At 34.9% G+C, this 66,675-nt stretch overlaps 3 protein-coding genes across 3 annotated transcripts; 1 reads left to right on the forward strand and 2 right to left on the reverse strand.

Annotated features, from left to right (window-relative positions):
- Window positions 1-6,595: 6,595 nt before the first annotated feature.
- pygo (pygopus family PHD finger) lies at window positions 6,596-9,296 on the reverse strand. The gene has a single exon (XM_090406260.1). It carries the CDS (start codon window positions 8,899-8,901, stop codon window positions 8,299-8,301), a length of 603 nt encoding a protein of 200 aa, XP_090262386.1. The 5' UTR covers window positions 8,902-9,296; the 3' UTR covers window positions 6,596-8,298.
- Window positions 9,297-34,803: 25,507 nt separating this feature from the next.
- On the reverse strand, window positions 34,804-37,669 carry Zn72D (Zinc-finger protein 72D). The gene has a single exon (XM_090405998.1). It carries the CDS (start codon window positions 37,480-37,482, stop codon window positions 35,002-35,004), a length of 2,481 nt encoding a protein of 826 aa, XP_090262124.1. The 5' UTR covers window positions 37,483-37,669; the 3' UTR covers window positions 34,804-35,001.
- Window positions 37,670-51,653: 13,984 nt separating this feature from the next.
- LOC150097923 (uncharacterized) lies at window positions 51,654-59,268 on the forward strand. Its single transcript, XM_090406214.1, has 2 exons — window positions 51,654-53,232; window positions 58,501-59,268. Exons 1-2 carry the CDS (start codon window positions 51,793-51,795, stop codon window positions 59,044-59,046), a joined length of 1,986 nt encoding a protein of 661 aa, XP_090262340.1. The 5' UTR covers window positions 51,654-51,792; the 3' UTR covers window positions 59,047-59,268.
- Window positions 59,269-66,675: the final 7,407 nt, after the last annotated feature.

Genomic DNA, 66,675 nt, shown 5'->3' on the forward strand with positions numbered 1-66,675 from the left:
AAGACTCATGCAGTAGAGGTCGAATACACAAAATCACAATAATTATCACACTTTGCTTTGAACAAATTCAATATTTTGTATGGAGACTGATCTTGTAAAAGAATATGCATTTTGTTTTCATATTCTATTTGATTCATTATCACATTATTATTATACAAATATCTCCTTGGAGTCAGAAGAAGACTCATTGTGGGAGATCCATTTAGTCACACAATACCTATCATATCTCTCCTTAAATTCATTCACTGAAGAAGCACCCACTACCACCTCTGATAATCCATTCCACCCATTCACCACCCTCCAAGCAAAAAAAACCTAGTCCAAACACTCTTCTTGCTAACCTCTCTTATACATTTTCCACTGATGACTGTGTTCTCTCCCTTCTTGCCATGTACTGAAAAAAAATCTTCAGTGTCAATCCTATAAAATCCCTTTAATAACTTAAATGCCTCTATCATGTCTCCTCTTTTTCTCTATCAGCAATTTTTCAAGCCTACAGACCAATCTATTTTCATAAGAAGCATTCCACAGACCTGCCACAATCTTTGTCACTTCTGGATCCTCTCCAACTTCACCACAGAATCCCGGAGTCCAGGTCTGTGCACAGAAGTCCAGATGTGGCCTTATAAAAGCTTATAAGACCACATGTGATCTTCAGAACCACATAATTTGATGTGCTGGTTTGGTTACCTTCACAATATATCCTCTAAACTAGGGCGATTAAATTTCAAAAAAAAGAGGACATTTTGAATTTTTCAGCAATTAAAAAAAGGACACTTCTGGTACACTCTACATTAAAAATGGAATAACATAATTATAATTATACACAGGACTGAAGTGTGCATTATAATTATGGAGCATCATAATTATCATTATATAAAACATTATTACTAACAAAAGTGTTAGTTCTTTCAAGATGCACTCATAAATATCAATACACAAAATGTCAAAGTGTGTCTTGATCACAATTATTGCTTTCACAGTCTTGGTGTTGAAGTGGTTCTTTTCATTAGACCACAAAGAACTCGTGAGAGAAAAAAATTCTCTCTACAGCTTCACTTGTTCCTGGGATTGTGATAACAAACGCAACAACTTGCAGTATGTTTTTGTAATGGATTGTTTTTTCTTGGAGCACCTTAAACATATCACACCACTTTTTGTCCACTTCAGCATTTGTGTCCTTCCATTCTTCCATCTTGGAGTTCACAACATCATTTATATAGCTGACTTCATCAAATAATCCATCTTCATCAACAATAGTGAATACTTTGCTGTCAACATCACTGATTGCTTTTAGGCTGCTTGCAACTTAAGCCCAAGTTAGTGGAGTTTGCAACTTAATACAGTGAAATGCTTTCGATGGCAAGATGTGATAAGTCCATTTGCTTAAATATTCAAGGAAAGTATCATAAAATAAATTTGTAGTGTCTAAAAATTCTTTTTCATTATAGATGCCCTTCATCTTTGAACTTTGAAATAATTGATGACATTTTAAATGTTTGAAAGTTCTCATCTTTCCTATTTGTAATTTTCTGTCTGAGCAATTCCAATTCTTCAGTTGCTGAAATATTTTCCCTTTCTATTTGCATTATTGTTGCTGAGAATATTTTCAGCTGGCTTTGCATGAAATGGAGTCAAAGTATTGATTGTTGGTCACTGAAAAATGATTTCAACAATGTAGGACATTTATCTTGTGATAAAAAATAAGATCCGAGTCCATCATACATGTCAATATCCTATTCGCAGCTGGTAGTAATGATAACCATCTCGTTTGTACACTACCTAGAACATGCTTGTATTCAATTTCTGTAAATGCACAGAAATTCTTCAATTCCTCTACTCTCACAGTGTAAATGTGGAAATACTGAAATATTTTATTTACAATTGATTCAATATCAATAGGCAAAATATCAGCACTTGCCTGTACACCATTATGAACAACATGCGCAGCACAGCCAATTCATTTTTAAACCTTTGTTGAAAATACATTCTTGGAACCACATAAGCCTTTATATCTGTTGGAGAATACAAACCTGAGGATATGTGATAAAATTTTATGCCAGTTGGGATGTAATATATACTACCTACCAATAATTGTCTGGATACCACTGTTATTTGAAGTAAGTAATGGAACATTACAAGTTTGTTAATAACAAAAACCGATGTACAGATAGTAGGAAGGGGTATTTTATTGTAGCAGTTGAATACAAGTGATATGGCAACACGACATGAACTCTGATTTTGAGAGGCATCATTGTGGGCTGTCACATTGGTGCCATCGTCACTCAACTGGAGCATCCAAAATCAACAGTTGGTGATATGATCAACAAATGGAAACGTTCTGACATAACTAGTGCAGGAAAATACCCAGGGCTGTGGCTGAAAATGATTGACAGGAACAGGAGGGTTAAAACGGGTGACACAAAAACCTGCTACAATTGGCACATACCATCCATGATGAGTTCCAGAGCACCAGTAACACCATGGTGAGCACTAATACTGTACGAAAAGAACTTCATTTACTGGGTTTCCATGGAAGAGCAGCAGCACAAAATGGAACATCACAACAACAACAAACAAGGCAGCTCATCAGGCCTGGTGCAAAGAGCGTGTGAACTGGACAACTGACCAGTGGAAATGATAGTCTGGAGCAATGAATCAAGGTTTACCTGTTTCCAGTCTGATGCCAGGGTGTGGGTGTGGAGCCAGCCTGGTAAATGCTTGTTACCACAGCATGTTGTATCTGCAGTAAAGTTTGGTGGTGGTGGAGGAATAATGGTGTGGGGTGCATTCAGCTGGTTTGGAGTGGGACCACTGGTTGTTGTCCATGGTTTTCCATGAAGGCAGCTCAGTACTTTGATATTCTGGATAATCAGGTGGTGATTATCCAGAATATCAAAGTGCTGCCAGAGTAAAAACTCTGCAAATTCCATAAAAACTCCACAAGTACCGCCAGCACTTTGGAGTTTTTATGGAATGGATCTGTGTTACTATCAAGATGACAATTCCTCATGCCACAAAGCTGCAGCTGTTATGGAATGGTATGAAGAAATGGCTGTTAAATGACTGCCCTGAGCAGAGTCCTAACCTCAACCCCATTGAACACCTGTGGGATAAATTGGAGCAGTGACTGAGGTTTAAGCAGCACATCCTCGATCTGTCACTTACCTCTGTGCTGCTTTGATGGAGGAATGGAGACAAATTCCACCAGAGGTAAGCTGCACATTTGTGGAAAGCCTCCTTCAAAGGGTGCAGAAGGTGATCAAAACCAAAGATGGACATGCCCAATATCAGGGTTTGCCTGCTAAAGTGTCTGGACAATTATTGGTAGATAATGTAATTAAGCATCCCTCTCGCTCCACTGTTGTTGTGAGGTAAGTTAGCTACTCAAACGAGCTCAACAGAACTGAAGATAGGTACCACCAACTGTACCAAAAATGGTGTTACCCAAGATGAAAAAGACAATACAAAGTTAGAATGAGCAACAACAGTGATCAAACAAAAGGGAGTAGTAGCTATACTATTCAACACTAAACATGAAGATAAACTTAAATGGCAAGCAGTTTCAAGTGAAGATTGACTTCAAAATGGAAAACTAAGCATGAGACAGCTAGGATTCCACGGAAGGTTCTAGTAGAGGAAAAACTGGAATTTCTTAGAGTTGAAAGGATAATTAACAAAGAAAAAGAGATTGTTGGAAACCTGAACAGCAAAGAAACCACTCCCAGGAATATTGTGATGAAAGAGCAAAATCTAATAACAGTAAGTAGTTGCTAGATTTCTGTTCAGGGTATGGTCTATTCATTCCTAACACCATCTTTCAATATATTTTCATGGAAAGAACAATAAAGAAATAAGTTATGTTTCATCGACAGTCATATCTTCATAGTTCAGGATTCAGGATAGAGGAGCAGAGAATTTGGAACAGGAAGTAATCATTTAATTTTGAGCAAGATAAAAATGAGCAATATATTGAATCTACATATAAATATTACTAGAGAAACTGAAAGAGCTTGGAAACAACTACAACAAAATCTTGGAGATCCACTGGAAAAATCTGAAGAAAATAGCGACTGATTCAGCCAGGATATCATGTAGCAGACTTGTAGAAAGTTTTTCACTTGGTTATAAAGTAAATTATACTTGTCAAGAAACAAGAATGTCAAGATATTCTTGTTTGATTCATTATTCAAGTGTAAGCAACAAAGTTTGGAAGAAGTATCTCCACCACTACACTAAGGCTAATCACTTCACATCGATTGCCTATCATCCTATAATGCAAAGTACACTTCCTTTCAGACATGCATTATGGGAAAATGTTTACCCAGAGTTTGACCGTTCTTGAGGTCTCATCAGTGGACACAATACCACTCATTAAGTATCTTCATGAAATCATGAAGATACTTCAAACTTTGCCTGCTTACACCTGGATAAAGGATTAAACAAGAATATAAGTTCTTAGCAAGTATAATTTACTCTAACACCAAGTGAAAAATATGTTTTACAACTATCTCTGATCTCGAGTATTTAATAATAAGGTGATAGACTACTTGTGTATGGAATTCATTATTATTTTTTTTTTTTTTATTATTACGTGACACCTCCAGGGAGTCCAAAGACTCATCGAGGGAGGGCCCCTGCTCTACAGCTCTATCTTCACCAATCAATCCACGAATCAACAAACCACAACTACATCAACACCATCTATCACCCACCACCACGAATAGTATTTTCAGAGACAATCACAAACATCTATGTCCACGGCAGGATTCAAACCCGGAGCCTTTTGGTTGGAGAGCAGATACACTAGCCACTCAGCCAATGAGGCTCGCCTTTAGAACCTGTATGTGGGAAATATATGACTTGCATTAAATCAACCTCGGTATCTCTACTGGGCCTACTAGCTCCTACTGATGAGACCTCAAAGTTTCAAATTGATCTGAGTAGTGACCCTTCCATAATGAACAGCATTATGCAAGTCCAAAAAGATGGACTTGCATAATAGGATACTAAAGGCAATTGATATGCGTCAGAGTCTATATACAAGAAGCCTAATCATGAAAATACTTCCGTGCAAACTTTGTGCTTACACTTGGGTAAAGAACTAAACAAGACCATAATTTCTTGACAAATGTAATATATAATGTGGCTAAGTTGTCAACAAAAATAGAAAGATAAGCACTTCATGACACTCAAGAAGAAAGCTGTAAAATAGAAAAACTCATATCAAAAGTTCCTCACAAATAATTCAGCAATAAAAATGCAAGCAATCTAAGCTATGTATAAAAGCAGCTAAATAAAAGTCAGAAAACTTTGGGAAGAATATGAAAAATATCATGGAGGTGATAAAATGTTCTGGAGACTATTGAAAAAGCTTAAAAATTGAGAAATTATTATTGTAAAAAAGAATCAAAAGATAGCAAATGGTAACAAAAACTGATAAGAATATTCTTCATTCAAGAGATTGGCTTCTCCAGATCACTAGAGAAAAACTAAAACATATCCATTTGCAAGAATGAGAAATAAGACTAAATGTGAGCATTACAAAGAAATATACATACTGAACATTCAGATAAGATTTATGCAAGCATACTTAAGGCTAAGAAAACTTATGGAAGAGAAATCTGGGTTCAAGTCAAATAGCAGTTGTCAGGACCACACTTTTAAGCAAGGTCAAGAAATCACGTGAACATAACAAGGATGTGCATTTAAAAGTTTGCAGATCAGGAGAGGACATATATCAAAATGACGAGTGAAAAATTGTTAAAAACATCAGATTACATCTATATATAGTTTATAGGTAAGAATCTTTTAAAGTAAATTATGCACAATTAATTTTGTGAAAAAAAATTTTGAAAATGGATGTTACAAACAAACAAAACACAAATGAAAATGGCACTTCATGTTGGAGATCACAAAAAATTAAAAGTTTTTTTAAACATACAATTTTAATTTAGAAGTTAATAAAACAGTACTATGAAAAAAAACAGAATCAAAATATATTAGCAATAAGGTACAATCATCATTATTAATCCAACATACAAATGAAAAAAAAAAAATCAGACAAAGATTCTAAATAGCAATGTCCTGAAAAAATAATCTGAGTTTAACCCCTCCCCCCCATCTGACTGACATCCTTGAAAAATTAGTCTAAATGCATGTTATGTGGGTAGATAAGTGAACACAAATTGTTCACTTATCTGACAGAATCTTATAATCCTAACCTCTCTTTCTTGCTCCTAGCCATCTGTTTTCTTACCCATAATCTTATTTTTTAGTTCTATTCTGTTTGTTTTTCATTGTTGTTGTTTTAAATGAGCTAAAAAAAAAAAAAAGAGCTAAACTTTTTTTTTTTTTTTTTTTTGACTTTTCAAGGAAATATTACAATAAACTACAGAATTTATGTAAATCTTGTAGATTTTTCATGGATTAAATTAAATTATCTGCTTTACAGAAATGTCTGTTAACTGCAGATGTATATTCTAATCCATTAAATGGAAATGATATTGAAATACAACTATTAAATGCTCCATAGGTAAAAGAATAAAGAAGGAGACTGTGGAATGAATTACACAACATTCAGAATGCTCAAATATTAAAGTTTTTGAGATTGAGTTTGTTTATTGTGCTGCTCTTTCTTGTCCATGTTCTGTATCTGAAAATAATACATATTTTAGTTTATTATAATAAAACTTATCTTAACAGTGAAGATAACTTAACTGTAAAAACTTTGTAAAATAAATTACAAATCAGTATAAAAATAGACACTAATATATTGTAAACCATTTAGCACTTTACCAAACATCTGGTATAATATTTTTTTTCACAATATTCCAAATCAGTTGCCATCTGATTATAATTAGGAAACTTACAAAACAAAACAATGCAGATAACCTATTTATTTTTCTTATGACACTGTATATTAAGAAGTATATCAAATGGAGCAAAGATTGGCAGAAACATCAAAACCAGAAATAAAAAAGGAAGGAAGGAAAAACTCACTCATGTCCAAATGAATGCTTATTGCTTAAGGGTGGCAAAAATTCATACTTATACCAATGGGGGGGGGGGGGGGTAATGCATTAATGCAAATTAATCTGCCTTAAGGCTATAAATCTCCAAAAGATTTAGTAGTTAATAATGGAGCTGTATCAGCAATAATCACTGATAAAGCTGGATAGTTTGTCAACTGAAATTCAATTATTACAATTTTTTTTTTTTAGTATTAATTGTCTTCTTTCTTTATGAAGGAACCATAAATACATATATTTATTGTTCTTTCAAATATACTTTTAGGAATTTTTAAAAATTTTTTTTTCAAAAATACTATCATCAAACAGTTTGGAAACAACAATTAGTAAACATTTTATATACAGCATTTATCTCACAAATGCAAGTGCATGCAAATTACAATTCTTTTAACTCTGTGGAATTTACCCATATGCTATTCATAATTAACAATACAAAAATTTAAACCTGAATAAAATACTGTATAATACTATATAATATTAGTTGTATTATATAATATAATACACTGTATAATACTATATTAGATATATATATCTTATAAATATCAGATCTAATATTATTATGCACCTAATGCATATATAGCTGCACCTTAGCACAACTAGCAATCCAACATATGTCAAAAGAATATATCTCTGCTAAACATTTTTAAAAATGTAAACTATTTGAAATTATATCAACTAGTTTGCATCAGTTTATATTATAATAACATATACGTAAAAGTTCTTTTCTGTCCATGAACACGTTCGCGGACAGAAAAGAAATTAAATTAGATAGATTCAGCATAAATTGGTACATGCGATTTAAGCGTTAATCAAGTAATATGCAACTTCTTCGTATGTACTATAATGCCCAGAGTTACAATTTTTAACAGCATATAAACTACAGATATTAAGTTAACTAATAAAAATTTGATAGAAGCAATAGAGCAAATCTATTACGGTATAGTTTCCTATATTAAAAGAACTATAACTGTATTAGTTATATATTTTCCTATATTAAAAAAAAAAACTATTATAATTGTACTGATTACTGTGATGTAACTACCACACCACAATATAGCAATAGGAGGGGAGGGCCTTATACGGGTTCAGTTAAACTCTATGAACAGATTCTGTACCCTAGAAGGTCCAATGAATGTTTCCTGCGCGGGTGGAAATAATCGTATTTACCCTGCTGAGATTATGTAATTTGCACTTGTTTATCTTTCCATATACAAACCAACACACACGCACACATCCTCTCTTTTCACTAATACAATAAACTACAACATTAAGGTTTGAATTTCACAAGGGGAATGTTTTTTGAGGATAGGCACTTATCGCAAACCCATTCTGCGTATACTTCAGCTGTAAGTAAATGATATGCTGGCTCCGTAATGCCAGTGCAGACACGATGAAACCAAAAATTACAGCCACTCTCGCAAAGTATTGCTTGATCATTATCATGCACTTCTTTATGGCATATACCACACGGGTATATAGGTGGGGCATTGGGATTTTGCGGATTGAAGACCATTGGCTGGTCTGGAGGATATACTTTTCCTGACGACATGGGTACTGGTTTAGAATGCAAAGGAAGTCCAGAAACTGAGTTCATTGTAGGTACTGCTACATTTGGCACTGAAGGGGTATTGGATGGTGTTAAAGTATCATCAAACGGATTACTGGCAATGATTGTCTCTCCATAGCCTGTTAACGGTGGTGGGGGAACTAAATCGGGCAATGATGGACTTGCCTGAGTCGTACTATTGGTATTGGATGTTCTCCGTTTTTTAGCAGATGGACTTTCTGGTTGTTCTATCTTCATATCCCCACTTCCACCATCTGTGTCTCCTTCTTTGAACTTTTGATTAGGTCGTCTTTCTCTTGGCATTTAAAAAAAATGCACGCAGTTTTTAATATACTTGAAAAAACACTCAGTCCACACTTTAGAAATAATAGAACTACTAAATTAATAAGTTTTCATAATAAAAGCATAATTTGCTATTCTGGCAAACACAGAGGTTTAAAAGAAAACTTCATTACAGAAATCAAAATCATCTATCAGGACGAAATACGATACAAAGTGCTGACCGGCGGCATTTCAGCGTTCACTAAAATCTGAAATCGGTACCAACATTTTTATTTCTAATAAAATTTAGTTCTCACAAAACTTCTGCAAAAATTACATGCTGTACTTATCAGCATGTATGGTATAACAAAAATAACCATTACTTAATTGTTTCACACAGAAAATTATTTTATAAACATAATGGTACCGTCTACGAAATGTAAAACCTGAAATCACATGCTTCGGGTTTTACATACCGTATAAGTGCACAGAAAAGTACAGAAGCTGACTATGTTGACATGGTTCGTATTTAAAGCGATAGTTTATTACTAAAGTTGAGAATGATCATATATATAGGAATTCCTTTCCTCTTCTTTAAGGCTAAACAAAAGACATGAAAACTGGCAAAATTACACTTTGACTAGAAAAACAAAAGAAAAAAGTATGGATACAATAAATAAATAAATTATTAGGTCGTCTGAAGCTCGAAATTTGGAATGAATGATTGAGAAATATTAAGGGCGTTTTTGATATTTTAAAGAAAAATGGATTGTGAAATATTTATTTTGTTAACCTTTCCTGCTTTACTGATAGAAGTTACAGAAATTTTTCATTGGTATCCATTTAAACTTTTAATTTGAAATGCAGTGTATTTTTTAAAAAAATTCCTCTGGTAAAAATAATTCTGCTAAGTGTAACAAAAAAAAAAAGAAAGAAAAGAACTATGTACATTTTTTAAATATCTTATTAATAGCTTAAAGGCCAAATCTAGCAACCTGGCAAACACATCTCTCCATTTACTACTGGGCTTCTGACCCAGTGTCCAAACCTAACATTACCTTTGTGCACCCCAGTAGACGTCTATCCAGATGTACAAATAAATGAACAACAAACAGCGGATCAAATATCTTCTTCTTCTTAGGCAATTGTTTGCCAGTAACGTTTTCAAGGGTTTATAAAGTCTTCTGCCCATCTCCTCCTGGGTCTTCCTCTTGATCAGTGTCCCTTTAGTTTATATTTCCAGGCAATATTTGGTCATCTGTTCTCATTCATTCTATGTGGTTTTTCCAGTTCTTTCTATAGTTTGTGATGTCTTCTGTTATGTTAATTATGGATAATTGTTTTCTTATTTCTTCATTTCTTATCTTGTCTATTCTTTTATTGCCTGCGAGCGGTCTTAGGAACTTCATTTCTGCAGCTTCCACTTGTCTTTTATCTTGTTCTCCCCAAGTCCATGTTTCACTACCATATTTCAGAATTGGTTTGGCTATTATTTTATATAGTTTTATTTGGGTTGTTCTAAACATCTGTTTATTGAAGTGTCTGTTCAAAGTTCCAATGACTGCTAGGAATTTTTGCTTTTTATATGCAATGTCGATTTCTCCATTGGGGCTTATGTAATTTCCTAAATATTTAAATTTGTTCACTTGTTCTATTACTTTGTTGTGGATGAGATGACTAGCTTGCATCTTTTAATTTCTTTACCTTGAAATGCTATTGATTTCGTTTTTTTAGTGAGATTTTTATGTCATACTGTTCTATTGTCTTGTTCAATACGTGTAGATTTCTCTGTAATTGGTCTTCATTTTTACAAAAATAGCTTGATCGTCAGCATACAAAAGGCTGGGTAATTCTTTATTTCTTATTTTAATTCCTATGATTTTGTTTTTCTTCCTCTTTTGAAATTTTTTCCATATATATATATACTGAAGAGTATTGGTGATAATCCACTTCCTTGAATGAGACCTCTATTGGTTTTAATTTTTTCGATTTTCATTATTAATTTTAATATAGCTTTCTTCCATTATATTTGCTATTGCTTTTGTGATTTGAGGTGGAGCTTTCAATTCATATAGTATACTGATTATTTTTGTTGTTTATTTGATCGTATGCTTTCTCATAATCCAGGAAGGCCATATATGTTGGCAGATTATATTCTATTCTTTTTTCTATAATTTGTTCAGTGTAAATGTGGGATCTGTGTGCGGATCAAATATGATAGGCTTGATAAAGCAACACGCATAACATGAGGTTTTGGTTTAATTGGAATTACGATCGAAACAATTATGAAGCCAGTATATTTGTTAACTGTTCGAACGGTTTGTCTGTTTTACGAGAATCAAAAACCACGTTCTTTCAAGCAGGGGAAAAAAAAAAAATCTGCTACAGTTCCTTTATAACGACCTTATAAAAGTTCACATCAAAAGAACTCACAAAGATTCCGGAAGATCCAAATTCAAGTATTTCTGACCAAAAGCGCAAATGTCTCGAAGTCCCCGCGACTTACCTATGGAAGCACCGTATAACATGATGATACAACAACATAATCAAATATCTTGCCGGCTGTGAAACTGCTTTGTTTTTATGAGGGATCAAGACAAAGTAAAATAAGTTATTAGAGCACTCAATAGGAATTATGAATCGAACAATTTACAGATGTGAACTGTATACTCAAATATACAAATAGTACTGCAGAAATAAAGTAAAAGAACTGGAAAACAATAACTAAATCTCAGAGATGTAGTGACAAAATCTGAAAAAAAAAAAAAAAAAACAGTGATTCAATTAGAGAAGTCACTCGGTACAGGAAAAAGCTTGCATTGTCCTCTGTAACTTGTATGAAAGTAGCTGAACAAGTCTCATGAGAAGACTTCGTGAAAAATACCTAACAAAACAATATGAAGCCAGCAATATATTCCAGAGGCTTTTGGAAAGGCTTAGAAATGGAGATTATCACAAAAGGTAGCAGAAATGAAAATGAAGGTTTTTTACAACATAAAAACATAAAAATGAGAACGAATGCGGTCATCTGTACAGTTCAATACTGGGATGGGGGGGGGGGTAAACCAAATAAACCTGTTAAAAATATGGAAATGCAACTCCAGTAGATGATATTCGATCTGTTCAAATGTGTAAAGCCTGGTGTCAGAAGCTTGAATTCCAGGCCACTGGAGCAGAGTTCTTATAGAATGATTCGTTATCATCCAAAGCTGAACTCACTTCTACAGACTATTGGTAGGTTTAAGGATAACAAGGTGATAGGGTATGTAACTGTTGCCATCAGGTGTTTAGTGTGGTTGATTTTGTTATTGTGTAACGTTAAAAACAATTTTTTTTGGGGGGGGGGCTTTAATTTACACAAAAGACTGGGGGGGGTTGACTAAAATGGAATTTTCAAATTTGATATCAATGAATTAACCAAATTACACAAACACAAGACAGATATGTTCCATAAGATAAATAGTGGGGAAAATATGGAAATACAATAAAGATCTGCATATCAGCTTTGTATATATGGAACATTCTCCTATATGAATCACATGTGAAGGAAAGTGGCTTTAAACGTGATATCAAAATAGAACAGTTCATCTCAACTCTTTACTTTATGCAAATGATACTACACTTTTCAATAAATCCAAAAGTTTTCGGAATTTCTTAACTACACTGAATAACTAGTGTAATAAATACACCTGAAAACCAGCAACAAAAAGACAAAAGCTATGAAAATAGGCAGGAACATAGAAAACTTTACCTGCATTCTAAATGGAAAACCTATAAGACAAGTAAAACATTTTAGCTATTTGGGAATAATTTTTAGTGAAGATGGCAAATTAAATATGGAAATAAACAACAGAATTAGCAAAACAGGTATGGAGGTAGTCAGCTAAATACATTTATTTGGAATAAGGGAGAAATTAGTCAGAACACTAAACTAGCATTATACCAGACAGTGTTCAAGACAAAAGCTATGATTTGAGGGATGGGTTACAAATAACACTTAATCAAAGTCAAGACCACAGATATGAGAGTTCTGAGAAAAATTAGGAGAGTCAACAAATGGGAGAATCATGTTAAAAATGAAGGTATCGGAAGGAACCCGATATTGTTAGCATTCAGGAATGTGTGAGAACATCAAATCTTAGTCTGTGCGGTCACTTTAACAGAATGGGAGATGAACGATTAACAAAACGAATGCTTGATGCTAAAATGCTAGGGAAAATATTCAAAGACCAAGATATAGCTGTATTGATGCAGTAAGAAATATCTTAGAAGACCAAAATATAAGATTTGACAATATTAGATTCCTGACTGTTAACAGACTGTTTTGGATACGAATGTGGAGGGAAATTGTCGATAGTATAGCATAATATGAAATAAATATTGGACCAATAAATGGCGGCAGTTCTCTGCCATACTCGTTCTCCTTTCCTTGTGAAGGCTGGATTCATTGATAGAATAAGATCACTAATACTGAATCCTTGAAGAATGGAGACTGGCTGTCCTTCTGTCTTCAAATATACAATACAATGTAATAAGAGGGTGCTTAATGGTCAAAACAGGATAACTGGAAGGAGACCTTCATGTGGCCTTTTGGGGAATGCAGAGAACTGACTATGGCTTCTGACCTGATGTCCAATCCTCACCTTCTCGTGGCGCACACTAAAATGTGCGCCATCAACAAAATCAGGATCATACTAATCACACCGCCATCTCCGAAGTTTATAGTTAGGGTTACGCACTCTAGTAAGAAACGTTCACCAGGCATACGCCACACATTTCCCCCGTCCATTTGCTCGCTCCATAACTCAACTTTCCAAGCTTCCACGCCCCACTGTACACGCTCTTTGTATCACCGAAGACGAGGCTGCATGTTTGTTCGGGTAATGTGGAGTTTTGCATATTGTGGTCCTACCATGGAAACCCATGTTGTGAGCCTCGGTTCTGAATGTTTTTGTGCAGATTCGTGTTCCAGTCGAGGCCCGAACTCTGCATTCAACGTGTCGGCCGACGAATGGCGGTTTTTACATATTCTTTAGCACCCTACGTTCGGTGAGTGTGGTGCGTGAGTCAACTGCAAGTGCTACCACTGCGGGTAGCACTTGCTTCACTGATGTTGAGAGCTGTGCAGGCGGTAGCGTAGCTAACACTAGGGCCACCCTTGTCACACGGGTCTCAACTGAGGAGCCAGATTAACAATGTTCCATTCTCCATTTTAATGGTGAAAAGCAAGAGGAAATCCATACCGAATCAGTCGACGCCCGGGTCATCAAGAACTGCATATATTTTGGAAATCCTGTGCATTAGGCGACAAATGGGCTACAGGATCTAGTTCTCCTTGCTGGGCAACCAGGGTAAGAAGCTAAAAAAGCTACTAGAAGAAACGAAACATAAAAATTGATTGCAGAAGAAAACAGGGAAGTTATGAAGTATTTTTACAGATCAACACCAGAAAAACGGGGTTTTAGAAAGCGTATGCACATGATTTGTAAACAAACATTCACAGAAACACTCAAAGAAAAAAAAAATCCTAACAGAACAAAAACTTATGGCCCGAAAGAATCTCATTTTCCACAAAGCGTTTTTCCAACAGTGCCAGTAGCAACAAATTATCAGGAGGTAGCTGTATCTAACTTCGAAATTCAACTCAGTGATCATCAAGCTGACGACATACCTCAAAATATTTTGACAGAAGTACAGTTTAAAATGAATCGGTCTTATTGGAACATATGAACTCCATGAATGACTATAGACCACCAACATTAAAAGCCTTACATAAACATAAGCTAAAACAACTCCTCTTAAATGCAAATGCTGTGATAAAAACAATCTCAACTAAAATTTTAAAAGTATCAAATCAGCTCTTATACAAGAAAGCTTATATCATTATAATGAAGTTTGGCTGCAACCCGCAAGAACAAAAGCCGAAGATGAAGCAATCTGCACCATGGAAAATCCGGTTGTGACGAAAAGTCAACAAACTTCCAGCTGGAAGTTTGTTGAAAAATAATAGCATCAAAAACAAACTCATTACATACCGTACATATAATTTGCCCAACAAAACAACTGCTGAAGTTCCTGAAGGGATAAAACAAAGAATTATTGCGACTGCACAAGAAATTAAAAGACATGAAGGAAGAATCAATTGCATATGTACAAAATATGCAATTTTGACTGAACCAACGTCACTTCTTTGTCTCTGCAGAGAAATAGAAATGCAAATAATAAATAATCATTCACTAAAAAAAGATGAAACACTCGAATATTGGAAGTCAATCTGGGACAATCCTATTGAACACAATAAAGATACCTCATGGATTAAGGAAATCAGAAATGAAACAAAAACAAATGCAAAATGCCATTATTACTAAAGAAATGGTCGGTGTGCAGGATAGAAATTTAAAAAATTGGAGCGCACCTGGTAAAGACAAATTACATGGATTTTGGTGAAAGCATCTAACCAGTCTATATGGTCGAATAACAGAACAATTTAATTATTTGTTGCAGTCAGACTCAGTGGATATGTGGGAGTACTTTTCTTCATGAAAGATAAGGATAAGGGTACGGACCCAAGTAATTATCGCTCAATAACATGCCTACTAACTACGCTTAAGCTGTCCTGCAATTATAGCAAATTTCATATACCACTACTTATCAGATTTATCCGATTGAACAAAAAAAGCAATTTTAAAAAATCTAGAGAAACAAAAGACTAGATCCTTATTAATAAAATGATCCTCAGAAATTCAGAAAGACGAAAAACTAACTTAAACATGGCATGGATAGATCACAAGAAAGCATTCGACTCCCTCCTACACTCCTGGATCCCAAAGTCACTAGAAATATTTGGGATTAGCAAAAATATATGTTTGTTTTTGACTGCTATGAAATCATGGAAAAGAACTTTTATAGTCAATAATGAACGATTCAGAGATATTAGCATTAAACGTGGAATTTTCCAAGGTGATTCCTTGTCATCGTTACCCTTCAACATTTCTTTCGATCTTTGTCTATGATTTTGAAGAAAACAAAAATGGATAAGAAATTTTCAAATATAATGTTCAAATTTCCCATCTACTGTATATGGATGATTTGAATTTATATGGAAAATTGGCACAGCAAAGACTCATTTCTGTACACGGTTCATATTTTCGGTCACGACATCAAAATAGAATTCGGTTGGGATATACTGCATGTGCAATTTTATCTATTAGACGAGGAAAAATTGATGACGCTGACAATTGTAATTTCATCAGGAGAAATATATAAAAGCAATTTCAGCTAACGAATATAAATACCGGAATATTAGAAGCCGGTGATATTCCCCACTCGCAAGTTAAACAACAGGCAGCAGTGGAATACGGCAAAAGTCAGGAATATTCTTAGAACAAAACTTAATCGATTGAACACAATTCGAGCACTGAACTCCTGGGCTATACTAGTGATCCGATACACAGCTGACATAATAGATTGGAGAAAAGAAGACCCGGATAAACTGGACCGCAAAACACTAGAAAATTAAGGACTATGCTTACATCCACGAAGTGATATTGACCGACTGTATCTACCAAGAAGAATAGACGGACGAGGTCTGCTGCAAGTGAGACAGATTGTTGCAGAAGAAGAAATTAGTTTAAAAATTACATCGACAATAACACTGAGCAAAGCCAATTCACAAGAAGGCTTTCTAAAAGCAACAAGAAATAAATCCGATTACAACATGGATAGAAAAATAATCGATATGTGCGCTGGAAAAGCAAACATGCGTATGGAAATGGTTACAAACAAACAAAAAAACAGAAGGATTTATTTTAGCATCTCAAGAACAGACGTTACAAACTAATGCAATCAAAGCAATCTGATCAGTGCCTGCAGCAAGATAGCCCAAACTGATTATAAATACCGCCATGATCAAGTGACCAAAATAGTTCATTGGTATGTATGTAAAAAATGTGGTGTTCCTACTTCTGATAATTGGTGGCAGCATAAAATGGAGACAGTACTGGAAAACGAAACATCAAAAATTCTTTGGGACTTCAGAATACATACTGTTCGGCATTTAGAACACAATAGGCGAACATCGACAAGTTCGGATTATTGACATCGCAGTACTCCCTGATAACAACATCAGCAACACGAACTGGTTAAAAATACTAAATATCGCGATCTGGCAATCGAACTTGGCCGGCTGCTATCTCAACGGTTACTGGTGCAGTTGGTGCAGTTTCAAAGAAGCTATCGAACTATTTACAAGAATTAAACATCAAATCTATATAAAAAAAAACACGACATTACTTGAAATAATCCATATTTTACGACGTTATCTGACAGACTATTCTTAGATTCGTGAGTAGAATTAGAATTGCTCTGTATCACCAGTCAATATTGCTTGTTCCTTTATAAATGGCCAATTTTAACATCTCTGTAATACTTTTCCACAGATAATTTGTAGTGAATCCTACTCCTCCCATCCATTCAATACACTTTGAAGTAATTAATGAAGCAACTTCTGAGGCATAATACTTGGCTACAGATGACTATTTTATGAATGATTTACCGCTCTCTTTTAACCTTGCTGCATTATAATTGAGTAATCTAGCAGCCTCCAATTCTGCTATTGGATGCTGCATACATGACTTGAAAATTACAGATCGGTTTTACAAACTGCTACCTCTCAAATGTATTTGCTGCACTTTCAAAGCAACATTAAGATAGGCCAATCATTTGTGCAACGATTCTAATTCTTCCTTCATTCAGTATTCCAATGCAGTACTTATATCCATGACCACATATTTCTAAGAGATTGCTTTCTGGGATTGCAGAATTATCAAATCCCTAACATTATAAAACTGGACAGGACATGTACTGGAAGCACATAATCCAAGTTCTTCTGGCTTACCTATAGTAAGATCTGGTGTGTCTTTGTCCACAATGAAGCAAGTGATACCTTTGTGGCCATCACTTGGTTCAGCATTGGCAAATACTAAAAAGACATCAGCATAGCCAGCATTAGTGATCCACTTCTTGGAATCTGTAACGACAAAGTATTTTCCATCTTTTACAGGCTGAGTTTTGAGAGAAAATGCAACTTACGCAAAATTGGGCTCTGTTAAACAGAAGGAGCCAACCATATTTGATGCAAGTCTTGAAAGATAACGTCCTTTCCGATGTTCACTACACATAGCGTTTAAAATATGATTTCTTACTGGTCTCTTAAAATTTGATTTCTTACTGGTTTCTTTAAATTTGATCTCTTTCACACAAAGCAGATACTGATAGAACTCCCCACCCACTTCTTCAATTGCCAAAACTGCAGAAAAGAAACTCGAGTCTGTTCCTCCATATTCTGTTTCAATATCAACAGCCATCAAACATTTTCAATAGCAAGATAATTATTTATGAATTCATTTATGTTCTTTATCCATTTTTCTAATCAGTGGTTAAATCTTTTCTACAGCCAGTTCAGCCACTATATCTTTCACCACTTGTTCTGCTGATGATGTTAGCGGTTTATGTAGTTTAGCTAAATCACTGAAATTATCTGTTATTTCATGCTGGAAGTTAATAAATGACTGAAACAGACTGCTGCAATAGGAATGCTTCCATATTCCAGTATTCACACGTAGAGAAAACTTTCCAATTGCTTGGGTAATCAAATTCGATGCATGCCATGATTCTAAGTAAGATGTGATTAGTTGGAGCTATCTAATAACACCAATCACGTTGTACATTAACAGTGAATTATTATACTCTCAAACTTCGGAAGACTTCTGATACCGATAGAAAACAGCTTTGCGATTAAACACACGTTCATATAACCGCTTGCATTGCGCAATTAGAAACGATACATTTCGCCCTTCTATTGGAAAAGAACTGAGTTCAATTCTCCTCATGACGAGAGGAATCGTTATATGGACTTTTTCAAATGAAAATGAGTTAGCCGAATTCCTACGGAGGTAGTAGGTTTTTTTTTTTTTTCTGAAAATTCGGGTTTTTCATCTCGCATACAGGAAAATCGGCCATGAAAACACGCACAATTTTCAGATAAAATATGCTAGTGGTGGGAAGTATATGGTGCTGTCTGTTTTGATGGCAATAGTCTGGTGTATTTGGAGAATTGAATAAGGGAGATGGTGAGGTGTAGTGGTGTACCTTCCTACGATGAGTCCTTGGAGGTGCTACAATATTAATCCAATTGGACAAATTTCATTTAACCAATATTATCACACACCCACACACATGTTACCACATGATTACCAAAACATCAATCAGCTGCTGAAAATAATAATAATAATAATAATAATTTTTTTTTTTTTAACATTTTATTATGTCTCAGTATAAATTACATACAATAATAATATTTACAATATTTACAATACGGTTTATACAGAATTTTTGAATTTAGAATATAATAATAATAATAATTATTATTATTATTTTTTTTTATAAACGACTTATTTGTTTTTACAATGAAAATGATAAGGTTTACTATCACACAGAGTATCTGCACACACACACAATGAAAAACATATTATCTTTTCTGGACAGTACGAAAATTCGATATACAAAATGCAGAGTACATTTTATAAATATGAATATACATTTTTTTAAACTAGCTAAATATGGATTGGCACCAATGTGCACACAATTCACGATACAATGCAGTAATGCAGCATACACACACTGTTCAATAATAATAATTATTATAATTTTTTTTTTTTTTTTTTACATTTTATTATGTCTCAGTATAAGTTACATACAATAACAATATTTACATTATTTACAATAAGGATTATACAGAATTTTTTTTTTTTTTTGTGTCTCAGATGAATTGCATACATAGTTGCTGTAGTAATTATATGTATATAATAATTATAACGCATTACAAGTGTGTATAGCAGATACTTGCAAGTTAGTAATTTTCTTCCTTGAAGCTTAGCAGAGCTTATCTGAGGAAGATAACAGATGACAGAGGGTGGTGGTTTCATGGTTGTGTTCCCATAGTGGTCACAAGCCAGGTGTTGATTTTACTGTTTGTTGGTACGTGCTTGAAAGACTTCGACTGCTATTACAGTTTAACTTTTTTTTTTTTTTTTTGTGCAAATAGGGTTGGATTTAGACATGGTGTGTTTGTTTCTTTGTGTTCTTGTAGTGGTGGTTTTTTGAGAGGGGGGATTGTCGTGATTTGTGTGTGTGTATGTGTGGTGGGGGAGAGAGAAACAGGAATTGCTCTAATTTTCATTCTCGCTATAATATTTATATAGTGCCTGTTTCAGCTCTCTGTATGTTCCTAGGTTTCTGTTGTCGAACGGCAGTTTGTTTATCATGTCAGGTACGTAGAAGTTTCGGGTGGCTTTGCTGTAGTGATTGTTGTACTTATATGTTATGTAGTTTGTTGACTGTGGTCTTGTTATTTGATATGTTGTTCTGGTTACTCTATATGTTGGGCTGTAGTAGTGTTTTAACATGACTGTGTAGTGGCGTAAGTGTTTCACCTTAAATATTTTGTGTTTTGTCCATGCTTCCTGCATAAGAGTGGGTTGTTCCCAGAATATCAGTTTTATCATTTTATCTTGCAACCATTGTAGCCTGTTAAGTCTGTAGTCTGTGCAGAATGCGTATGATGTGATTGCATATCTTAAAATGTTTTCACATAATGCTTTATAGATTAGCATTTTTATGTGGGTTGGGGCAATGTCTTTTAATCTGTATAGTTTGCTTGCTATTATCCTAAGCTTGGTATGTAGGTAGTTTGTATGGCTATTCCAACTTTGATCTGCATCGAAGTGAAGTCCAAGGTAGCGTGTTGTTTTCACCTGTGTGATGGTTGTGATTTTAGGTTCTGCACTTTGTGTATAGGAGGATGAATGTTTGATAGTGAGATATTTAGTTTCTATGGGCAGGGTTTGGGGGTTTTTGAATATCATTAGCTTTGTTTTTCCAGGGTTTATATATATGCCGTTTTCGGTTAACCAGTTAGTGATTTGACTGATGTCATGTTGCATATTTTTGTAAGCGATTTTTGCAGTGTTGTGAATGGATACTATGGCAGTGTCGTCTGCATACTGGAAGATTTTACTTTTTAGGGGGAGTTGGCTTATGTCGTGTGTGAATATGTTAAATAGAATGGGAGATAGGACAGCTCCTTGCGGTACTCCACAGGTTACATGTACCTCTTTGCTGTGTGCTGATCCTATACGTGTGATGTGCTTTCTGTTTTTCGTGTATGCTTTAAACCACTGGAGTAGACGACCTCCAATTCCGATATGGGTAAGTTTCGTTAACAAGGTTTTATGTGTTAGTGTGTCAAATGCTTTTGTTAGGTCAATGAATACCACTAATGTTATTCTGTTTTTATCCAATGCAGCGTTTATTAGATCTGTGAAATCTTCCAGGAGTGTTGCTGTTCCTTTATTTTTTTGAAAGCCATATTGTGTTTTGGGTATGATTTGAAATTTTTCAACGTATGTGGAGAGTTTCTGATGTACAATGCGCTCCATGATTTGGTTGATTACAGGCAGCGTGGCGATAGGTCTGTAATTACTTATTATGTTTCTTTTTCCCTGTTTGTGTATGGGTGTGATTAATGCAGTCTTCAGTGTTTCAGGTATGTGTCCCGTTTCGAAGATTTTATTTAACAGTTTTTGTATAACTGGAAGTAGGTCGGTTGAGTGTTTCTTGATGTCTTTTGTGATTCCGTCTATCCCCGGTCCTTTGTTAGGATTAATTTGTTGAATTGCCAGTGATAGTTCTTCTTTTGTTACTGTGGGGAACCACATCGACTGGGTTGCTCGTGGACCTAGTGGAGAATGTTCGTATGTGTGAGGAAAGGTTGTTTCTTGTAGCTTTTGGACAGAGTTCACGAAGTGCTGATTAAAGTTGTTTGCCAACTGTTTAAGGGATTTGGGGTCGCAGGCAAAGCTGTGTTTTATTGTTTCTGTGGCAGTGGTTCTGTGTATATTGTCCAGCATTTCATTAATCAGGTGCCAGGTTTCCTTTATGTCATTCTGTGCTGTTGTTAATTTGTTGCTGTAATAGTTTCTTTTTGCCGTTCGAATCTGGGTTGTTAGGAGATTCCGTTTTCTTTTGTATTCAGCTTTTAAAGCGATTTTGTTCGGTGACTTCTTAAGTTGTTTCCATAGGGCATCTTTTCTTTGTATGTCTGTTAGTATGTTGTCTGTTATCCATGGATTTTGTTTCGTTTGGGGGCGTATTTTTATTTTTGTTAATGCTTTGTTGTATATTTTGTTAAATGCAAGTTTAAGATTATTATATACAGCTTCAGCAGAGTCTAAAGATGCTATCTGCATCCAGTCTGTTTTTCTGATTTCATCGTTCACTATTGCTTGGTTTACAATGCTATGATACTGTTTTGTAGTCTCAGTGATTTTTATGGGTTCTGGTTCAGTGTGTAACTGCAATGCTGTGAAATAATGGTCTGCTAGTTTGCATGTTATGACGGCTGCTGTGTGGCTGTTTGGAGTGGCCCTTATATTTATATGATCAATGCAGGTTGAGGTTGTTGTGTTTCCGACTATCTCTTCTCGTGTATACGACTGTATGGATGGGGTTATGTTATATGCCGATAATAGGTCTAGGTATTGTTCTGTGTTGTTATTTATGTTCCTAATGTTTATATTAATGTCTCCTATTATTATCAAGTATTTTGAGGTGCCTACTTTCGTGGCTGAAAGTCATCTGTTTAGTTCTTCTAGGAATTTTGTGGTGCTTAAGTTGGGTGGTCTGTATATTGCGTTTAATATCAGGGAGTTTTCTTGTTTGATGTTTTTAATTTCGATGCATATGTTTTCTGCGTATTCTAATTTATAGTTTATTTCTGTTACTTCTAGTTTATGTTTTGTAAATATTATTATACCACCACCTCGTTTTGTTTGTCTGCAGTGTTTGTGTTGTTGGAAGTGTGGCATTTGGTAGGAGGATGCCTCTTCGTTTGTCGTAGATACTTCAGTCAGTATTAAAATGTCTATTTCGTCTATATCTTCCTTCAAATAAGCTTGCAGGGTCAGCCAGTATTTTTGAATGCTTCTGATGTTGATGTGGAGAATAGATAGTCCTTTTTTGGGGATTGTCAGTTGTTTCCATTCTGATATTGATTTCAGAATGTGGCAATTATCATGTTCCGGAGTGATTACGTCTGCTTGATGGTGTGCATTCATGTTGGTTGGGGTGCTGGTCCTTCTTTACGAGTTGTCAATATTCCTTTCAATGTGACAGCCTGTTGAGGTCATCTACGGATTTTATTTCGATTGGTTTTGAGTCTTGTGTCTTTCTAAGGAATATTTTGCTGTCTCTTATCCATATAAACTGGTAATTGTTTTCTGTTTTTACTTTCCTTGCTTGGTAGAATATTTTCTGATAGTGTGGAGTAAGGTATTCAGACAAGTATATTGGGGTGTTGTTGTGGTCTCCTTTCAGATCCTTTACTACTGGATTTTTAATCCTGCTAGCTTTTATAAGTGTAGTTTTTGTTAGGCTGTTGGTGAGTCGCACTACGACAGGAGAAGGACGGGTATTATTTTCTCTTTTCCTTTTTTGTGGTAACCGATGCATTGACTGGATGTCTCTTGGTTCAATGGGGGAGCCGATGTTTTGGCTTAGTTGTATTACAGTGTCTCTTAGAGGTTCCGTAGCTATTTCTGGGAGACCATTTATGAGGAGGTCATTTTTGTGCTGCTGTTGGTTTGAGAGCTCGTACTGTTGCTTTCGAGAGTTTAGTTCTTGCCGTAGGTCCGTTGTCTCTTTAATTAAATTATGCTGTCTTTCTATAAGCTAATTACAAAGCTTCGAGGGTGCAGTTGAGTTACATCCCAGTAGTAGTATTTATCTAACATTATTCACTTAACATTCTGTAATGAATTCTAGTAGTAAACAGAAAATGTGATAGTAATACTTCAGTTATATATTTAAGTTTAAAATAATAATAATAATAATAATAATAATAACCAAAGCTGAACTAACTCAACCATTTTTAAGAAAGATTTTAAATACCACATTTCATTATATTCTCCAAAAACCGTCTGACTGAAGTCAGAATTAAGATAGGTCAACAAATAATAATAATAATAATAATAATAATAATAATAATGTTGTTGTTGTTGTTATTATTATTATTATTACTACTAAAGAAGAGCTCAGGAAGAGCAAAAACCAAGGCTTCTCACGACCTGCCCCAGTCATAATTCGTCTTAAGAGCAAGTCCACAAGAGACAATCTCATAAAAGCCAGCAGGCAGAAAAAACCAGTTGCCAAGGACTTGAACGCACAGCAAAACAATACACCAATCTTCCTATCCGAATATTTAACACCATTCAACCAGAATCTGTTGTACCAAACACGAAAAGCAAAAATAAAAAAAAATTACCAATTTTTGTGGACCAGAGATGCCAAGATATTCATAAGGAAGTCACAAACTTCAAAGCCGATACAAATTAAAAGCACAGAAGACATAGAAAGGCTGCCACTGTGAAGAAAAAAGCCTCCTAAATAGTTCAAAAAGAAGCCCGCAATAAAAAAGGAACGTGAACCATCAAGACAGATGGAATAACACAGGATATATCGGCAATTTCACTTTGATCCGACCTTTCAGATCATTCATTTGACCTCCCAAAGATCTGCCTACTTCCAACACAGCAACCAAATCAATAACAAATATATGTATATATAACCAGTATCACCCTCAGATAAGCTAATTACAAAGCTTCGAGGGTGCAGTTGAGTTACATCCCAGTAGTAGTATTTATCTAACATTATTCACTTAACATTCTGTAATGAATTCTAGTAGTAAACAGAAAATGTGATAGTAATACTTCAGTTATATATTTAAGTTTAAAATTATATATTTAATTTACAATTTAAATTTAAAAAAATTATTATTATGTGAACTGCAACATAAGTAATATTGTTTAACTTGTGAGTCATTAATAATAAACACGATTATCATGATTATTATTAATGGTAATAATACACACTTTTTACTCTTGTGTCAATGAGAAATTCTGCAAATGATAATGATATTAAGAGTAATTATAATTCTTACTGAACCATTTTGCAAGAAAAAGATGCATTGTTGCCTAAATATTAGTATATTCATGTAATTATTTGAGAGATAATAAACTATAAAAATATATATATATATATGTGTGTGTGTGTGTATGTAATTTATCTGAGACATTATCATATTATTATTATTATTATTATTATTATTATTATTATTATTATTATTATTATCCATTATTCAAAAATTCCATATAATCTTCATAATAATATTAGAAGAACATGTGTTGTAAATTTAGATGCAAAAAAGTATTATTATCAAAATTTTAATTGAAATGCAATGTAGAAACTGAATCGCATATGCTGTACTTAGTGCTGAATTTTTTAAAAATTACAAGTTGGAATGTCACTAAAGATGATTATCGTAATTGTGTAAACATTTTGAAATCAATAAAAAATATTATTAAAAAAAAAAAAAAAAATTATTATTAGTGAACACCTCCAAGGACTGATCGTGAAAGGGCATACAACACTACACAACTCACTGCCTGTGTTGCATAAACCTCCATCTACAACAACGCTACTATTTGCACATAGAGAGAGCCACTACCGCCACTAGACAAGTTGCACTCTTCAACTGATTTCAACAAAATTTGGAACTATGACTCTTAAGTCTTCTTATCCAGTCTCATCGGGCTAAAATGAAGAAGGGATTTCAGGAAAGAAGTTCCCCCCCCCCGCATATCCCTCAATTAGTATCGTGCAATCGCTTTTGACTAAATTCGTAATATACTTATTGCAGAAATTACATTCAGCAGAAAGTAATATAAAAATTCATCCTAATAGAATTAAAATAAATGTGACAAATTTAAGGAGTTCCTTATCTTATAAAGTGCTGTGAGAATTTTTACACACTTGGACGAAAATTAATGGCGGATATAAGAGAAAAAAGCAAAATGACGGAGATACACCTACAAGTCGCATCTTTCATGTTTACCTACTTCATCTATAGAAGTGATGTTATTGACACCTCCATGAAATCCAAGGACTCAACGCCGGAAGGCACTCATCCCTCCACAATTCACAGTTTATATACCCAATCCAACCATCTATACACTACGTAATCCACTATTCACACTACGGCCATTCTACTGTCCACCAATATCCTTTTCATCTGTTATATGCATGTGTTTTCTGGGCGAATTGTCTGTATGTGGGATGAAAAATCCGTATTCTGGGAAGAAAATTGCAACTTATATATGAGATCGGCTAACTTGCTGTCGGTTAAAAAGTTCATATAAAATTTTTTCTCATGACAAGAATCGAACTCAGATGTTTTTCAATCGAATAGCACATATCCATCATTTCTTCAACAGTGCTATATCAAAAAAAAAAAAAAAAATTTTAAATTAAAAAAAAAAAATATATATATATATATATATATAATCGTCATATATATATATATAATTTTTAATTTTAAATTATGCCATAAAAAACTCCAATGGTGAATTGGAGTTTTTTGTCAAGTATCACGCCTAGATATTCGACTTCGCTCTGCCATGGAATCTTGACTCCTAGCAGATGTATGTCTTCCTTGGTCTGAAACTTCTTTGTTGAATTCTCGGTTGAATGACTTAAACTCGGTTTAAGTCATTCAACTCTATTTCATATATATATATATATATATATATATATATATATATATATATTCGATGCTGTTGCCAATCGTCAAATTCAATATACCAATTAACCTAGTAAAAATAATTAACAAATACCTCAAAGACAGATTCATGCAAGTCAAAATAAATGAAACTCTATCAACCGGCCCAAGATCCTGGCAGGAGTGCCGCAGGGCTCAGCTATTTTCCAGCTACATAGCTGATATCCCTCAAAACCCATGTTCAACTTGCTAATAAAGCAGTATCATCTGCATATAACGCAGATGATACTGCTTTATTAGCAAGATCTCTCAGCCCCAAACTAGCTATCAGAAGACTCCAAAGCAATATTTATGCATTGGAGAAATGGCTGATGGACTGGAGGATCCAAGCAAACCCACAAAAGAGTTCACAATACTGTTCACTAAAAAGAAGTTTCAGACCAAGGAAGACATACACCTGATAGGAGTCAAGATTCCATGGCAGAACGAAGGCGTGATACTTGACAAAAAAACTCCAATTCACCAGTCATATAAAACACATAATCTCGAAGACATCCAATGTAATCGCGCAGCTCTACCCCATGGTCAACAGAAGAAGTAAACTGGATACCCAGAACAAATATACAGGATGGTAATACGCCCAGTCATCACTTACGCGTCTCCTGCATGGAGCCATATCTCGAATACAAATATTCAAAAGCTGCAGAGAATACAGAACAAATGCCTGAGAATGATTCTGGATGCTCCATGGTTTATTAGAAACTCCCAGATTCACAGAGAAGTCAACATTCCCTACATCACATCCTTCCTCCATGACCTAGCAGAAAAGTTCTTCACCAAGACAAAGAACCATCCAAACCCGCTGATCAAGCAACCTTCAGACTACAATGAAGCAGAATTCTACAAATACAAAAGAACCAAGTCAAGTCTGTGCTCAGCTGAACACAGCTAATCTCACTGCCCTTCCAGGGAGAGCTTAAAGCTCAATAATTCTACACTCAAAGAACTTCCCTCTCAGATAAAGGGGAATATGAAAAGCATTTATGCTTCACCCATCAAATCAGTAACGTTCTGCGTTCTGCGATGTTGTTGGCACATTCTCCCTCGATGATATATATATATATATATATATATATAGATAGATATGATGATGATGATGATGATGATGATGATATAGATAGTAGATAGATAGATAGATAGATTTTTTTTTTTTTTTTATTTAACTTGTTAAAATAAACATTACACGATAGGTAACAAGGACTATTTACATATTATATATTATAAGTTTTTAAGTATATATATTTCAGAGAAAGAAAACATTTTCCTTTCGGGTGTACAATACAGAATGCAACAAATGAATTAAAAATTTACAGTTCAGTTTCAGTCTGAGTTATCTTTCAGATGAAGCATATTGTCGTCGTCAATCCAGAAGAGGGTACCAGTCGGATTCCACGCCTCTATGAATTTCGCGACAGTTCTTGTTTCTTTGAAGTACTCAAGTTCCAATATCAGCCTGCTTTTTATATACATTAGATGTATATATGTTTATTACTATTCTCTTCCTTTAATGAATACCTGATGAAGGCTGTTATAAGCCGAAACTAGTTGTATTATTCTCATAAAAAATTTTATAAGTTATCTCGGTTTTTAAGTCATTAAATCTATATTTTTTTAAAAATGTATCACAACAACCGAGTCCATAATTACATATATATGGTATAATTAAATATTTTTTCATGAATTATCCGAGTGTTAATGTTTTCTTCTCGGGAAAGATCAGTAATAGTGTTTAATATATATATATATATATATATATATTTACATCAAGAGGAAATTGGTATTTGGCTTACTGGAGATCGTATTCTTTGCTTGGCAATTTACGATTAGTTCACAATTAGTGCAATAGCTTCTGTTTCGTAACCAGTGTTGTTAGTGGCATTACATGATAACTGAACTTTTATTAATGCTACTAAGCTATATTTATGTGATGACCAAAGGCATGCTTAATTAAGTTAGGAAATTTAAAACTGACGAGATCAAATATTGCCACTTACTAATTCGTTCCTCTTTCTGTTCGACTTTTTTAACTTTGCCTTCGTCTATCTCTAGCTTCTCTTTTTTGCTGTCACGTTCCTGGCGAACTCTAATAAAGTAATCAGCAGTATAGTCAATAATGTCGGGTGGTCGATCAAGTAGAAAATTAACAACAAATCTAATTAACATTTTAGTTAAATCATCAGGAACTTCAACTCTGGGACGACTCATCTTTTCATCCAAATTGCTAATTTCTAGCCAGTAACCTCGCACTCTATTATTACAGGCGTACTCATGACTCCAGCGAACTCTCAAAATACAATTTTTTCGGTATTTGACATTCTTTAAAATACAAATTAAATTTTTCCAATAAATAATAATAATAATAATAATAATAATAATAATAATAATAATAATAATATTTTATTTATCATCATACAGAGTATTCACATATATATAATAAATCATACTATTACATTTTCTGTTCAGTACAAAATGTAGGGTACATTGATTTTTTTTAATTTATTATAAATGTACATAATTTTTTTTTTCAATATCAATATCATTTATCACCTGTGGTAGAAATAAACATGGTGAAATATTTAGTTGCTATAAACCTGGCAATATGGAGGGTAATGAGAAGGAAATGTATAGGCAAATTGGCCTAGCTAGCAAGAAACGAGTGATCATTATGGGCGACTTTAATTATGGTAATATAGACTGGCAGCAAGAGACTGCATCTGGGAGTAAAGAAAATGAATTTTTGGAGTTTCTGAAAGACAATTTCAGAGTGATCAGTCATTCGAGGACGTCTGTTAGAAAGGGATATATGTGGAATTATAAGACTGGTAATTATGAAAAGCTCAGGAAACAGCTTGCGATAATAAATTGGAAAGAGGAACTGGATGGAAAGGATATTAATGCTGCTTGGGCCATGCTTATGAGCTATTTGGTGGAGGCAATATCAGAGTGTATTCCAAAGGTTAAGAGGGTAAATAGAGTATGTGTAAAATGGATAAATCAAGAGATAAGGTGTGCAATCTGGAAAAAGAAGGTATTATGGAAGAAACACAAAATGAGTATTTATAACAACCAGTTGCAGAGAAGTACAAAGAACGGGCTAGGAAGGTGACTAGCTTGATAAGGGTGCCAAAAATGCTGTATGAGCAGCAGTTAGCTAAAGCGGCCAAAAAGAATCCTAAGTAGTTTTTCGATATGTGGCCAGTAGAAGAAAAAATTATTATGGTAGGATGGCATTGATTGGTGAAAAAGGAGGAATGTAACCGCTGAGAAGGAGATAGTTAGTTGAGATATTTAAGGAGCAATTTATAAAGGTATTTCATTCTTGTGAATGCATCATGCAGAACTTGAGAGTAGTGGGAAAGAAGGAGAAGGAAGAACTGTTAGTAAGTGAACAAGAGGTATATGAGGAATTGAATAGACTTGATGTAAATAAGGCTGTGGGGGACTTGGTGCTATTTCACCACGTGTCTTGAGGGAATGTGCCAGAGAGTTAACAACAGCTTTTGCATATCTTTTCAATATGAATCTCTCACTGGGTCAAGTTCCAAAAGAGTGGAAAGAGGGTAAAATTGTTCCGATTCATAAGGGAGGTGATGAGTAAGGCTTTGAGTTATAGACCAGTCTGTGTGTCTGGAGTTGTGGTTAAGGTATTAGAGAAGTTAGTTAGGACTAAGATTCAGAATTGAGTTGACAACAGAAAAATACTCTTTGGCGGTCAGCATGGATTTACTAAAGGAAGATGATCGTGCTTTAGCAATCTGCTTATTTTTTAATAATAAAGTGACAAATGCGTTGGATAAGAGTGTTACATATATAGTGGTCTGTTTAGATTTTACAAAGGCTTTTGATAAATTGCCACACGACAAGCTGGTAATTAAATTGGAACGGATGTGGCTGAACAGTAGATTAGTTCACTGGATTGGAGATTGGCTGTCTGATAGGTATCAGCGAGTTGTCTATGGAGGAGCGATATCCCAGAAGAGGAAAGTTTCTGGTGCTGCACCTCAAAAGTCTGTGTTGGGTCCATTGCTGTTTAATTTGTATGCAAATGATATTTGGAGAGGTCTGAATGGTGACATGCAGTTGTTTGCAGATGATGCAAAGTTGGGAAGAGCTATCAGGAGTATAGCGGATGCTGTAGCTTTGCAAGAGGACTCGAATACACTGGCTGAATGGGTAAATAAGTGGGGATATCAATTCAATGTTTCAAAGTGTAAGGTTTTGAAATTTGGGAAGCAGAGATGGGATGTAAAGTACACAATCGGTGGAAATATCTTGGAAGAGGTAGAGGAGATGAGAGATCTGGGAGTGGTTGTAGACAAGGACCTAAAATTTCTGGGACATGTTACTAAAATTGTGAAGACCACACAGCGGATAATGGGAATGATGCGGAGGACACTGACTTGTAGAAGTACGGATGTTATGGTTTCCTTTATATTAGGCTTTGATCAGGCAACATATGGATTACTGTGCACAGATCTGGTCACCTGGTTTTCAAAAAAGATGAAGATGCGTTGGAAAAAGTTCAGAGGCGATTGACTAAGGTGGTTTCTGTCTCTGGAATGTAGAGTATGAAAACAGATTAACAAAATGCTATTTGCAGAAATTGGTGGAGAGAAGGAGGAGGAGGAGGGGGATATGATCGATACATATAAGCTGTTAAGAGGTTATTACCAGATTAATGTCGGGGAGGTTTTGCACAGAATGGGTGAAGATATCAGGAGAACAAGAGGTCATCCCTGGAAGCTGTATAAGGAGGGTGTGAACAAGGTAGTGAGGAGCAGTTTTTTTGCATGGAGAGTGATGGGTGATTGGAGTGCATTATCCGAGAGTGTGGTGAGCGCAGACACAGTGAATATATTTAAGCCGCGGTATGATAAACTGTGTGTATAACAGTGGACCTCCCATGATGAGTCTTTGACTCCATGGAGGTTTTTATAATAATAATAATAATAATAATAATAATAATAATAATAATAATAATAATGACAAGCTTTTTGTTGGTTTTTTTGACAAAGTTTATTATCTTCTTCATATATACAAAATATTTACAAATATACAATTGAAGTATTACTATTACATTTTTGTTCACTACAAATATTCAGTATTTAATGTTAAGTGAATATCTTATTTAAATACATAAATAATAATAACTAACAATGTATTTTCCATTTTTCATTACATATTTACAATTATTCATTTCATGTGTTAAGAGAGAGAGAGAGATTTTTCATATTAACGATATTAGTTGTGGAATAATTTTTTTAGATAAATATACATTTTTTTTTTTCAGCATTTTGTCATTTACATTTATATTTTCATCTGCAGTTCAATTAATTCTCAAATTATATTCATAGTTTCTTTTTTGGTATCAGCAGGGAATGTGAATGGATTCATTTCACTTTTTCACAATGCTATTTTTAAATTGAAAATAATATTAATAATATTTTTTTATTAATAATAACATATTTTACGTTTTTTCACATACATATTTACAATGATTAATATATTATGCTAAGAGTAATCTCTTTCATTTTGACAATATTGGTTATGGATTAAATTTGTATAAATATATATACTAGTTTTTTTTCTACATTTTATCTATTACACTTATATTTCAAAATTAACAACAAATAATAATAATAATAATTGTTTTAAAATATTTTTTAATTACATTACATACATTTTTTACAGTTATTATATACATTACATACATTTGATTACACATAATACAACATTACTTACATTTGTTTGCATATGATACTTACATTACGTACATTTGTTTACATATAATACATAGATTACATACATTGGTTTTCATGTGATACGTACTTTACATGCATTTAGTTACATATGATACATACTTTTTTTTTTTTTTTTGTCTTGGGTGAGATGTAATTTCTCAGCTTTCATCCTCGAAGCTTATTTGTAAGCTCATCTGAGGATCTGAGGATAATAATAATAATAATAATAATAATAATAATAATAATAATAATAATAATAATAATAATAATAATAATAATAGCTTATTATTATACAGCCTATTTCATACACAATTTTTTTATGTCAGTCTCTTCATTATTATTATACACTCTACTGACTGTTTTGTTACATAATTTGCAGTCTTTGATTATGAGGATCACGTGTAGATAAATGAGGTGGATTAATCCCACCTACTTCGAAGGTTTGGGTTAGCTTTTATGAGGAGAGTGAGATTAGTCTTTGCTATTTATGTTATTGTTACTGTTTATGGATGTGATGTAGGCATTGGATGCTGGTGATTTGTGATGTGTATATTAGTGTTAATGGTATATTAACTTTGTTGGTATATTTTCCAGAGTTCGTGCTTTAATGTTCTGTAGTTATATACAGTATGTGTTTTAAGTTTCTTGTTAGGTTGTTGAGTAGTGTGGGTATCTGACGTGATCTCACAAAAGATCCGTATGAGTTGTTGAAGGATGTAGGGATGTAAAGAGTTGTTATGTGTCTCTGTTGTTTCGATGGGTGATGTTGAAGTAATTCTTTAGTAATATTATGTGTGTTTCAGATTTTTAATGCTCAGGATTCTGTGTATCGCCATGTGCTGGTCGGATAATGGCAGGTGTGTATAAAGTGTCCAAATCACTCTTGACACAATTTTCCTATGTAATATTTCTAATTTTGTTAAGTGGCTGTTTCATGTGTTTGCATAGATTATACCATATCTGAGTAGGGATTCGCAGATACCGTGATATAGGAGTTTTTTTATGTTAGATGGAATAATGTCTTTTACTTCGAAGAGTTTTGCTGCGATGATGCGGTGTTTGGTATGTAGGGTATTATTATTATTATTATTATTATTATTATTATTATTATTATTATTATTATTATTATTATTATTATTATTAATTCCTAACACCTCTAAGGAGTCCGAAGACTCATCGCGGGAGGACACATACTATTACAACTGTCTCAACCACTACACCGAACCTCTACTACGAATCATCTCCATCAACGCCATCTACCGTCCACCTCCACCACCACAACAACTATTTTTTGTCTGTAAATTGCGTGTGTTCTGAAGGGCCGATTTGTCTGCATGCGGGATGAAAAACCCGAGTTTCCGGGAGAAAAAAAAAAAAACCTGCTACCTCCGTATGAGGTCGGCTAACTCACCTTCGATTGAAAATCGTCCAGATAAAGATTCCTTCGTCGCGACGGGAATCGAACTTAAGCCTATTCCAATCGAAAAGCGCAATGTACCGTTGTTCTTCCAATTGCATTTGGTTTTATTAAAAAGCTTGGGTTGCTAGGAAATAAAATATGTAAATATAAATAATTTTAGAAAACACAAACATCAGTTTACATTGTACATGACATTTACGAGTAGAACTAAAACTGCATCTCCACAGAAGCATGCAAGGAATGACGTGTGGCTGCTTTGGCAAGCCAGCAGTATTAAATTTGCCAATACTATATAAAAAAAAATACCTTCAAGGAAAACTAAAAAAAATGATATAGGGTTATTTGTTGTGCATGGAGGTTTGATTCTGATCTGATAATGAAGTGCCAAGGAAAGAACCATTATATATAATGGCCATTAATAAATGCTACGTTTAATTATCCAACCATTTTGGCAATGATAAATCATTCTTGCTTAACACAACAGTATAACATATTTTTTAGCAGCAAATGATTAGCAATAACACTGCCAGTGTTTCATAATTTCCAATACCCTAAACTGATTCAGAGATGATGAATATGGTACCCCTGGTTTTCAAAGTTTCATTCCACTGGGAGTGGGCCAATAAAAGTAAGTTTCATGCTTACTAAAAGATTAGTCTTTGTATCATAAGAAACTTTCACAAGCACATCATTATCACATGCTTCAAGTCATTCTCGTCACCTCTGCATGTTAATAACATGAGCCTCGATTCATCACATCTCTGAGAATCTGAAACAATAGGGCATAACATCAAAATTTATAATCGATTACAATTACATTAACCCTGAGATACAGAAATTAATTTGAGAGATACATTACACAACAGAGCAGGAACAAAAAAAAAAGGTTGGTTCTCATTTTAATGACATTCACTCATACAAGTGCTAAAAAAAAAAAAAAATTCACGTGTACGTTCACATGAGAGAAACAAAACTTAACAGTGCATATAAACCAATGAACAAGGCTGCAAAAATATGCATAGGAACAATTACAATATAAGCAAATACATGTGTATGTGTAGTTTAACAGCATATCATTTATGCAGTATCAGTTGAAATGCTACTTACAATATTTTTGTTTTCTTTGAAATTGTCAAAGACTACAAGATGTAAAAGAGTGACGCTGAAAACTGATAATTGTCAATAGGCTACTTGTAAGCACAAAATGATAATGAATATCACAACAAAATGACATTTAAGATATAGACACATTAAGCTTTTTCAGTCTTTATTCTGGCATTGGCATCTGTTACTTCTGTTGTTTCTGATACTTCCATCTTCACTTCAGCTTCATCTTTTTTGTCTTTCTTTCCATCTCCTCCTTCGGAATCATTTCCTTCTCCTGTACTATTATAACGACGGCGCTTACGAGGGAACTGTCCTCTCACAAATTTAGGTGGGGGTAGAGGATCCATACCCACTACTCTGTGAATTTGGCGGAATGCAATAAGTCGTAAAGCATGCTGTGCACTGGCAGTTATGTCTTCTCTCTCCTGGTTTGTTAAACTTACAGCTGCATCCATAGGATCCTTCTCACATGGATCAAGAAGACCAGGTCCACCTGGTAATAATATACCAGAAGCTAGTGCTTCCAATACACGACGAAGTGCATCTCCGGGACTGAGAGGCTGCCCACTGCTGCTGATTACTTTTTCAACTAAGAGCTCAATGGCCCAGCTACTCAAACGACTCCATGTAGGCACACGTTGACAGAGGTCTCTCAAAATACGAATCACCATGACACAAGATTGAAGACTGCTTGCTCTAGCCTGGAACCACTTGGCATGACGTAAGGCGGCCAAGGCTTCCAGGCATTTCTGCCTGTCCAGAACATCCGGTGGGTCTTTAACAGTCTCAGCAGGAGCAGTTGGAGCAGTTGAAATAGGCGAGGTCGTGGTAGTGGTAGCACTGCTACTGGTAGTACTAGAAGTAGGGGTAGATGCAGTTCCCTCTGGAACATTCGATTCTCTCATGACTGGAGATGTAAGCGTAACAGTGACTGTTATCTTTGGTTCTGCAAGGGAATTCACTGTGATGGCAGCTTCCTCTACACAACGGTGAACTTCATATTTATCTTCTGTAGAAACTGCAGCTAACTGTTTTGGAAGATTATCGGCAACGCTCTCTAAAAGGGTACGAGTTGGCTTCTCAGAACACATCACTACCAACTGTACTGATAAATCACCAGTGAGAAGAAGTCCCTTTGCTAATACTCCTACACGCATTACCCCTTTCAGAACTCTGTGAGGCTGGGTAGAGCTCTGGCTATCCTCTATATCAGCACCTTGTTCTTTCACATCTCCCTTAGCCTTTTCTTCCTTTTCTTTTTGTTCTTGTTTGGGCATGTCACTTTCAGTAAGAAAATCAGAGACTAGCTTCAAAGCTTTTTCTGTGTTTGTAATTATCTTCTGAACAGCATTCAATTCCTCCTCTTTGGGATAAATCTGTGTATGTTTGGCTACTACATGACGATCATCTACAGAATCAGGGCGTCTCATATTGTGACCCATTGGTGGACCTACAGGTCCAGGTCCTCCCATGGGCATCATATAAGGACGAGGAGGAGGTGGAGGTAAAGGAGCAGCCATACGCATATCACGGCCATAGCGTCGATGCCATTCATAATATTCTAACTCTTCTTCATATCTTCTTCTTTCTTCCCAGTACATTCTCTCTTCTTCCTCCATCATTCTCATTTCTTCTCTCCAACGTTCTTCCTCTCTGCGCTTCCAATATTCTTCCATAATCTGCTGTCGCCTTAGACGTTCTTCCTGTAACTTTCTTTGTCGTAAACTTGGTTTGATATCCACTACAAGATCTGGATTAACTTTTTTTTTATACTGTAGCCTATGTCTCCGGCCTTTCACGTGCATTTCTTTTGCATTAGGATCATTGAAACGGCATTCACATAATTTACACTGGAAGCTGATAACCTTTCCATCATCATTCTTAATTTCTTCAATATAATCTTGACCTACAGGCTGGATTTCCTTTTCATCTAACTTTGGTGTTTCAGATTTTCCGTCATCCTTATTTTCTTCGGCCTTATTCTCATCTATCTTAGATTGATTTCCATTCACTTTGCCACCAGCTGATGAAGTGTTGGTGGCAGAAGCTGTAGATATCACTTGTGGTTCTGTTGAAGGAATAGGCTTTCCGAGTTTTGTGTGCAGCTTGACAACCTTCTGGTGTTTGGCACCTCGAATATGAGCAGCATAAGCATCAGATCCGGTGCAAGTAACATCACAAAGCTCACAACGAAGTGAAGTACCTCCACGAACATTTTGTGCTGCATTTCCAGCTTTCAAAGCAGCTTCTTTTTTCTTGTGTTTTTGCCCTTCGAGATGTTCTCTATATGTCTGTGGCCCAGCACAACTGATCTTGCACACTTCGCAATAATGTAGCTGTTGCGGTTTTGGTGGTTGTTTAGGCTTTTGCATTTTGATTGGTCCTTTCTTGTAAGCAATCCAAGAATTGGTATGAACTTTAGGTGTGGAAATAGAAGTGGTTGTAGTACCTGACTGTGCAGTTGGTGCTGCGGGAACCACTGCAACTCCTGCAGATGCAGGTTGAGCAGCTACGTAAGGCTGCTGAACATACATTGATGCAGCATAAGTAGTGGTAGCTGCACTGCTATATGAACTGCTATAGCTTGTTGTTGAACCACCAGTAGCACTTCCACTAGAATACATATACGAAGATGTTCCTGACTGTGCACCTGTAGTCTGAGCTTTCGGTGTGGTAGTCTGACGAGTTGATGCATAGCCAACATTAGAGGGTGATGAATATGATTGTTTACTTGCAACTGTTTGATAGTGAGGGGTGTCAGTACTAGAGTATGCTACTTGAGAAGGATAATATGTTTGGGCCTTTTCATAAGGTGCCCGTACTGGGTTCCTCCTGTAGTAAACCCAAAATAATTATTAGCAGCCATCTTCCAATTCGAAGTGGATACTATTCTTCCAATTGCACTATGGAGGCGGTTAGTATTCTATGTGTTTTGTCCATTTAAGGTGGCAATTATGCAAAGATCAAGGTATTTTTGCATGTGTTACAGGTTTGATTTCGGGACATTGGCAGGATTTTTTTGTTGTTAAAGAAGCGGTATGTGTGTGTATCGATAGTGGTGCGTGGCGAATGATTCTCGGGTTGTATATTATTAACATCTGTGTTTTGGTGCTGTTGATTGCAATTGCGTTTTGGTAGAATTATGTTGTGATTTCATTTAGGTCTTGGTGTGCTTTGGAGAGAGTCGTGTTGATGTCTGTGTAGATTGCTAGTAGTGCGGCGTCATCTGCGTACTGAAATATTTGACTTCTTATGGCCAGGTTATGAATATTGTTAATGTATATGTCGAATAGAGTGGGTAATAATATGACGCCTTGAGGGACCTCGTGTTTTGTTTGTATACCCCGGCTGTGACATGTATCTATTTTTTTTACTTGTGTTCTGTTTGAGAGATAGTTCCTGAACCAGGTATGCAGTGTTCCTCTTATACCTATTGAGTATAGTTTGGTGAGTAGTATGTCGTGTTCAAGTGTATCAAATGCTTTGGTTAAGTCAAGCAGTATAAGGATAGCGTAGTTGTTTTTATAGAGGGCTTTGTTTATGGCGTTGGCGATGTCTTCTAATAAAGTGATGGCGCTTTTTGTTTTCTGAAAGCCGTATTGGTTTTGTGAGATGATGTTGTACTTCTGTAAATTGTTCTGTGGTCTGGTGTGTGTTATTTTTTCTAGAATTTTTGAAATGACTGGTAGAGTAGGTATTGGTCTGTAGTTCTGAGTATCGTTTCTTTTACTATGTTTGTAAATTGGCGTAATTATTGCAGTTGTTAGTTGTTGTGGAATAATGCCAGTGTCAAATATTATGTTCACGAGTCTCAAACGTATTGATTTATTTGTTCAGTGTGTTAAAAAGTCTGTGAGTCTTATTTTGTCAATTCCTGGAGTGGTCTTTGGTTTTAGTTGTAAGAGTGCTTCTTTCAGTTCCTGTTTTGTTACGGGTGGAAAATATATTGTTTGTTGTTGATTTGTGTCGGTAGTTTTTTGTTGATCGTTGGTAAATTGTCTTTTTTGAGTTGTGTGATCTTGTTTGTGAAAGCATGGTTGAATGAGTCTGCTAGTTCCTCTTGGTTTGTATTTTGACCGAAACGTTTTGCAATAAAATCTTGTGCTGAAGTTTTCTTTTTTCGAGTTATTAATTCGTTAAGTGTAGCCCATGTTTGCTTCATGTTGTCGTTATATTCCATGACTTTTTGGAAGTAGTAGTGTCTTTTTGCCCTACGAATTTTTGTTGTTAGTTGATTTCTTGTGTTTTTGTATAATGTTTGTAAATGTGTTAGTGGGTGATTTTTTTAGTTTTTTTTTTCCATACATTTTCTTTTACAGTAATACTATTTAGTATTTCGCCATTTATCCATGGATTATCGTCTGTTCGTCGCCTCGTTTGTGTAGGCTTTGTTGCTTTTTTGTATATTTCTGTGAACTTTAGTTGGAAATTCTCATATAATGTTACAGGATCGTTTATTTTAAGTAGGCAATTCAGTCTGTATTTTTTACAAAGTTGTTGACAATGCTCTTTAATATGATCGAATTTTGTCAACTTTTGTGGTGTGTGTGTGTGGAGGGGGGTAGATAACGTAATAAAACGAAGTTGAGACAAAGTAGTGATCGGCAATTTTGATGTTAATTACTGAAGATGTATATGGATGGATTGGAGGCCGTATGTTGATATGATCAATGCATGATTGTGTTAGTAAATTGTTGAGTATTTATTCTCTTGTTGGGGAGTTAATGATAGGGTTTGTGTTGTACTGACTTAGTATATCAAGGTATGTGTTAGTGGTTGAAGAAGCGTGGTCAAGTGTATTTATATTAATGTCTCCTATTAGGATGAGCCTATGTGTTGTACGGGGTTCGATGCCACTTTACCATGCTTCTAACGGATGCAGAAAGCTGAGTGGATTATTATCTGGGGGTCTGTATATTATGTTTATTGTGTATTTGATATTATGTTTGTCGCTATTTGTGATTTCCAAAATTAATGTTTCCGCATGTTCGAAATGAGTTTGTTTTTCAGTCACATTATATTTTACTTTGATAAATGCCACGATGCCACCTCCTCTTGTGTGGTCAACATAAGTTGTAGGTTTGGTAATTATTAATGCTGCATGCGTAAATTTCTGTGTCGTTTATTGCAATTTCGGTCAGTATTAATACATCTATGTTTGTCAAGGTGTAGTTGAGCAGTGTTATCAATGTAATCCAGTGTTATTTTATACTTCTTATGTTTGTGTGTATGATAGTGAAGTCGGTATTGGTGGAAATGTTGTCTGACCATTTCTTCAAAGAGTCAAAGACATTGAACTTTATATTGTCTAACTGGATATGTTCGGCTATATTTGAGATCTCGATTATATAATTTTTAAGTGATTTCTAATCTTCTTCTTAAAGATGTGAAGAGTTAGTGTTTTATATTGGTATTGGTATTGGTAACATAATAATAATAATGCACTCAAGTCGAAGGGTGATGAATTTATATATTTTTGTTCATTATTTAAAAATGAAAATAAAATTGGCTAGTGTCGCGAGGAGAAATAGCGGTGTATTTGAACGGAGTTACAATTTTTTTTTTAATCCTTAATTATATCGTGTAGATTTGTATAATAGTGTTTTTGTTATACTGTGATAATGTATTTCTAAAAGTCTTCGCTTCAGTTGTTATTTGGATTAACGTGGAAGTGCTAATGTAAAATCTTAATGTAAAATAGTGGAAATGAGGTAATGAGTTGGGAAAGAAAAATTACTACACTAAAAGTAGAAACCACAGATTTAACTTTTAATTGACTTGAAAATTTTAATTAACTTAAAAGAATCACAATTAAAAACAACGCACTTCCTTATACTCGGTCAATAACTGAACTGATCAAGCAGTCTGGCTACGGATGTATTTATATTTTTGGAGAAGTTCTAGAAACGTTGCAAATGGAAGTCAGTGGAAGGTTCGTTATCACAAAGGTCATCGCTTAGTAACACGCGATTGTTCTGGAAAGGAGGATGGGTGACAAAAGTGACGCATGAACTGTGTAATGATTGGTAGAAAAGTGGTTTGGGGAAGGGGTTCATAGCCACGCCCTCACCAATCATCATTCGCTAATGTTAGTTTTGAAGTGTCTCCATTAGCGGTGATTCAAACTTAACACTTATTGTTCCATAACTAACATTTTGCATTTTGTTTACTTTACTTGTTTTTCAGCCATTACTGATTATTTTTCGTGTATCCCTGAATGGCCTCAACACGCACCCACGGGGGTATGAGTACTACCGGTTGGGAACAGATGCCCTAGAATAAAATGTGAATCAGTGTCTGCTTTCAGTGCTGATTAGGTTATTGTTATTTTGTTTCGATCATATTAAAGATGTGAAGTGTCGTTTATTATTATTATTTGGTATCTATCTAAGCTACCTGCACAGACTCATAATATCCATGATCAGTTACCGAAACATTTTACGCTTTTCTTTTTTCTTTTTATTTACTCCTCTCTCGCTCTCTCTCTCTCTCTCTCTCTCTCTCTCACACACACACACACACACACACACACACACACACACACACACACACACACACACACACACACACACACACCTTCTCTCAGTCAGTTTTAGAGTTAGTTACTCTTTAGAGCAGGTAAATAGAATTGTTTCTCCTAGAAAATCTGTTTTTTTTTTTACTTTGCAGTTAAAAAATTTATTAAATTTGAGATTCATTTAATTGTTTCTGGTTTTCTTTTGGTATTTTAATTTGTAGCAAGAAACCCGTACGATAACAGTAAAACATACATGTAAGGCTTTTCACCGACTTTTTTGCTTTCATGATACGCCGAACCAAAATATAGGTGCAAAATTTAAATCAGACTAGCAAATAAGGAATGAGATGTGGAGAGAGAGAGAGAGAGGGGAAGGAGACGGGGGGACTGTTTCGACATTGGTTTCGAGAGAATCTTTGAATATTCTGTAGTGTTAGTTGACTTAAAATGTGGTGCGTTACATATGTTTAGAGTGCTGATAGCATGTCTAGTTTACATTCATAGCAGAAATAGTGATTTCATCTACTCAGAACAAGAAGAATGGTATCCAGATATGTGAATTCTGGAGTTAACTCATCCTGGGAAATGTAAATATTCTTTTGTCATTCTTAATCTGTGGAAAAATAAATAGAGGTGCGAGCTTATTAAGCATTATAATAGTTTATGAACATGGTCTTTCCCATTTCGGTTATAGGTTTCTTTCCCCAATTCCTACTCACGCGGAGCGAACGTCCTTGTGATTGAAAATGGGACGTTTGCTATGGAATAACATTTTACTTTCGGTTTGAAAGACCCAGGTTCGAATTCCGTCTAAGACGCAAGGTGTTTACCAGTGACGGTTCGTGGCTTGAAATCGCGGGGGTGCTGCAACTTTCAAAATATACACACTGTAAGTGCAGTGCATACGTGTTTAGATAAAATATCAAAATCATGGTAAAAATTTAAAAAAAAATTAAACATGAAACAATAACGTTTATTATCGATAAAATTATACAGTTTGGTATAATTCAAAATAACTTAAAAATAAAATCCATTATCATAACCCCAATAATGTTCTAAAATAAAAACTATAACAAATGTTATGTCTTTAATTGTAATGTGCAAATATTTAAAGAGACGGAGTAAACACGATAAGCACTACGAACACTCTACTACTGGCGCAAACTGCATAGAAACAACAGTGGAACTGCGCGACGGACAGTGCTGCATTTAATAGCTCGCATCTCACTATGACGTGCATATGCTTGCGTGCGTAGCAATATGACACTGTGGTAAACACAGTGCTGCTAGCGTCCTTCGCCCTCCTAAGTGCTACAAGATGCATTTTATTATTTTTTATACAAAATAAGAGAATTGTATAGGATTGTTGATGATAAAATTAAATATTACAAGCAAATATAAATAAATTAATAAATCTATTTATATAGATTTATTATTTATTTTATATTATTAAGATTTATTATTTATTATATAGATATATTAGAAAAATTGGGGGTGCTGCAGTTCCGCAGTGCCTATGCACAAGTCGCCCCTGGTGTTTACACACGTAAAATAAGTACAAACCAAAAGGAGAAAGACGCATAATTAGCAGCTTGATTATGCGTCTAATTACAGCTTTATTTGCTTCGTCAGTAATTCCAATGTTATGGTTTTCTGTTAGATGACTGTACGACCACAGATGCGAGACCCCTACACACTTCTGCGCATGACAGAAGAAGGTGAAACCATTCTGATAATAAGGTAATCAATGCGTTTCGTGGGATGCGTGTTTATTATTATACGTAGGAAAATTAGGTTTTCTTTTATGAAAATTCTAATTTTTAAAGTGGTAACTATTTTGCTTGTACAACAGTCGGAAAATTTCAAGTATAAAGCACGTGATTAGGCGTGTTGGTGACGAATTTGTACATCGCCTTATTCCTTTCTCTCCTTCAACATGAATTGATTCTTCTAGGCAATCTGCCAGCGACGGCTCTCGCTTCTGTGGTCGGACAGTACTTTTACAAAACTGACATTTATTTTTATTCTTCTCGTCAACTCGAAACAGTTGAAGATATTCTGTGTAGACTTTTTAAACTGGGAATACGCAGTCAAGTTAAAAATTGTTAAAAGACGTTAAAAATAGGTCTTACCTTTTCTAAATTTATGTAGCGTTTACATCTCGGAAACGAAGGGTTGAAATGATCTATAAATAGAACGTTTTTTTTTTTTCTTAAAAAGTAATTTTGTTTGTACAAATTCAATGATTTCTAATAATGTTCCTTTGCTACAGCACACCCACTGGAATATTCACCGTACGCCACTGCTTACTGCATCGCTGTACTGATCACTATGAATATGTTTAATATATTTTCAAAACATCAGATGAGGTGCTCTTAATAACGACAGTGTGTGTGTGTGTGTGTGTGTGTGTGTGTGTGTGTGTGTGTGTGTGTGTGTGTGTGTGTGTGTGTGTGTGCGCGTGCGTGTGTGTGTGTGTGTGTGTGTGCGTGCGTGCGCGCGCGCGTGCGTGCGCGCATTAAATTCTGCGTTAAATTTAAAAATGCAAGTTCTGCGTTAAATTTGAAAGGAAAAAAATAAGTCTTAGAAAATTTCAAATACATAAAGCAGCTTTCGAGAATAATGCCTTATGCCAGGGGTCGGCAACCGGCGGCCCGCATGTCGCCCAAATGTAAATTTTTGGCGGCCCATAAAAGGTTGACCATACTTACATGGCATGTGGCCCGTAAAATTTTATCATCAAGAATTTTCAATGAGCATTTCAAGAGGACGTTATCTACTAATCAAGTGCTAGATGGTTAAGTAGAGGAACTGTGCTAAAAATATTTTTTTAATTTACGTGAAGAAATAGATATTTTCATGGCGGAACATGAAAATACTGTCCCACAACTATCGGATAAAAAATGGATCTCTTGCATTATGTTAGACATTACAACTACCTTAATGAACTTAATTTGAACCTGTAGGACCAAGGTAAATTATTAGCAGAACTGTTTTCTAACATAAAAGCTTTTGAAGGGAATCTATGTCTGTTGAAGAAATATATGATGGAAAAAAATCTACACGATTATATATTTTCAAATCTGCATCTACAGTTGGATGGCAAACACAAAATGAAACTTTTCTTGGTATTATTGAAGATTTGCAAAACGGAATTTTCAATAAGATTTGTGGAAATTGAACCCTTATAATGTCGAAATTGATGACCTACCAAACCGACTACTGATGGAAGTTTTGGAATTGCAACACAATGAAATATTAAAGAACACATTTTCGTTAGAAAATATTCCCAAAAAAATGATCGATGCGTACCAAAAATATTTGAAGGATTAATCAGTTTCGCAAAGATGATAGTCGCATTTGAAAGCACATACATTTGCGAACAAGCATTTTCTGCCATGAGTTTTAGAAAAAAATAAATTTTCTTCTCAACTAACTGATGAACATTTGCATGCTTCGATTCGAATTTACATCTCAGGTTATAAAGTGGATATAGATAAGGGAGACATACATATTGTTATGCATAAAACTATATTATTTGTTTTTACGTGATAATAATTTTTAATTGAGTTTCATTTTCATGCTTGTTTCATATCTCGTACTTGAAACATCTCTGTGTTTTTTTTAAGATAGATATAATAAAAATTGATACCTTGAGTACTTTTTTCACTCGCTATTTTCTATTAATTAAACGCTTGCGGCCCGATTATTAAAAATAAAAGTTGAATGTGGCCTCCCTAGTCTGAAAAGGTTGCCGACCGCTGCCTTATGCCATGAAGACATTCGAGTGTTTAAATGGGTTAACGATGACCGAATTCGATTGAAGATGATCTCTCTCTCTCTCTCTCTCTCTCTCTCTCTCTCACAAACACACCCTACGAGACAGCCTGGTTTATCCCAGAGGTGGGGGGGGGGGTGAGACTTCAGACTGTCTTGTAGAGCTACTTGCAACAATTAACACTTGCAGTTGAGATATCAAGCAGATCAGTAGTAAGATTGTGACACTTGAGCCAGCCTATGACATCTCAACATCATAATGATATTCTGACCTTGAAGTACACAAAGTGATAGTGGTAAGTGTGGAGCTTTGCTCAACTTGACGATTGTCAGGGTCAGATACAATACAAGTAGCTTCTAATGACGGAGATTAGTTTTGATTTGAAAAATTATGTTGTGTAATTTGTGTGAAAAAAATAGTCAAATTTGTTTCCAGTATTGGTCATTAAATCCAAAGCCTTTTGTTGGCTCATTCTTGCCAGTTTTGTGTACCACTTTATCGAACACGTTTTATCTTGGGATCTGAAAATACAGAAGAAAAATGTTAAAAGCCACAAAATAATGTGGATTATATATATTTATGATGATTAGAAAAACACTGAAATTCATGGAAAAAAGCATGGGTAAGACAATCAAACATACTGAATTCTATGGCTGACACTTTGAAACATTTAAACTTTAGTCACTCATCATATCAAAGAAAACGGTTTTTTTTTTTTTTTTTTTTTTTAACAATTCAGATTAAAGTCGAACACCAGATAAGGACAATTATAAAAAAATTCAGTTAAAGTCGAGTGTGGCAATGAAAGAATTGAGAGTTAAGTTCCTGCCTCCCCTCTGGGTGCGCCACTGTAATCATGTGTTTATTTTGTTTAATGTTTAAGCAATAAGCACAACTAACATACTGCAGGAAAAGCTCTTTTTGCTAAGGTTGACTGTGAAACCATCTGTAGCCAGGGAACAACACTTCGTGATGTCCCCCCCCCTCCCTTCCCTTAGACGATTTGAGAATACACACAACGCATCGCATACGACCTATGACTGAGGTCGTATGCAAGCATCTCCAATGATCGCTAATTCATAAGTATAGAAATAGAAGACGCACAACATAAATTTTAAAAAATGAATTTTAATTAGGAAAAGATTTTTGGAAAATTTTGTAGTGTTTTTTTTTTTTTTTCATTTGGGGGGGCCAGCACCCAGATGGGGGGTCTCCTGCCTCCCCTCTGGGTGCGCCACTGTAATCATGTGTTTATTTTGTTTAATGTTTAAGCAATAAGCACAACTAACATACTTTAGGAAAAGCTCTTTTTGCTTAGGTTGACTGTGAAACCATCTGCAGGTATTTTCTTACTTTTTTTTTTTTTTTGGTAAAACATGTGCTTTCGTTCGCTGTTAGCCAAGGGTGATGACCTATCTCATGTAGCCAGCTAAACCATTAGACTTAGAACCGGGGATCAAAGTCCATAACTGTTCTTGTATACAATGTGATGCATTGACCTACTATATTCAGCCTTGTCTGATCATGCTACTGGCTGTATTATCTTTTTTTTTTTTTTTTTTTTTTTGTAACCTAAAGTAAAGCACACGCCAGTGGCGGCCGGTGTAAATAAATTTAAAATTCTTTAAAATTTATTTAAAATTATTTGTAAATTATTTAAAATTCTTTCAAATAAACAAATCGATATATAATAACTATTTCAATTTGAATTCCTGGAGGAATATACAACGTATGATCATTATATGATCATACGTTGTATATGATCATTATACGATCAACGTATGATCATATAATGATCATACGTTGTTATGTATCAGGAATTAAAAATCGAAACATTGTTATATCTAGCCAAGCTGCTGATCATAATATTATCCAATTTAGTAAAATTTAATTTAGATTCCGAAACAACCGTTTTGCCTGTTTTGGAATCGAAAAAATCTGCGTTTCCGGAAGGGAAACCCGATTAACTCACCCTAAACTGCAAAAAATTCCTTATAAAGATTCTTCCGATCCTAAACAGAATTCGAACCCAGGTCTTTCCAACTTGAAGGCGTTGTCTTAACTCATTAAGTAAGTAGGTTTCATGAAGTTTAATTTTTTTACAATTGTCTTTAAATTAAATATCACATAATACGTATTTGATAAGTCATTTGAATATATATTTTAATACTAATGTGGAGTGATTGTTATGCCTAAGTAGTAATACTCGTACTTTGGACACTGCTAATTGATTGGCTGATCGTGCAATGTAGGCTACAAAAGAACTCTATCCAAAAAATGTGTTTTGTGATCTTTAAGGAAAAAAAAAAAAAAACTGTACAGAATTATAAAGCAGATTAAATTGCAGACGATGTTATTAAGGTGAAAAAGTTATGCATAGTTTATTTTACTAAATAAGAACGTCTGCTTCCCCCTCCCCTTTTTTTTTTGCCAGTTGGATAACTAATAACTAGAAATCGAATACTAATTTACTAAAGAAAATCGAGTAAAATTACTTTTGTTGACTATCTGCAGACAAATTCATCCTGATTCATTCATAAAAAAGAAAACAACATCAGTTAGGAAAAAAACCGAATATATCACAAAAAATCGCTGTCTTTAGTAAGAAGACAAAAACAATTAGAAAGATCAATTAATTCTGTCTTTGACAACGAGCAATTTGTAAATTACCAATTTTTATAACGTTGGCTTCCATGTCGAAAGACAAAGAAATGAAATCGAATTCCAAGCATGCAGAAGAACAGTCTTACATTCCTCAGGGAAAAAAACAAAACAAAAACAGTATGAATGTCAGTTACTTCTTACAGTTCGTAGCTCTGTCTTCGTATTAATAAAATACGTAAGAAAAACTCAAGCTTCAAAATGCTAGTTACATAATGCATACTTTTTTATACTGTTCTTCAGCATAAAAGATAAAGCTTCATTCTTTCAATTAAACAAGTCTGCATAATCCCAATTCACTGTTTTATTTTAGGAAAAAAAACATAAAAACCGGACTTGTCATTACTGTTATTAAAAATATTTTAACGCTCTTGCAGTCGTCTGTTTTTATCTATTTGTTTGTTTATTTATGATGATAACGATAAAAGAAAAGTGATTCAGTTGCGCACACTCGTATTTCGTCCGGTAGCTGATGAAAGTAAACATTTTTACTAATTACGAATATGTAAAGGAGACTTTGAATACGTAAATATACATTCCCAAGCTCTATACGTCATCTCCCTAATGACTATTGCCTCACATGTTATGTATCATATTATATTAGAAGGTGGTTAATGCAATCAGTTAAGACAGCGAATGTGATAAAAAAAAAAAAAAAAAAAAGAAGAAAATTGCAACTGCTCAACAGGGAACCATTCACTATCAGTAAGCTTAAATTGCCTAAAACGATTTGAGTTCTCTTAGTTTATTAATAAAACAATGCTGGTTATCATTCTAATTAATTTTTATTTTAATGAAATTTTGCAAATTGGCGTCATTATAATTCGCCACCTGTTGAAAATATCCATGAAACATACTACCAACTGCAAGAATCTGAATGCGAACTCTAAATAGTCATGTGACTGTTTAGTTGTCACACGTGATGAATAATTAATTTCTCTATTTTGCCAGCACCGCATTTGAAATCTGAACTAGGACTCTCGAGATTCATCCTTTCCTAGACTGAGGCTCACATTCGGACCAAAAGTAATACATTCACGAATTCGTATATATTCACGTACATATTATATATATATATATATATATATATATATATATATATATATATATATATATATATATATATATATATATATATATATATATATATATATATATATATATATATATATATATAATAATAAACGTATATATAATATATATATATATATAAACGTGTCAAAAAAACGTGTCATAAGAACGTTTTAAATTTCGCTTATCTTTTTATATATATAGTAGGGGGGTCCGTCCCCTGACGCCTACGGCTCCCCCCAGAGTTCAGGACTGGTAGGCCGGTTCTCCTTGAATTCTGATGACTCGAAAAGGGGGTCCCCCTGGCGCCTATGACGCCCCCCCCCCCAGTTCCGGACTGGTAGGCCGGTTCTCCTTGAATTCTGATGACTCGAATTTTGAAGACTCGACACTTGGGGTAGCCCCTGAGTTTCAAAACGTTTCAAATAACTTGACACGAAAACGTGACACAAAAACGTTACAAAAAAAAGGCTTATCATTTTATATTATAGAGTAGATTTTTATTTATTTTTTTTTTAATTTTTTTTCACGAATTCGGGTGCAGTTCGAGCTGAATCTTTACTAATTATGTTGACCACTCAGAAAGGTTTTCCTCAACGCTGTTGTGAGTATACCATGTCAAGACAGAATCTAAAACTCTTTGATGTGAAATTGAACTGACTGTTTCTGTATTTTGAATTTTCTGGACACTTACACACTCTGACGGTGTACGCAGTGCGTATACTACGTTTTCAGTAGTCAATGAATTCATTATTCCTGACTTAAGTGAAGTTGCAAAATGTGTAGCTAAATATTAGATGGCTCTGTACACTCGTAGCTGCAAGGGCAAGTGGACGCCATGACTGACATTAGAAAATCTTTCAAAAACGCTGAACAAGATCACCACCCCTCTCTCTCTCTCTCCCTCTAATCAAATAACATAAATTTAGAAGCATAATGCACAGTTCGTGAACAATATTATAAAGACAAACTTGCATCTTTTAGGTGGGGTGGGGGGGGGTGATCCTTGATTAAAGCATTTTCGAGGATTAATAAGCCCATAAGCGAATCAGAATGATTTTTTTGAAAAATATTTATTTTAGTCATTATTTTTTATATATACCCTCAAGGTTTGTACAGAAATGCTATGGCAGTATACCTATACGATTAAGTTTCCGTTATTATTAATGTCCTGTCAAAAGCTTCTTTCAAATTAGCCTATCACTTGTCAGCACTCCAGAATCGTCAAATATTATTGTTCAGTATTGTCTAATATTATTTTTTATTATTTATAATAAAAATATTTATTATATTTTATTCTGTTTTTAGTGAATTTTATGTTTTCGTATAGTCCGTAAAACTTGCTGACCGAATATGATGATTATGATTACATTTAGCAACCACAAATACATCTAGTCGTTCACAGTGTAAGCAAATAAACTTAGCTGAATACCTGAACAGACAATATACAGTTACACAAGAATAGTAGGGGAGACATGACTCTGATGGTCACGGGCCCAAATCCAAGCATGTTCTTTACATTGTCATATCTGTATTTCGCCGCATCTGCCAATTTGTGTTATTTTTTTAATTACGATCGTTTTTTTTTTAAATGAATATATTAAAAATTATTTTAATATATTTTCGGCCCATTCGCACGTCGGCCAACCAGGAAATTCCCGAACCAGTCCGCACTTGGAATTAAATTTCGTACCAAAAAAAAAAAAAAAAATTGTATCCTTTTGCAAGGATCCTTAAGGATGCTATCACGTTCCTCCGCCCTCCCCCAGAACATGAGTTTGTACCTTAAACAAGTTTGCGCATTAGGACAGAAACTGGATTCAATTTTCCGAAGATCAGCTATACTGGATGTGAATAGTTTCGAAATTGAACACATCAAGCTAATTCGAATTGTAAATAAGCATTTCAGCTAATGCAGGTCTCTGCTTCGTATTCATAAAATGTGCTATTCCAACATTCTTCTCGTTGTTCTACAATATGTCTTGGCTTCGAGACTTGACTACAATGAAAAATCCCAGCCTGTAAAAATCTACAAGGCCATCAGGTTAACAAAAACGTATTATATGCTAGACTTGGAAGATTTAACAGTCGGCTTATACTTTGCTTTTAAGAGAGAGTATTGGTAATTGAAAGCCACATTTCCAGTTGAAATAGAAAAGGTTGATATGTAGTATCTGCTCTGTATAACTAACCTTCCGTATTGCAATGCTAACAGAATGAATAAATAAATAAGAAACAATAAACGTGTAAATAGTAAAAAGTGTAAGTAAACATTAAACTAAGAAAACTTGAATATAAATTGATTTTATGATAACTGTTTGATTAGTTTAGTGTTACCAGTTAGTCGCAATTCCTTAGCTATTCAAATTTATAATTGTTATTATTTTGATTAAAAAAAAAAAATAGTGACTTAAAAGGAAATCGATGGAAAACCTATGAGTTCTCAAAAATTGCTTGAAATTTGAGAATTCATTGAAGAACAATCTTCGCATCGGTATAAACACCTAATCTGCTAATTAGGCATATAGTCGAGTGTAGGGTTCTGTGAACGTTCTTTTTGCCTTTCCCTTGGGTTGTTACTAAGAAAAATGACGCCACTGTCAGATGTCATCTATGTTTTTCAGGCTTTAACAATCAACAGCTGACCTGATAAGTGTATGACGCTTGCTTGTGCGATATTTGATACTCTTGTAAAGAGAGTTCCGTGTTTCTACAGCATAACATTAAATGGGCTTCCAAAGACGACGCTAATTTCATTTAGTAGTTACTCAGAATTCATGACCTCATCCCCATCCTACTCCTCCTCTCTTCGAAGGAACTGAGAAGTGCGCAGACATCGTCGACAACAACAGTTCTCTTCTGTCCCAACAACGAAACTTAGCTTCGTTTATCGCGACGGACAGTAACATGGGAAGTTCTTTATTTTTACTGTATTCAACTCTGGGAGTTATCTTAGCAGCTAAAACTACTACTGTATATAGGGATGATTATACATTATCCGACATTTATGCCATCGTAGCCAGGATCGAGGAACAAATGAAAAAGGATGATAAGTTGCAAGAAATCAAGGAAATTATCCGTATAAACTCCATGTTAGACCATGTGGATAAAAAGATTGACACTCTCCTTGAGAAACTGGAACTTCAGAAGGTTGGTGATGAATTGTCCAGACACCTTGGCAGCAATGCTGATGGTGTCATTGTACGACTTACCAGCTTGGAAATGAGCGTTGAAAAGTTACAAGATAGTTTTACACGCGTTGACAATAATCTCGAAAAGTTGGACGATGTGGAAAAACGAACTACTCAGATGACTGATGATCTGGATTATAAACTACGCAAAATGATGAACGTTATTACTTCGTTGTACGAGATGAATAAAGAAATGAAAGCTAATATAAGTGTCCGAACGGAGCAATTCGATGTTAAGAGTGGCGTAAGCAATCCAAGAACAACGGAATTTCTTATCGAGAATTTAGACGAGATGGAACGAAAGTTTAAAGAACAAATCAGTGTTTTGTCAGCTCAATTACATAGCGAACTGAACAGTTTAAAAACTGTAGCCTTCAGTCTAGTGGATCGTTGTAGAAATCCGGGATTAGATGAAACCGATTATGATGAAGAGGAAGAGGATGATATTTCGTCAAAACCAAGTTCTCGAAGAAGCAGCAAACCAAGTAAACGAAAGACAACTCGAAAGAATGCGGATGCTCTGCTGTTTCAGAAAACTTTAGACAGCTTTTATACGAATATTAGTCAGTATGCTCAAGAAATCAAACAGGAGCTCTACCAAGGAGTAAACCTACTTGAAGAAAAGTTGGCGAAACTAAATGAGACGGCACTTTTATGCAGTGAACCAACTCCAAGTAGAGGAGTATCATATGTTCCTGGATCACGTGGTACTACACCATTTCACTTGCCCATAATACCCAATACGAAAGGATCTCCTTGGTCTCCTGGATATCCCTCAATTCCATCTCCAGGATATCCCTCAATTTCATCTCCAGGATATCCCTCAATTCCATCTCCAGGATATCCCTCAATTTCATCTCCCAATATTTCCCTTTCTGGTTCTGCAGGGTCTGGTAGAGAACATACACCATTTCCTCCTCATTATCCAGCATCGGGTACTCAACCTGGAATCTACCAAATTCCAGTAACTTCTGATCATCGAAAACAATCTCAGAGATCATGTTCTTCTCTGGCATCGGGAGTAGTGGCTGCGAAATCTTGTGCCGACCTAAGAAAAGGTGGAGCAACATGCGATGGAGTGTACATCATATTTCCCGGAGGTGTTCGTGCAGTTCGAACATTCTGCGATATGACGACTGAAGGTGGGGGATGGACGGTGAGTATTATTAATAATAATAATATGCAGTATGCGTAATGAATGTTGCTCGTAGTAGTTCTGTAAAACAACTTTGGTATCTCAAAATATTCAAGATTAATTTTAAGACAAGTAAGCGTCTATTAAATTTGTTTTGTCCGTCTGCCTAGACCCATCTAATAAAACTTGCTATGGCTAGATAGAGTTTAATAAAAATAAGTCTTTGAAATTCGTACTAAAATGTGTCGCAGTTTTTGTTTAAATAGGATATTTGTAGAGCTACAAGTACATAACATGTTTGCGAAATGATACAAAATAATTATTTCATTCTGATTGGGTGGATTGCCTTAACACTTGCGCTTTAAAATATCTGTTAATGTATATGCATCGTCTGCCATTTGGATTATATCGGACCATTTTAATTAGAAAATTAGTAAAAAAATGATAAACGATATAAAACATATGTTACAAATGACTATAAATAAACTATTTCAGACACGGAAGTTCAATAAAATCGTTCAACTAGCGTCATGGAATAACTTGTGGTGTGCATGGAGAGAAGTAAAACGTCTAATAGGTACTTAAGCATTTTGAAAAGCACCTGAAAGTGAGCAAAAACGTTTGTCTGATCAACACTAGCTTGTCTGATGCTAGTACCCCCACATAACTGCGTGTTGCTTTATAATATTCTTCCGCGAGAACAATGAATTCTCCTCTAAAACAACTCCCTATTGGTTGGAATCCCTTAGATGTGCCATAATCTACAAGCGTTATCTTTCTGCTTAGAAATCAATGAAATTCGGCATTTTGATGCATATTACTGTTCGAGATTGGCGAATTCGAAGTCGTCTCTCATCAAAGTGAACCGCCCAGTGGTTTCTGTGAACAGTCATATTCAATATAGTTGTTTTGCAGAATTTATAGTTACGTGTTATTTATTTGTTTGGTTTTGTTTTCTAAAAATAAGCGATAAAAATGAAGACGAGTGTTTCTATGTCTAATTATATTATTATAGTATAAAAAATCTGGTGAAGAATTAATAAAGCCGAACCACTGACAATATTTTTCGTCAAAGATTGATTTTTTTTTTTTTGTACAAAGTTGTCACACCTTTCAATAGCCACATTATATACAGAAGCAGGCTTAGTCATGATATTCAACATCGGTTGCTTACTATGCTATGCCGTTTACAGAATATTTAACAAAGGATCCATACAGTTATTAGACTGATATACCCTACATCAGTGCTTCCCAAACTTATGGATATAAAGGCCCCTTTGGAAAAATTTAAATATTTCATGGCCCCCATCGAAAAAAAAAATTCATAATACAGACATGTATTGATTGTATTTCTATTCAATACAAAACATACACAGCGAATAATGCAAAAATCAAATGCAAATGTTACATTTTTAGCATCTTACATACACATTTGACATGGTTTAAATTCATGGCTTCCTCAACAAAACTAACGGCCCTCAAGGGGGACGCGGCCCACAGTTTGGGAAGCGTTGCCCTACATCAGTGTTTCGCGTACCCACCGGGGGGTACGCGAAAGGTCGTTAGGGGATACGTGGCAATTTTCGGCTATGCATAATTAAAGGAGTCATTATATTTTTCAACAAACAGTGCAATTAGAGACAACCGGAATAAAACGGCACTAACTAATGAATCACATCCCCTCTCCAACAGAAACTGCTGTATAGCAGTTTCTGTTGGAGAGGGGATGTGATTCACTTTATCCAGCAAAACCATATGTTGCCGGTGGAACATATGGTTTTGCTTGACATCACCCCCGTCGTTAAGGTGTTAAAACTAAGAAATATATAGTGAATGTGTTTCAGATATTATGGAATTCGGTTGAAGGGAATTAGCATTTCAACTCAACTGTTGAAATGCTAATTTGTCTTTGGTTCGCGCGATCTTTTGTTAATACCGCACCAATCATATGCAGTTCTTCGCTGCCCTACGTATCTCAAGTCTTGTAAATTACTGGTAATTTTTGCTTGAAATAATGGGAAAGAAGATGACGCTATTTGGGTAGATGACTTTGACGATGCACACAAAGAAACTGTTCTTAATGCCAAAAGTAGTGATAGCGAGTAGGAGCTTCTTGGTAAGTCGCACCGTTTTCGGTTTTTTTCTGAAAACTTTAGTTTCCGAAAATTCCCACACGTATCTCGCAACACGATTTTTTATCTTTAATTTTGGGGAAAAAAGTTAGAGTTATGTTAAAGATACCAAGTAATTTTATAACCTTAGTTTTAATCCTTTTTCCCAAGTAAGCAAACAGACAAGTAAGTCAAGTTTGCGCCTGAACGTGGTTCAAGACTTATGGTGGTGGTGCAACATCAAGGCAACTCATGGTTGCTGTCTGTTTTCTTACTTGGGAAAAATGATTAAAACCAAGGTTATAAAATTACTTGGTATCTTTAACATATATTATACCCAAGGTAAAAAACTTTTCACATCTTTCTCTCATCCGGAGATTCTTAATTAATAAGGTCAAAGCACCTTGTGGCAACTTGCATAGGTAAAATTGATAAGTTCTGTATTACTTAAACCTTGGCATTTCAAGGTCTGCCTACTCACTGATGAGACCTCAATAAAGGTTGAAACCGGTCTGGGTAGTGACCCCCACCCATAATGTATAACATCATACCTCTCCTAGGAGATGTGTTTTACATTTATGGGAAATACTAAGGAAAGTGATCAGAACTTAATCCATCTTTACCATGAGTTGCCTTGGTGTTGCACCACCACCACCACCATAAGTCTTGAACCACGTTCAGGAGCAAACTTGACTTACTTGTCTGTTTGCTTACTTGGGAAAAAGGATTAAAACCAAGGTTATAAAATTACTTGGTATCTTTAACAAATATTATACCCAAAATAAAAAAACGTTTCACAAAGTTAGAGTTATATTCGAGTAAATACAGTATTTTTTTTTTAGCTTTCAAATTCTTACGTATGGATCATTGGTTAAAGATTGGATTTATAAAACCCCCAAAAGAGAGCAATATAGCAAATACAAGTAGCTGTAAGCAACAAGAAAACGTTGATTTTGCATCTGGATCAAATGAAATTGATAAGAGTGTGTCGTCTGACATCTCTAGAGAACCAAAATTTTAAAAGAAATCATAATTTTTGTTTATATGAACATATAAATTCAAATAAAATAGATATTTAATTTTAATTAATTTATTTATAATTAATTAATTAATTAATTAATTAATTTTAATTCATTAATTTATTTATTTTTTATTAATTAATTTATTTATTTATTTTTACTTAATCAATGAATTTATTTATTTTTAATTAATTAATGAATTTATTTATTTTTAATTAATTAATGAATTTATTTATTTTTAATTAATTAATGAATTTATTTTTTTAAAAATTAATTAATTTTGGGGTACTTGGTAATAATGAACATTTAAGAAGGAGTACGCGGATATCTGAAATTTGAGAAACACTGCCCTGCATTATAGTGACCAGATTATCCAAGGATCAATGCTGGACACGTTCCACTGGTTGCATAACTTTTGTTTCCTGCTTTCCAGGTTTGCCTTCCCTCCAGGCGTATATTCTAAAATTGCTGTATTCCTTCTTATCCCAACAGAAATATAATCATACCTTTTCAATAAAATATTCTGCTTTGATTCTTGTTATTATTGCTAATTAATAATATTGTTACTGCTAAACTATCAAGAAACTTTTATTTAAATTCTCATTGGATAATGGATGCAAAAGTAAATATCACACGAAACTTATTTAACTTATACAATGAATATCTATTAAAACTCTCCAAATGAACAATTTAAACATATTTTTCCTAAGAATGAATTATTTTCAATAATTCATCATCCTCTGATATTTCACCCATAAAATCTTCACAGGAATCAACCATTTATATACAATAAAGACCAACAATAAGAATGGCCTTTATTGTCTCAAGTTTTAATTGTGTTTTCTCTGCAGTCCATAATTTATTCACAACTGAAAATACTCTTTCTGTAACAGCATTTGTCCCGGGTGAGCAAAGGGCAAATTCCGCTGTTTCTTTTTTTTTTTATATATTACTAGGGCACTTTTTCTTTCTCAAAAAATGCAAATATCTCAACCCATCTATCTCCTCCCATTTTTTCTCCTTCCATTCTTCAATTTTTGAATGAATTATATACTTCTTTAAACAAGAAATCTCATCAAAAAGGTTATTTTTTTGATTTTTTATGACGATTTTTTTCCAAAATTAGAATCTATATACTCCAACGATGCCTCAAAATCATGCCATGATATTCTATTTTTAAGGTTCACCCATTTAAATGTCTTAATTTCCAGGAACTGGGATGAGCACATGTCCAAATATTCCAAACAATTGCTGTAAAAAGTTTTAACATGAGAAATAAACAATTTTTTTAATGCTTCCATCATCTTTTAAAATTCTTAAATCTCTTCTTATGCAAATAGGAACGTAGTTTGATTCGAGACGTTCTCTGTGTTTTGCTTTTAGCATATTAGTCCTATGACACTTCCATTATTGTACAATCCTTTCCTTCAATGTTTTTTCTGACTACTGCCTCAAAGACTGATGCCAGACTATGAAGAAATGTTAACCACAACTGAGAGAGGTATTATCATTGAAAAAGAGTTCAATTATTCTTGGAGTTCAATTATTCTGTTTTAAACTTTTCACTTGGCACCCAACCGCATGCCTCTTTTCAGATATACAAACTTAAATACAGATCCTGCTATATTTTCATGAGTTTTCGATTGAAATAAATAAATAAATAAAGAGCTATTAGCTATTTAAACATGAATAGCTAATACATGAGAGTATCTCGATTGAACAACAGACGGTGCTTGTTTTTTAATTTACAAAGATGTCTCTGATAGTTATTTCAGCTAACATCAAGTTTAGTGCCGGACTGGTTGGCGTATCCTCTGTCCAACCAGGAAGTTTTCGTTCAATTTTCACCTTGGGCATGGATGCTTGTGATTTCTTTCATACATGCAGATACTATACACTCTCTCAAGATGAACTGAATCTCACCTATAGGATAAGAGACTCTCCTCAGCTGTGTGTGTGTGTGTGTGTGTGTGTGAGAGAGAGAGAGAGCCAACTCCTTTTTTTTTGGAGAATAAAAGGCGTTAGCGGATTTATTTTTTCAACTTTAACATATATAAAAATAATAGAATTCTAGCAACGGATGACCTTATGAAATATCTTGTTAAGAGTTTTTCTTTTTTTCCCTTTTGAATAACTCGTTTTATTTTATTTTATACTAGGTCATCATGAGAAGAGGTGAATTCGGGGATAAACAAGTCAGCTTTCATCAAAACTGGGAAGGTTATAAACACGGCTTTGGTGATATCGAAGGGGAATTCTGGATTGGCAATGATAATATTCATCTTTTGACGAGTCAAGACCAAACCGTACTACAAGTGGCACTCGAATCGTTTGATGGCGATACTCTCAATCTCACCTATAACTTATTTGCCATTGAAGACGAAAAGAATAATTATCGCCTTCGCGTTGGAAGATATGTCGGTAAGCCAATGCCTGCAGCTAATGCACTTCGCAGTCACAACAATAAACCTTTTAGCACATACGATCGTAATAATAACAGTCCTCATCAGAACTGCGCTGCCACATACAAGGGAGGATGGTGGTTCAACAACTGTTATCATGGCTTTCTTACAGGGGAATATTTCCTGCCAGAGGCAAGAACAGACAGATGGAGGGGAATTTTGTGGTATGATTGGAAAAAAGATGAACCCTTAAAGTCGGCAGAAATGAAAATTCGCCCAAGGTATTTCAATACAAAAGAGTAACAAAGGAAAGGAAGAGGGGGGGGGGGTAAAAAAAAAGAAAGAAAGAAAAGAAACAACGCATTCTTGTCTAAACCATAGTGTTAAGAAATCAGAATTACTGAGGTGCACATTTTAGGACAGAAACAGTTTATTTACTCTACACTTAATTTTATTGATAATTTCATGACGATGATAGATAAATAGTTTGATTCGATTCAAGTAAATAAATGTAATAGAAAATGATACTTTGTACTTTTATTTCATATTAACAAACACTGAATTAGTTTTTAAAAATTTGTTTTTATAAAGAACTTCCGAGATCTGCAACTGGATATCATCAAGAGATCAGAGCTGGATTTAAGCTTGCTCTAACGCCCCTAAGCTATAACTTTCAAGAGATCCCTACTGATCTCTACTGAGTAAATTTTAGGTTTTGTAGCTTCTCGGAGATTCTTGTAATGATGTCAGGTCATAAGTTGTCGCTTGTCTAACTCATGAATAAATTTAGCTGTGAATGTCTGCATCTTCAGGCTCTGATCTGGTTCCTCTTTCTCTCTCGGACTTTAAGAGATAAAGAAATATTGAAACGGGCTCAGAAAAGGGTAATTAATATGATATTGAAATTGTAGGACGTTGAGTATTAGGACAGATTAAGGAACTGCGGGCCACGAACTTTGCAGAATAGGTGGAAGAGAGAGACATACAAACTATTAGAGGGATTTTATAGAACCCAAGTAAATACAACCGTTCAGTAAATGGGTTTATTTATTTCTGTTTACACTTCTTCTACTCACTTTCCAGGAAACTGGCAACAGTGAGAGGGCTGGTTTTTCTCTTGGCTGGTGATTAGGAAGCAGAATTTATTGTCAGTGAGAGAGCAAGAGTATAATCTGAGAAACTTTAAGAAGTATGAAAAGTGTGCAAGAAATATGACAAATATAGGATGATGATCACTCATTATCACCCACCCATCCACCAGTGGCGGCTCGTGGCTTGAAACGTGGGGTTCTGCAACTTTCGAAATATACATACACACTATAAGTACAGTGTATACGTGTTTGGATAAAATATCAAAATTGTGGGAAAAATTAAAAAAAAAAAATTAAACATGATAAAACATTGTTTATTATCGATAAAATTATACAGTTTAGTATAATTCAAAATTACTTAAAAATAAAATCCATTCCTTTAATTGTAATTAAAGGAATGGATTTACAATTTTTGGACATTACAATTAAATCCTTCAATTGTAATGTGCAAATATTTAAAGAGACGGAGTAAACACGATAAGCACTACGAACACTCTACTACTGGCGCAAACCGCATATAAACAACAGTGGAACTGCGCGACAGACAGTACCGCATTACGCTAATAGCTCGCATCTCACTATGACGTGCACATGCTTGCCCCGCGTAGCAATATGACACTGTGGTAAACACAGTGCTGTTAGCGCCCTCCTAAGTGCTACAAGATGGATTTTTATTATTTTTTATACAAAATAAGAAAATTGAATAGGATTGTTGATGATAAAATTAAATATTACAAGCAAATATAAATAAATATATTTATATATCGACAAATATTGTGCTGCAGTTCCGTAGTGCCTATGCACGAGCCGCCCCTGGTTAAGAGAATAAAAAATACACCAATATCACATCATTATGTGTTTAATCCCACAAAAGGATAAGTAATCTACAGTCCTGATATAGGAAGTATGTTCAGAAAAGTGACCAGACATGTGACTGTTTCATTGCATATGCCAGCGTTTCCCAAACTATGTTCCGCGGAACACTGGTGTTCCGCGAAAAGTGGATAAGTTTTCTGAAACATTATCAAAATTAATATGAGCCTGGAATGGTTTTAAATGCTGCGACAATTTCAATCATGCTTGAAAATCAGACGCTTTCGATTGTGCTATTAAGGTTAGCGCGGCTGGCCTTGACTCATCCGCTCGCAGTTGTCGACATCTCCGAGCGCGAGTGAAGTACGGAGGTAACTATTCTAGGAAAGGTGCGGTCACAAGCAAGGTCAATGCGATGCGATGCGATGCGGCCCGGCACGCATATAGTGTGTGTGCTGTCGCATTTTTTGCAATGCGATACAGCCTGCTGCGGCGATAGTGTGCGCTTAGCTTTACATTGAATACGAGACCGATGATACTCGACTCTAACCAAGGTGTGCCATTAAAATTTCAGGATTAGTACAGTGTTCCGTCGTAGGAAATGTTTGAGAAACCCTGACATATGCTATGGGACGTTTTAAACAAATTTGATAAAAATCACGCTGCCCTGTACTTTCAGATATCGCAAAATCGCCATGAAACAAAGTCCATACAGATACTTACGTTCACTTTAGCAGACAGACGCCACACAGCGACTTGAACTTGCATTACCGTAATAACAAGTCGGTTGACAGCTAAATATGCATCTAAGCTAGGCTGACCATACGTACCGTTATGAACGGGACAGTACCTGCTTATTTCTTTTTTTTTCTTTCTTTCCCGGCCATCCCATGTTGGCAACACTTGCACGTTCGTTCTGCTGTAGGGGTTAGCTTTTGTTTTGTCTGTATGCTAACCAGTGGCTTTGTTATTCAATGCCGGTGTTTTCAAGTCTTATTTTTTAAAGCTTTAAGTCTATCCTTGCAATGTCAAAAAGGTGAAACTGCAGTTTTAATGACGATCTCAAGAAAGAATTCAAATTCATTAAACTGGACAAGCTGTGTAGTGATGGAACAAAAGTGGTATGCCAACATTGTAATGTCCATTTTTCTGTTGCTCATGGAGGTAGAAGCGACATCAACCAACATCTACGTAGCCAGAAACATAAGGATGCTGAAAAGACTCTGGCTTCAGTTTATTTATTCGTATGGGGTTTCCCCCGTTCCTCAACTGCCCCTTAGGACTGGTTGAGCCCTCCTAATTAGGGATTAAGTACTATATCCCATAGGATATAGTACTTAATCATGTACACACACAGGCTATATGACTATAGCCTGTGTGTGTACATGGACCCCGTTTACCTGCTTGCAGGATGAAAAACCCAGATAAACTGGGGGGGGGGGGGATTCTGCCGCCCACGCCCAAGACCGACTAACTTGGCTATGGCTGAGAAAGATCCTTAAGCTCCTCACCTCGTCGATGGAATCGAACCTAGGACACTCCTTCTCCAGACATATGGTTGCGAAACGCATAGCCACCAGGCTAACCGCTCGGACTGGCTTCAGTTAAAAACATAACTCGTTTATGGTGAGACGTGATGGTGATAGTGAAAGCCAGTGGCGACTCGTACATAAGCACTGCTACACTGCGCACTGCGCACCCCCAAGGAAAAAATGAAAAATTTAAATTTTGTCTGTGTTTATAAATAATAACAATGCTTACAACATTATATAAATGCAATACAACATGTTAAAGGTTACAGCTTATGTTTCGACAGTGATTGAATAGTTAATAACTGGAATTGTTCGATTAACGCTTTAGATTACGAAACAAATACACTGCGATCTAACGCAGTGTCGGAATTATCAAGTTCGACCAATCGCAGCCAGTCTCGCCGATATTCGTTTGCGCTTGTGATTGCACGTTACGAGTCATTTCGACACTGCTTGGGTAGGCAGTGTATCGTATGCTTGCGCACGTTATTTCTGTGAGATACGAAACTTTTATTTTTGGTGCGTGTTCGTGGTGAGGGTGAACTATTTTTGGAAATCTTATTTTATTTTGTTAAAATAACATGTAATTATTTATTTATTATAGATACAAGGCTGAATTATGACGAGTGTCACTGTTGAAAATATGAAAAGAATTATATTTTTTCAATTATCGTTACACGAAACAAATACACTGTGATCTAACGCAGCGTCAGAATTATTGCGTTTGGCGAAATGCAGCCAGACTCGCCGATATTCGTTTGCGCTTGTGAGTGCACGTTACAAGGTCATTCCGACATTGCTTGGTTGGGCAGTGTATCGTATACTTGCGCGCGTTATTTCTGTGAGATACGAAACTTTTATTATTAGTGTTTGTTCGTGGTGATGGTGAAATATTTTTAATAAAGCATTTTTTTAATGTGTAAATTTATTTATTAATAAATTGGTTACTCATTAGGAAAAAAATATTTATTTATTTTTAATTATTTTATTTTATTTTATTTTGTATATGCAGCACAGTCCGCGCGGTTAGCCTAGTGGCTTTGCGCTTCGCAACCATATGCCTGGGGAAGGAGTGTCCTAGGTTCGATTCCCGTCCACGACGTGAGGAGCTTAAGGATCTTCTTCAGCCATAGCCAAGTTAGCCGGTCTTGTGCGTCGGCAGCATGGTTTTTTCCGCCAGTTTATCTTGGGTTTTTCATCCCGCAAGTAGGCAAACCGGCCCCGTGAACACACAGGTTACAGTCATAAATACTTACGGCAAGGAAGGCAACGGGAAACCACCTTGCTCATAATCATCTCTCCCTAGAATGGTAGCATATAGCTACCCTCCCCCGGCCGTATGGCAGATGGGAACCAGAAGAAGAATATGCAGCACCCCCACTTAAAATTTTCACCGGCCGCCACTGGTGAAAGCGATAAAATTGCAGCAAGTGAAGCTCTTGTTGCTTATCATACTGTACGTCACGGCCAAAGTTTTCGCGCAAATGATTGCTTGTCGACATTGATAACGAAAATTTATGAACCAAAATTTTCTTCAGCACGTACCAAATCAGAAGCAATAATTACCAACGTTTTATCACCATACACATTGGAGGAAAGACAAAATTATAGACTTTATTTTCTTACCTGGTGAAACATCCGACATATTGCGCTATGTTGAAGGAAGTAAGTGACAAATTTGCCTTCCAAAACAAAATTGTTACTTTGTGTGCAGTTAACACGAACACCAATTCTGGTGGTTGCAGATTATCGGTATTGGTTGTGAGGTACACATTAGACACAGTTGTCTCCAGTGTGCTGTCGACTGTTTACCAATTGATATAATGTTTTGCAGTGAAAGTGTACTTCAATATATACACAGTCAGGGTTGAAAAACTGAAAAACGTTTGTGACTTTACAGGAAATAATTACGCTAAATTGTTAGAACATGGAAATACAAGATTTTTGTCCTTGGGTCCATCAATTGACAGAATTTTAAGCATGTTTGATGGGCTTCGTTCTTATTTTCTTTCTCAAGAAAAATGTCCCGTTATGTTGCGAAAATTGTTTGAAGATCCCTGTTTGAAATTGTGGTTGTAATTTGCAAGATATTAAATGTCTACGTTCCAAACGTACATTAGCTTAATTGAAAAAGTTAATATTTCAGCTACAAAAGTAGCCATGAACATTGAAAATCCTGTAAACAATTTAAAGTCCAGAAAAGTTTTTTGAGGTTGAGAATTTCTATGGAACCAGCTTAGATATGTGAACATGTGGAAGTGCAGTTTAGAAAACACTGAGAAGTTCAAGTGGGTGCTACTAAGGAAGATACCTGAATGGAAAGAAGTTCAGGACAGTCTGAACGAGGAATTCATCACACGCACAGAAACAGAAGAAACGTGTATTCGATCAGTCTTCATAAAATCTATAATTGTGAGGCAGTTGGATACATGGAATAAAGAAAACATTCTTGTATCTGATAGATGAGTACAGATTTTGTTTTCTGAAATCAGCGAAAAACGCCTAGACTTTCAAGACTTTTGTAATATTGTAGTTTATTCTTTGTCTTCCAGGAAGTACAGCACCTGTTGAGTGAATATTTTCTTTTATGAACAGGATGTGGTCAAAGGAGAAATCTAGATTAAGCGTTGAGACAATGAGAACTTTGTTAGTTGTAAAACAGAATTGTGTCATGGAGTGTGAGAAGTTTTATGATAAGGCGTTGAAAGACCCAAATTTGCCGTGTAAGATCACTTCATCGGAGAAATATTCATGGTACGATCGTAGTGAAATACAGTCCTCCCCTCTACGTCTACCTAAAATTTTGTATGGGTTCTATCACTGAAGAATAATGGTAAGCTCGATATGTTTATTTAATAAAACTTTTTTATTGTCTTACTTTTTATTGAATACAGAATATTACATAATTCCCGTCCCGTTTTGCCATCCCAATGTCCCGTTTTTGTCTCAAGGAAATATGGTCAGCCTAATCTAAGCCGGATAATTTTTAAACATATCTTTTATTCCAAACATGAAAATAACAATATAGCAATTCATCGGAGTTCTATAACAGTCACTCAGTTTAATAATAATAATAATAATAATAATAATAATAATAATAATAATAATAATAATAATAATAAATACTTATGGGCAATTAAAATATGTGACACTGTGATGGGTAGGAAGGGAAGTTTGTTGTTGCTATTTGGAATTACGACGGAAGCAACTAAGGCTATGAGATCAGGTAAGTATATTATGGCTTATTTATTTATTTATTTTTTCCTGGTTTGTTTGCTTTCTTTGCGGGGATGAAAAAAGCCGTGTATCCGGGGGAGGTCACATCACGAAGAAGTGCAAAGATATTATTATTATTATTATTATTATTATTATTATTATTATTAAAGTGACATCTCCAAGAACTCATCGAATCTTGACGTATTTTGAATATCGTTAATGATTTATTAAATTGCTAAATACGAACAAAAGCTTATAGAATTATTTTGCGATTTCAAAATATGAGAGGATGGATATTATTTTCTGCAACTGTTGTAGTTCCAAAAAAGAAACTATCTGGAGTATTTAAGATCCCCCCCTCCTTTAAAGAACCATCAAGAGAAGTCGTGCAAAAAATAATTAATATTAGCATCAATACAATGCTAATACTAATTATTTTTGCACTTGACTATGAACTACAAAGCAAACCGAAATAACGAAAAATTTTCAGATAAATTCCAGTTGTTGTTGTTTTTTTTAAAAAACTTTTGCAATTAATGTGAACGTGTAGTAAATTTTTATATCTTTCGTGGGCAACTCTTGTAACAGTTCATTATGGTTGCGGAGTATTTATACAAAAAAAAAAAATAATTCATAACATTCGTAGGAATACATTTCATTTAGGTATGAAAAATCCATTAATAACTGCTAAAATCCAATATCTGATCACTTAAATTATATTTAGTGGATTTTTAATTGCAACCAATAATAACAAAGCAAAATTTCGCATAAATGGAAGCACAACTCGTCTGCTACAGGACTTTCTTTTGCACACTCTTTTTCCCAGAATAGCGCTGCATGAAGTTGCCTTAGGCTTCGATAAAATAGGAAACCATAACAGTATGGAATGTGGTACTGAAAAGAGATAGATTTGCTTTTGGCAGCAACCCTCGTTCTGCATCCCCTCCCCCACTTTCCGCTGAACAATTCCAAATCGAGATAATTTTCGTACATTTTTCTTATGGATAAGCTTTGCTTTATGTTTACGAACTTATGGATAAACTTTGCTTTATGTTTACGAACTTATGGATAAGCTTTGCTTTATCCATAAGTTCGTAAACGAATTTAGAATTGTTTACGAACTCTTACTATAATTAACAATCGCTTTCTGAGAAAGCAAACCTACTGCATAAACCATCCACTCCCCCACTCTGAGTCTTATGATCCACAAATCGGATTTATTGGGGGAATATATTATATTGAACTAAGATTTGGATAGTTTAGACTTTTATAATGAATTT

Source organism: Typopeltis vanoorti, chromosome 16 (genome assembly GCF_054136105.1).
Source record: "Typopeltis vanoorti isolate ZY-2024b chromosome 16, IOZ_Tvanoo_1.0, whole genome shotgun sequence".
Taxonomy (NCBI): Eukaryota; Metazoa; Arthropoda; class Arachnida; order Uropygi; family Thelyphonidae; genus Typopeltis; species Typopeltis vanoorti.

Coding starts and splice junctions, on each gene's coding strand:
- pygo (XM_090406260.1), bottom strand. CDS start 8,901: ATGCCAAGAGAAAGACGACCTAATCAAAAGTTCAAAGAAGGAGACACA.
- Zn72D (XM_090405998.1), bottom strand. CDS start 37,482: ATGTATTCTAGTGGAAGTGCTACTGGTGGTTCAACAACAAGCTATAGC.
- LOC150097923 (XM_090406214.1), top strand. CDS start 51,793: ATGGGAAGTTCTTTATTTTTACTGTATTCAACTCTGGGAGTTATCTTA. Junction 53,233..58,500: donor CTGAAGGTGGGGGATGGACG/GTGAGTATTATT, acceptor ATTTTATACTAG/GTCATCATGAGAAGAGGTGA.